The sequence below is a fragment of the Platalea leucorodia genome (genome assembly GCF_965183815.1).
Source record: "Platalea leucorodia genome assembly, chromosome: 18".
Lineage (NCBI taxonomy): Eukaryota > Metazoa > Chordata > Aves > Pelecaniformes > Threskiornithidae > Platalea > Platalea leucorodia.
Window position 1 is genome coordinate 2,792,410 of NC_138840.1, and position 69,582 is coordinate 2,861,991.

Sequence of the window (69,582 nt, forward strand, 5' to 3'; positions counted from 1 at the left end):
CCCCGCTGCCTATTGTGCCGGGAACGACTCCGGAGCTCCGCGGCTGGTAAAAAAAAAAAAAAACAGCAAAAAAGCAAAAAAAAAAAAAAAAACCAAACAAACCAAAAACCAACCCCCCCCACCCCGTCTCGCCCGGGGCCGGAGAGGCGACCGATGAATATGCAGCGTCCCCCCCGGCTCGTCTCTCCCGTTAGCCTCCCGTTCCCCGGCGCGGAGCCGGGCAGAGCCGCCTCCTCCTAGAGCTCCGCCGGACTTCGGGCTGCACCCCGCCAGGACCCGGGCGCACCGAGCGGCTCCTCCTTCCCTTCTCCCCCTCCAGCCGAGCTTGGAGCCCTTCTTCGCACTCCTCTCCCTCTCCTGTTTTGGGTTTTTGTTTTTGTTTTTGGTTTTTTTTTATTTTATTTTTGGGTGGAAACCGACCGTAACTCCGGGGTGGGGGTTGTTGGGGGGGGGAGCGGCGGGGAGGGGACCATGGAAGAAAAGCTCCAGGCGCATCAGGTGGAGATCGACCCGGATTTCGAGCCGCAGAGCCGGCCCCGGTCCTGCACTTGGCCTCTCCCCCACCCCGACTTCGCGGCGGAGGAGGAGGATGGAGGCGCGGCGGGGGGACCCCCGGCGCTGGCGGCCGGCGGCGGGGAGGGAACCGAGAACGCGGCGGCCCCGGCGGAGCGCAGAGCCGCCGCCGCCGCCTCCCTGCCGCCCCCCGGGGCGGACGTCGGGCAGCTCCGCAAGGCCAAGACCTCCCGGAGGAACGCCTGGGGTAACCTCTCCTACGCCGACCTCATCACCAAAGCCATCGAGAGCTCGCCGGAGAAGCGCCTCACCCTCTCGCAGATCTACGACTGGATGGTGCGATACGTCCCCTACTTTAAGGATAAAGGAGACAGCAACAGCTCCGCCGGCTGGAAGGTACCTGACCCCCCCCGACCCGAACCCCAGCGCAACTTTCCCCCCTGCTCCCAAAGGCGAACCGGACTCTGGATGCTTCCCCTGGGGCAGCCGGTGCTTGCCCCCAGCTGTGGGGCTGGGGGGATCCCCGCTTTCCTCGTGGTTGGGGGGATAAGGGCACGGTCAAGTTTTGGGGAGAGCCGGTGTCTCGCGCCGTTGCGCCTTGGAGCCAGGGTGAGCTTGTCCCCGGTTCACCCGTCGGCCTCGGGCCGGGTTGCACGGCAGAGCCGTGCCGCCATCCTCCCCGGGGAGGTCAGGGCGAGGGGGATGGCAGCGGGGAGGGTGGTCGCGGCCGGCTCTCCCGCTGGCCTGCGAGCACCGAGGTACGGGGAATGACAGTCCCGCCGCCCCGGCTCTGCCTGTCCCTGTCTGTGGGCACCCCAGCCGTGCCAGGTCCCTGAGTGCCGGCGGCGTGCCTGGGAGGACACCTAAACAGGTGTCTCCGGGCTGGCTTTTACCTAGTTCTGGGTAAAAAAATGCACTTTTACCCAGTGCGTCTCCCCCATCTCAGCCCCTGCCCTCCCCGGGGCCGTGTCCCCTTCCCGGGGGGCCACGCAGGCGGCATTCGGCCCCCACGGCTCCACGCTGGCTTTCCCCAGCTCCGCTCCCAGCTGGCACCGTGGGCTTGTTAGAAATGCCAGGCACGGGCAGCAATCCCCCTCTCGCTCGGTGCCAGCTGGGGCTGCATCGCACCGGCCATCCCGGCACCGGGTGAGGGCATGGAGGGTGCCGGGTCCTGGGGGGTCACACCAGCCCCTGTCCCTCCGGCTGGCACTCGCCCGGCTCCACGCTGGGAAGGGGGAAGAGATCGCCCGTGTCCAGATGGTGTCAGTAAAAAGGAGACGGTTTCTCTTAAGCCCTCCCCTAAGCCCTGTCACCTCCAGTGTGATTAGTGTGTAACGAGGCTTCGGGGGGCTCTAATACCAGCCTGCGGTCTTGGCATGGCGTGCCCTGGCTCCGTCGGAGGTGGCCGGACCCGTCCTTCTTGGTTGCAAACAGGGCTCTTTTGGGGCAGGGAGGCCAGATTCTGTCTGTGGCACCTGCGGCCGGGCGGCGGGAGCTGGTGTTGCGTGGAGGCCGGGTGTCGTCTCTGCCTTGCCCCGCTCATGACGGGTGGGCAGGGGCAGGCGGTGTCCCCCCAGTGTGGAGATTCACCGGGGGAGGGTGTGGGGGGCTGCAGAGGCGGTGGGTGTGTGGGGGCCTCTCAAACCTTCGCCTGGGGCGAGACCCGCGTGGCCTTGGGCGCTCGCTGCGGGAGCAGGGTCTCCCCAAGGCTCGCGCCCGTTGGGGACAGTGGGGGGCATGCACTGATGGGGTCTGGGGACACGGCGGGGATGTTTGTTGGGGCTCCGGACCGGTGACCGGGAGGGCTGGGATGAGGAGCGAAGGGATTCCTGGGCAGCCGTGTGTGACGGGGGTGTGGGATGCTTGGGGACCGCCCTGGCCGGGTGTCCCCGAAGGGCAGCCCAGGGGAGCGAGGGCGAGGGGACGGAGCTGTGAGGAAGTTTGTGTGCCCAGCCACGGCCAGGCGGGAGTGGGGCTGGGGGATGCTCGTGTCCCCCGGTGCTGGCACGCGAGCCAAAGCCATCGAGCAAAGCCCTCCCCGGGTGGGATGGACCCCGGCCAGGGACAACGGGGCCAGCAACTGTCCTTGTCACGGGCGAGTGCTGGGGTTTGAGCCACCTGCAGCTTGCACGGGACGGAGGAGTGACCCGTGTCCTCTCTGGGCGTGCCAGGGCTCGCACAGGGGACAGTGGCAACGTGCGGGTGTGTCTGTGTGGGTGTGCAAGGTGGCACAGGCTTCCCGTCCCCCCTACGCCAGCACCGGCTTTGGCCCCTGGGCGAGGGCAGACTGTGACAGCGGCGTTGCCTGCCCGCATCTGTCCTGGCAGAGGCGACCCTCGAGGGCATCCTCCTGGCAAAGCAGGAGTGGCCTTTCCCTGCGTCAGCTGTCACCCGAGGGGTCCCTGATGTGTCCCAGAGGCACGGGAGGGCCAACACCTTCTCCCGGTGAAGCCTCCACCAGGGAGCGTGTGGGAGCATCACGGGTTGTTCAGCCCTGTCCCTTGCCCCCCACGCCCTTCCTGGTGTCCCTTGTCCCTTGCGGTAGGGATGGTGCCTGGCCTGTGTCCCTGTACCAGCATGGCCCAGGGTGCTACCAGTGGAGCCCCGTCACCCAGCATGGGGTTTGGTGGCTTTCTCGAGGGGCCTGCGTCCCCGGAGGCTTCGTGGTGTGCAATGTGCCGGGGGAGAGGGACAGGCTCAGGGTCCAGCTGCTGTTGGGCATGACGGGGCATTTGCAGGGGCTGCTGGCTCGGGTGGGCTCACCCTGGGATGGGATGCTCTCCACCTTCCTGGCCCATCTCCGGGTTGGAGCGGCTCTGCCGTGACTCTGCCTATCTTACCCTGGGCTGCGGGCAGACGGCTCCGCTGCCCGGGCTGCACCGCCACTGCCTGCTCCCTCCCGGCAGCCCCCCTTGCCCCCGCCTCGGCACTGTGGATTAAACCTCCCAGCCAGCCCAGCGCTTGGCCGGTCGCAGGGCAGATGGGAGCGCTGAGGGTAAAACGCCCTGCCTGCTCTGCCTGCACACCGGGCAGGGCAGGGTACCCTGGGGCCTGTCCTGATGCTGCAGGTGCCCGATCCCCAGCTGGGGCGGGCGGTGCGAGGGCTGGCAACGGCCCGGGGAGAGAAGCGGCGTGCAGAAACCCCCTTTGCTTGGCAGTCTCGTCGGACACCAGTGTGCCAGGGGTTAAACACCTTCCCCACAGCCCCGTGTCCATCCTGGCTGTCCCGTGCCCCCCCCTGGGTGCCCCCACGCGTCCCTCCCCGGGGCAGGCTGGCAGCTCCTGGTGCGGTGGGATCAGCCGGAGCGCTGGGCAGTCAATTTTGTAGTAACGAGCTGCTGGCAGCTTATTAAAGAGCCCCTGGAGATGCCACGTCCCTCCTGCCCCAGGCCTGGGAGAAGCATGGCGGATTTAAAGCGTTTCATTACCCAGCACAGCGGTGTCGGAGGGGGGCCTCGGGTAATGGGCTGCTCCTTTAATTAGCTCCTTCGCAGCCTCCCAGTGCTGGGGAAAGTGGGACAGCAGAGGACTGGGAGCCCGGCCGAGGGCAGGGCATCCCCACGGGGCACTGGCTGCGCTGCTGCTGGTCCGGCAGGACTTCTCCAACCCCCCTGCCCTGCTCCAGCACTGAGGGGGCTTTCCCAGCAGGACCCCTTCCCGCATCCAGCCGCCGTGGGGATGCCATGCTGTGCGATGTGTCCGTCGGGGATGTGTTTCCCCAGGCTGGTTAGTTATCTCTTGGAGGGGAAGGATGCAGGCACGGGGTGCATTTTCGGGTCAGGTCTCTCCTTCCCCGCCAAGCTGTGGATTGCATTACATGGTTTTATAGCAAGGTAAACTGAGGCACAGTATCTACATGCCTTGGCTGTGCTCAGCATCAGGACCAGGACCCAGCCCTGTCTAATGGGGATAGGGGGGATGCTCTGGCCGCTGCCCCCCAGGCTGTGCCTTCCCGGGGCTCCCCATGCTGCAGCGGGCTGGCCCGGCGCGTTGGGCTCGTGCACCGGGAGCTGCTGCTGCTTCCCGATGCAGGGCAGCAGGCGCCCGTTGACTGACAGTTCTGCTTAATTAGGGAGTTGTTATTTTATCAATTCCAAAGCGCTTGAAGTTTTCTGCTCCAGCTCACGCTTTCCACTTGTTAATGGGAAACCAACACCCTCCGTCAAAAAGGCAGCGGCACTGATGCATTTTAAAGGTTTCTGCTTGCTCCGGTTTGACATCCAAAATATAACAATCAAGCAATCAGCTGGTGGATGCCTGTTTGATGCAGCTCTGACAGCGCTGAAAACCTTAATTTCTCAGCCCTCCCCTACACCTCCTCCTCCTTTATATCCCTGGGTCGGTAGCGTGGCGGCTGCTGCCGGTGTGGGGGACTGGGGCTGCAGGGTCCTGCTGGGCCACGGGAGCCCTGCGTGCTTGGGGCAGGGGGCAGCCATGCAGAGACACCCCCCCCATCCACCCAAGTGCCACCTTCCCCTTGCAGGGTGGGATGGATACGAATTAGGGAGAAAAAGGTCTGGAAAGGGTATTTGGGTGGGAGCATGGTCTGAGTGCCCCGTGCTGCCTGGGGTCAGGGTGTACTTCACCTCCTCGCTGGGCATGGAGACCCCCGAGGGACGTCCCCACCTCTGTGCTAGCGAAGGGAGGCAGAGCCATGGCCTTGGCCCAGAGCACAACCCCACCGGGCACTGTATGGATGTGGCAAGAGCATCCTTCGGGGGAGCTGCTCCCGGCTCTGTGTGCGTTGTCGCTGATGCCACCCCCTGCCCGAGCCCCTGCCTTTCCCCTCCTGGATGGGGGCTAGTGCATCTGCCTGGGACGTTGCCCTGTGTGGCTGGAGAGGCTCAAAACCAGCGCCTGGGACTAGTGGGGATGACTTTCCCCTTGCAGAGGGCAGCTTGGGTGCTGGCGAGGGAGCCGATGGTGCCATGGGGGGGTGGCACAGCGGTGAAGGGGGGGGGTTATGGGGACGATGGGGTGACACGGCTCTGGGGGTGACACGGCTCCGGGGGCGCACAGCGGTCTCGCTCCCATTTGCACTGGGATTAGCAGCGTGCGTGCCACCCGCCCCGGGGGCTCGGTGGAGGGCACTGGGCTGAGCGCGGGGGCTGCCCGGTCAGGGCTGCCGTGGGGCGGTTTGGCCCAGCTCAGCTCACGTATCCCCATCCTCTCCATATATGGAGATTTTTCCAGCAGCACGGAGAGCCTGCTGCTCCCCGGAGAGCTGCCCGTGGCTGGGAGCAGAGGGGCTGGCAGAGCCCAGCCGGCCCGGGGGCCGAGCAGGGCTGGAAGGAGCTCCTTCACCTCAGGGAAGGGGTCTTCATCACCCACCCTCTGCTTCATCCCCCAAAGAGCCCCCGGGTAAGCCTCCCCAGCTCTCCGGTCCCCACAGGTGCAGTGGCCCCTGGGGTTCCCCCAATGCGAGGGGACCCCTCCACCCTTTCCTGCGGTACAGGTGGGGTCCCCCCGGGATGCTGGGCTGGGGTACCCGATCCTTCAGCATCCCGGGGCTGGAGCAGGGGACTCCTCGCCTGTCCCCAACTTCACACAGGGATGGGGGAGCCCGCTCGCTTTCCCCCGAGCTGCCGCGATGTGCTCTGGTGCCGCCGGTGGCACGGCTCCGAGGAATTCCCCGGGCTCCTCTCCTCCTTCCTGCCTCATTTTTCTCTCTCCTTTTGGAGGTTTTCATCTTCCTTCTAATTTTTTTCCCCCCCTTCTTCTGGAATCGCTTTTCATGCGGTGCTAACTGCTGAAGTAACACAAACCTGCTAAATGGTCCGGCTTTATGATAGCATAAAAATGATACTACAGCAGTGAGTGGGGCTTTATTAAACCCAAGGGAAAGGCTCCAAATGAACAGCTTGCTCTGCTCTTAGCTTCCCCACCGCACCCCTCCCCTTTATTTTTAATAACCGCTGGAATATAAACTACAGTTAAGATCCTGCGGACTAGAAGACTGCTTGCAGCCCGGTGTTATCTCTGTCCGTCCCCGTGCACGGGTCCCTGTGCACATCCCTCCCTCGCTTGCCCGGTGCTGTGATGGGAGGACCAGCATCCTGGGCTGGGAAACGAATTTCCTGGTGTTTGTACTTGAAAAGCCTTGCAAATATTTTGCAGGGATGCCATGCCCACAGTGGGTTGGCCAGGCGGGATGTGGGAGCGAGCTGGAGCTCCTTGGCCCGGCTTCCCATCCCGGTGGGATCCTCACTGGGATGCTGCTGGCAGCGGGAGGTCCCCTGGAGCAGGGTTGGACCCCTGCCACCACTGTGTCCTCGCAGAGGGAGCGTGCGGGAAGGGGATGAATCTCCCTTCCCCACTGACGCAGTGGGGTCCAGGCACAGTCGGACCCCCAGCCCCAGGCTGCCCCCTCCATCCCTGGGGTCCACCCCAAGCCGTGGTGTCCCCGTGCCCGTGGGGATGCTCTGGAGCTGGGTACGGGGTCTCCCCCTTGCCACCCCGCTGCACCCCGGCCCTGCCTGTGGGGAGGCAGCTGCCTTCCCCCCTGCCCTCCCGCACCCACCGGCGGTGGGCTCGCTTCTCCGCGATCGCATTACTTTTAATTAGCCCGACACTTCCCGTCGGCTCCTCTCTCCCGCTGAAGGTGCCTGATTAGTGCCGAGGTGAAAGGCACTTTGGGTTACGGAAGGACACGCGGAGAGGCTCGCCTGTCTGCCGCTGAAGCTCATTTTGGACAGCATCTGTTCATTATTATGTGGTGCCTTGGCCAGGCGCCAGCCAGGAGAACTGAAAGCCCCGGCACAAAGCTTGCTTTCACCCGCTGCAGGGAGGAGGAGGAGGAGGAGGCAGGCGGTGCTGGGAGGGGGTGCAGGGACCCCCAAAGCGGGCTGGTCCACTCCCTTCCCTCCCAGTGGGGATGCTCCAGCATCCTGGAGCACCCTGAGCTGTCGCTGGCTATGGTTCTGTCCATGGGGTGTCCAGCCCCCCCGGGACCGCTGCTGTCCTGTCGGGTGGGGGGCAGCAGCGGGGGGCTGCCCTAGAGGGGTGAGTGGCAGGATGGGGTGATGTTGGGATCCAGGATGGGGTGATGTTGGGATCCACGTGGCTGGTGCCTACTTTTTCAGGAGGGGCTCATCCTTGCCCTCCCCAGCACAGGGGCTGTGTGCTGTGCCGGGGCTCGGCAGCAGGGAGGCTCCCAGGCTTTGCTGGCCGCTGGCCCTCTGGGCGCGGGTGCCGGCGTTGATGGCACGTTGTACCCACCGAGGCAGGGACGCAGCAGTGATGCAGCCTGGCTCACTGCTCCCCTGGGGCCTGTGGGGCAGAGGAGGTTTCCCAAATAGCCCTGGGTGCTGGCAACGGGGGCACGTGGGGGGATGGATCTGCCACCTGGATACCCTGGCACGGGCAAACCCTTGCCTGCGCCTGCCCGCGGGGCTGGGCAGAACACGGGGAGCTGCAGGCAGCAATGCCGCCGGGCATCCGCTGCCTGTGCACGCACGTCTGAATTTGCACGTGTTCCCTCGCACGCCTGTGCGTGCACATTCGGGGCGCGGTGCGTGCACACGCGGTGCACGTGTGCTGGCTTTGCCACGTGCGCTCCCACGTGCACTCGCACCCACACGCTGCAGTCGGATGCGCGTGGGGTGTGCAAGGGCAGCGCGGGGAAGGACCCCTGAACGCTCCAGGGAACGTGGGCTGGTGGCAGCGTCCCCCTGTCTGTCCTTGGGGACCAGGGGGGACAACATGGCCTTGCTGTGGGGTGGTGGGTGCTGCAGGGGCTGGGTGCTTTTGAAGATGCGGCTGTGGCTTGGTGGGTGGGGGGGAGCCTGAGCTGGGGCGCTGAGCAGCCACCTTTGATTTGCTGGGAAGGGGAAAAAAAAAACCCCAAAACCCAAAACCCAAAAAACCAAAGAAAAAAAGCCAACCCCAAGAAAGAGAAGAAAGGCGAGGGTTGTTCGGAGCCGCCTGCCACCTGGCGCAGTGCCAGCCTGGGGACGCTCCGGAGCAGACATGCCAAGCTGTAATTGCAGACAGGCTCATTTCAAGAGACGAGACGGTTATTTTTAACTCGCGTTAAGGTAATGCACTGATCTCCTGCCTGCTGGTTCAAAAGTTCAACCCCCCCCCCCCCGCCCCAAACCCCCCTTTGCTCGCCCACCCTGTGCTGGTACCCCCCGGCCGGGCTCTGCGTGCCCACTGGAAGGCGCATCCCCGGCCCCACAGCCCCGCGGTCGGGCAGCCTGGCGCTGCCAGACACCCTCGCCCTCCCTGGGGCAGCCTTTGTGTCTCCCGGGGAGCCTGGCTCTTCTCCTGTGGGATTGGGAGGAGGCTGCGGCTGGGGCCAGCCCTGGGGTACAGAGGAGACGGGTGTTTGTGGGGCTGTGCCAGCTCCGTGCCCAGCCTTGGCGCTGCCGACGTCCCCGAGGGACGGTGTCAGGGATGGGTGCTGCGTGCCGAGGTGCCAGACCCTGCTTGGAGTCCACTGGGGAAGCCTTGCGATGCTGTGAGTGGTGGCACTGCTCTCTCTCTGCGGTCCCCAAGCACTTTCCAGTCACAGTCCCATGTGCCGGTGGCCGTGCCGCCCCAGGGGCTGCTGGCATCTCCTCCAGCAGCCAGGCTGGCCGGGACGGCAGGATGGTGCAGGGATGGTGGGATGCGGGTTTCCCCCTCCTTGGGCTTGCTGGGCATCCCTGCGGTGGAAGGCTAAGCCTCTGGGCCACCCATCTGGTTGGGCCGGCTGCTGAGCCTGATGCTCCTGGTGCCGCTTGTCGGTCCCCGCCGAGGACCGTGCAGCCACCTTGGCCCTGGCTGTTGCCAGCAGGAGAGCCCAAAAGCCAGGTGCAGGGTATTTCAACTTTTTTATTTCCTTAAGACAGACTGCAAAGTGCCAGGAGAGCCTGTCCCTGGGTGCCCTCTGCTCCTGGGGGAGCAGCTTTACTCCCCTTGGCTGGGGAGATGGGATGTCACCAGCCACGTGGGACCCAAGTGGTGCCAAGCCGGGGAGTGTGGGGATGAGCCTGGCACCTGTTCCCCGACCCTCTGCCCAAACCATCCAAAGCGAAAGCAGAGCAGAAACACTCCAAAACACATCAGGTTTGGACCTGTAACACCTGTAATTAATGCTTTGCTCCCCCAGTCAGCCTCCCCCAGGAGCTCAGCCACTTGGAGCTGCCAGGAACGAAGCCCCGGGGCGCTCCTGAGCAGGAGCAGCGTGTCCGTCCCCCTGTCCCCAAATGCCCTCTCGCCCTGGTTCGTGGCGTCAGCAGTTTGCCAGACAGCCGGGAACTCCCTGCATGGCTGAGACGTCTTTTGTCCTCGGCCGTCGCATGGCCGGGACTGCCAGCTGCAGGTGCTTCGCTGCTCCCTGTTCCCGCTGCCGTGGTTCGGCATTTCCCTCCCATTGGATGTGGCTGTTTTTGTCCGGAGCGCTGAGGGTTGGGGTTTGGGGGGGCCCGAGGGGAGCCGAGACCCGCTGGCCACATTTTGTGGCGTTCTGCCGCTCGCCCAGGCTTATTTCTGGCCCCCGAGGCAGCGCATCGTCTGCCGGAGCCGATAAATCGGGGGAATAGCCTGGCTGCGTTGGTGGTGAATTGTGGGGCCATTATCTGTAATGAGTTCAACAAGGATGGCACGGCGCGAGCCGCGGGGGGAACCTTACCGGGATTATTCCTGGTCTGTGACCCTGGCAAAGCAGGGGGCATCTCCTAGCCCAGTGGGGTGGCAGGCTCCCTGTGGGGGTTACGCGGCCATGTGCTTTGCTGCTCCACCTGCGCGGACCTGTGCGATGGGAAGGGCTGCCCGCCGTCCCCTCTGCACGCGGTGACGGGGAGCGGAGGGGGCCTGGGGGTCGTGTGGGTACCGTCGGCCACGTCCCGGCATCCACCGATGCTGGGAGCGAGTGCTGCATCAGTGTGCACTGATGTTTCGAGCATCCCTGGAGCCTGCCCAGGCTCTCGGATGTGTTTTGTAGCGCGGGGCTGGAAACGCCCGGTGCAACCCCTGGGGATGGGAGAGCTGGGGAGACCACGATGGGGACTATGCTTGGGACAGTGCTTGCTTGGGACCACGCTGGTGACCTCCTTTAGCAGCGGGTCCGCTGGCTCCTTCCCTCTGTGAGCGCAGGGCACCGGGACCCATCCTGTCCCGCTGCTGAGAGCCGATGGCTGCGGGGAGCGGGTTTAACCAGGATTAAGTAGGGCAAGTCCCCGGCTCTGCCACGCCGCGCTGCTGGGTTCAGGCAGCCAGGACGCCTGCCCTCACCTCCTGCCTGCAACTTGCCTGGCCGGCAGCCGGCCCTCGTGCCCTCCCTGCCCCAGGTGGAGGGCGCGTGCGGAGATGCAGGGAAGGAATTAACAAGATTGCGGAGCGACAGGCTCATAAATTTCATCTTTTTTTTTGAGACTGTCAAACCTATGCCTGTCCCAGGGATGTAAGACAGCATTTTATTGCTGCCTGCTTGATGGTTGTTCCCTTCTCCTCTGCGGCTGTGATTTATCTCTGCACTTTGCGCTGATTGGATTAGAAGTTTAAATGCTAAGGGTGCATAACAATATATTTTTCTTATTAATATTAAAAAATCATTATTGGATTTTTTATAGTTCTGTTTTGAATTGAATCCCCTTGCTTGATTTATTCTCTCTCCCAGAGTAGAATTTAATGCTAATAGGAACAATCATTGCTTTGTTTTGAATCTTTGACTGTTTGGAAAACTTTCCCTGCAAAGGGAAATTACAGCATTATTAAGAGTCCATTAAAAGAGGGTTTGCCCATTCCTGGCTATTACCTGCGAGCTGGAGAGAAAACAAGAAAGCAAAGACAAAGAGTCTCTTTTGCAGGGCTTTCTGCTTACACCCTTCCCTAGGTGTAACGCAATTATCGTGCCAATTATTATAAGCAGCTCTATTCTATCGCAGGTATTAATTGCAGGTCCCATCGGTTTGATTTCTTGCAGGACAGCGGGCGGTGAACGCGTGTGCGTGGCGGTGGAGCGCAACTCATCCACACTCACCTGCGCATGGGCGAAAAGCAGGGGCTTGGCTGCCTGCGACGGGGGGCGATGGGGACCACGGGGCTGCTCTGCTTCCCGGTGGATCTCGTATTTTTATGAGCCTGTAGGGCTCCAGCAGGCAACAGGGCTGAGCACATGCCCCATGGGAGAGCAGAGGCAGGCAGGTGGGAATGGGGTAGGGGCCGGCGTGGGGCGTGATGCCAGGCAGCTGGAGATGTGCCTGGGCTCCGCGCACGGCGCTGGGACGGGTGCAGCGGCGACGGGGAGCTGTGCCAGGCTTGGCTCACGGCCGGCGGGGTTGGCAGGGGGAGCGCAGCCTGCCCGGGCACGGCTGGGGCAGGCCTGGTCAGCCGCGGCCCCGAGGAGCGCCAAGGCGGAGCGGCGAGGCTGGGGCGTGGGGTGGCTGCTGGGCGTAGGTGGGAGCGGCAGGAATGTCAGTCTGAGGCACGCAGGGTCCCGCATCGGCATGAGCCTCCCTGCAGCGCTGCACCGTGCCAGGCCACCACCCTGCACCCCAAAACCTGCACCCCGCACCCTTCAGTCTGCTCCCCAAAGCCTGCACCCCGCACTCTGCTCCCCAAACCCTGCACTCTGCACCCCAGAACCTGCACCCTGCATTGTGCTCCCCAAACTCTGCTCCCTGCACCCTGCACCTCACACCCTGCACCCCAAAACCTGCACCCTGCACCCTGCGCTCCCACCCAGCCATTTCTTATGGCAAACCCATACCCGCTCCCACTGTGCACCCCGTACCCTCCGCCCGCACACCCAGAAACCCACCTGTGCTTGCTGGACACCCCGTACCCGCACCCCACCGCCCTCCTGCCCCCACCCAGCCCACCTGGGCCCCTGCCCTCTGCCCCGCGCATCTTGCCTTCAGCGAGGTCCACACCATGGAGTCACAGCTTGGGCACTGCCACCTGCCCTACGGTGGGATTCCCAGGTGGCCCAGTGCACCCTGAGCACTGGGAAGCTCCATCTTCCCAGGCCACTGTGCCTGGGTGACAATGCCCATGAGCCCCAGAGTGCTCAGCTCTGCATCCCCGACCCCTCCGTGCTCTGTGGGTTACGGGGTGTCACTGCAAAGTGCCTCGGCTGCGGGGGGACACCCCTGTCCCCCCTCACCCCATGGCATGCCAGTGCGAGCAGGCAGTTGGGATGTGCACCCCCGTGGGCTCGGGGGTGCGGTGCCGTCGCTTGGGGACCACCCTCTGCTGTGATGGGGTGGGGGTCCCCAGCACACCTCTGCGTCCTGGCCCACACCGGTGTGATGGGTGCTGGGCGAGCTCACCCTGCTTTCTCACCACGCGCTGCCAAGCCTGCAAAATAGTTTTTTTCCACCACTGACAACGCCATGGCAAATGCATGCAGCAAAACAGCAGCCCTCAGTGTAATGAGAAAATGCCAGACGGGTGCGTCAGACGCCGGGCTGAGGGGAGGTAACCCAGCCACGCCGCGGGGTCTGGCTCACCCCGGGGACGGGGCGAGGAGGTGCCACCTCAGACCCCTCTGGAGCTGCGGGATGGGCCCCTCCTTGCATGCCGTGCCGGGACGATGCTTGCTCAGAGGTGGTCCAGCCACCTCCCCACTGCTGCCGGGACGGCACCGCAGGGCACACGTGTGTCCTCCCACCCCATGCTGGTGGGTGGCACTGGGCACAGCCCCAGCGGGGCTGCTGGTACCCGCACAGCATCCCTGGCTTCCAACCCGCGTGTCCTTAGGTGTCCTCCCACGCGCTGGGACCGTCTGGCCTAGGTTTCCCGTGCCCCATTCACGGCCAGGCAGCACTGAGATCCCGGCGGTAGGATTTACTCGCCCTCCGTGTGTATTTTTTGGCTGACCCTCTCTTGTTTTTCCTCCATCCCAGAGCCTGAGCGCGCCAGCCAAGGAGCGGCCGTACGAGGAGGCTGCCTGCCAGGCCCCCTTGCCGGCTGTGAGGCCGTAGGATTTATGGCAATGGCAGCCCCGTGCTGGGCTCGTGGTGGTGGCTGCAGGTTTTGAGGAGGGGGCCTGGCGGGGGGGGACACAGGGGGTACCCCCTCCCCAGGATGCTCGATGGGGTCCTGGCAGGTACCTCTGTGCCTGTCCCCGGGAGGCAGGGACAGCTCTCCATGCCCGTGCGGGGCTCGGCGGGGTGACCCCACCGCTGGGGTTTGGGGAGCGAGATGGGGAGATGTGGGGAACAGCGCTGTGGGAAGACCGGGGTGCAGTGCTGGGATATTTGGGGTATGGGACTATGCAATGTGGGGCACAGGGCTGGGAAGTGTGGGGTGCTGCAGGCGCCGTGGGGCAGCAAGGGGAGACACGGGGTGGGCAGTGCTGGTAGTGGGGCCAGCCTGGCTCCCCAAAGCTCTCAGTTTAACCAGCAAGGCCCCAGCAAGGTACCCAGTTATGGGGGTCTGTGGCAGGCCCCCCCGAGCCAAGACCCACAGGAGGCTCCTCAGCAGGGGGGCAGGACGCCCCGGGTCCCCTCCTGCCTCACTGGGGCACCCCCATGGTGGCACGGCCCCAGGGAGATGGTGGTGGCCTCAATCCCCAGGACTCTCCCTGCCCCGAAGTCCTCTCCACGGCACAAATCCTGCTCCTGCCTGCAGAGAGCGAGTGGAACCAGGGGGCTCCTATAATTATCACCGCGCTCTGAATAATTCATAGCAGCATTACTCCAACAAAGCCTCTCCCTGCCCCGGCTCCCCACCACGCCGCCTGGCCAGCGCTGGCTGGGTTTGGGGGTGCCATAAAGGGGGGGGGGGGGCAGGCTGGCTGGGGCAGTAGGGTGGGACAGAGGGGTGTCACCCGCTGCCAGGGGCTGGGGGGCACTGCGGGAAGGGACGGAGGGGCATCACCATCCTCCCTGCTGCCCCACCATGCTGTGTGGCTCAGTGCCCTCCTTGTCACGGTGCCAGGAATGCTGGGGTGGGTAGAACTGGCAAGCGGGTCATTTCTCTGCCTGGCTCAGGACACCCCAGCTTTTGGGGGGGTATCTCTGCACAGGCACACAGTGCCGCAATCCCTCCAGCCATTCCTGCAGGGCTGGATTTGCCCCAGGGGGGTCGACACCCCATCCAGCTGGGATCCGGCTGCAAGGCCGGGAGCAAGCGCCTGCGAGGCTGGGAGCAGCAAGGGGTTAAACGCAATAAAGCCGGTGTGAAACTTTTGGCTGGGGAGATGCAGGCAGAAAGTGCATTTGTAGCCGCAAGTGGCCGCCTTGAAGACGATCCAGATCTGTCTGGGAGCCGTCTGCTGCTAAAACCCTTTGATCCACTTACTTCTCCCCGGGGAGCTCCCTGCAGCTCTGGTGCTAATGCCCACGTGGCGACAGGGGTTTAGCTGCCAGGGGGATGCAGGAAAGACCCCCTCCCACTGCCAGGGAGGAAAGCAGCTGCAAAAAATGAGGGGGGCAACAAAAGAGGGGCTTTGGGACACAGGAGCGATGCGCTGGGCCACGTGCACGGCTTGATGTGAGGTTGTGCCGCTTGGCAGCCAGACCCGCCGGTGATTTTGGGGGTAATGAGGGCTCTGCTGGGGCGAGCACTTCCCTGCTGCCTCCCTGCCAAGCCCCAGGAGCGGGATGCACCCTCCCAGGGCTGGGGAGGCACACGTGGCTGCAGGGATGCTCTTGGGGATGCGGTTCCTATTCATCCTCGCCCTTTACAGCCCCACAGCCTGGGTTTGTGGGGCAGGAGGACCGGCCTCGTGCCCAGCTGTGCCCAAGCGTTTGGGGTTTATCCCGATGTGTATTTGTACCCAGTCCCAGTGTGCGCAGCACTGGAATCCCCGTGCTGGCTGTGCTGTGCCAAGCCAGCAGGCATGGGGATGGCTCTTGGGGTCAGTGAAGGTTTGGGGCGTGGGGAGCTGGGTTTCGAGTCAGCTGGGCAATGTTTGCTGGTGGGGAGGTGTTTTCCACAAAGGAAAAACAAATTTGGGTCAACCAGCCCAGATAGCAAATTGGCTGAAAGGGGAAGGCAGGAAAACCGGCAGCGCGGGGCAGCCAGGAGCCAGCTCCTGTGGGATTAAACAACATATCGGCAGTTTTGGTTCGTAGTGATTACTTTGCTTTTATTATAGGAAATGTTTAAAGACGGGGAAGCTGAAATAAGCTGCTGTACTGGACTTCAAATACCCATTTTCCAGTGGGTGTCAGGACTTGAAGGGTGCGCTCAGCCCTCCTGCATGGGCAGCCCTGTGTCCTGCCCACCCCAGACCCCCATCGCGAATGGGTTTCACCCCTGCGGCAGCGGGGATGGCAGTGGGGATAGGCGTCCCGGGCGGTGCTGGAGGGGAGCAGTGCTGTACCGCCGGGACAGCATCAGCGTGGGGAGCAATGGGGCCGGCACGGTGCTGAGCCCTGCAAGGGGAAGATGTTTGTGTGGGCTGCACCCCACGTAACACACGCGGGCGAGTTATGGATGCACCCGTTAACCACGGGCTGCAAATCCGTGCAGGGAGCAGGATGAGGCCATGGGCAGGAGAAGGGGCACAATGTCATGCTCGCTCCTGGGGTGGTGTGTGGGAGCTGGTGCTCTGGCGGGTACCCGATGCTGCCTGCGGTTTCAGAGATGCTGGGCAGCCCTGCCAGCAGGACGGCATCGCCTCTGCTGCTGCCAGCAGCCCTGGCCATGCTCGTGGGGAAGAAAAAAGCCATCAAGGTGGTGACGGAGCTGCGGGAGAGGCCAGGGGACGGTCACGGCCGGGGAGAGTCACGGCTGGGTCCGGAGGGCGCACGGAGGAGCCGAAGGGGTGGGATGGAGGTGTGAAGGGAGGCGAGCGGGGAGTGAACAAAAGCTGCATTGAGTGACAGCGCCCGGCCGCCCCGCCGCCAGCGGAGCAGGAGCCTGGCCAGGAAAAACAGGGCCTGGAGCGGGGAGCACATCGTGTCCCTGGCTGGGGCCGCCGGGGCCCTCGGTACATTCTGTAGCGGAGGAAGCTGGCGCGGGGACGGGCTGGCTCGCCGGCCGCCGTGGTGCAGCTGACCCCGGTGGGGAGAGGCGTGGGGGGCTCCCCCCGCCGTGTGCTGCACCCTCTGACTGCATCGCTCGCCAGGGCTAATTTTCTGTGTAACGAGTCCCGCTGAGACCGGCCGGACCCCCCACTCCCACCCGCTCACTCGAGGCGGGTCGGAGGCTCCTTGGTTCTGGGTCAGCGCTGCGGGAGGAGGCGATGGGGTTGAGGGGGGGGACGGGGACCGGCTTTCAGACAGCGAGTGGGCTCCGTGCCCAGGAATTCGAGGATGGTTTGCAGGCTGCGCTGCCCAGGCAGCAGCGTCTAATTCAATTAAAGCTCAGTGTCACGAAGCCGGGAGGCCGGCAGCGCGTGGGAGCCGAGTGGGGGCCCCCGTGGGGAAGGCGGCCGACTGAAGGGCTGCCAGGTCCCCTGGGGAAGAGCCCGGACGTCACCGGGCTGGGGGTGTCCCGTCCCCCGCCCCGCTTTGCTGGGAGAGCTGGCACGCTGGGTGCGGGGCCGTACCCAGGCTGGCACTGCTGGCAGGAGTCCACAGCCCGGGGGCCCCATGGAGCTGCCGGGGGGTGTCACCCCCCTCCCAATTAGGAGGTATTAAGGCATGACCCCGGGCGCTCAGACCCCTCGGGGTGGGCTTCCACAGGACAGGAGTGGAGCAGCTGCCTTCCTGCAGGGACATGGGGCTTCCCATTGCTTCCACACCTCCTCCCTGTGCCCCAGCACCCTCCGTCCCCCTCCCCAGCACTCCACCCCAGCCCTGCTGCAGCCCCCCTCCCCTGGAGAAACCTAAAAATTAAGGACCAGGAAGGCTGTGGATGGGGTTCAAACCCCTGCGGTTCAGGCGCAGGGCATCCTCTCCCTCCAGTCCAGGGCTGATTTGTTCCTTGTGGTCCGGGCACCAGTTCTTCCTGCCCCTTTTTGGACATTTTGTGACCTCACCCCTCCCGGACACCTTTTTTTGGTGGCTTTGTTTCCAAGTGTCTGATTCCTCCAGCTGAAAGACAAGCCTCCACTGGCAGCATGGGTCCATAAGCGCCTGTGGCAGCAAGCGGCAGAGCCTGGCAGCCCATGGCATCGGTGCTGGTTTGCAGGCAGGGCAGGTTTTCAGCGTCTCTTGCTCCAGAGAGACCCATCAGCACTGAAAACAGCCCCGAGGACGCTGCACGGCCTGACCTGGAGCATCTCCACCTGCCTCCCAGTCCCACTGGCAGGAGGGGAGACGGCCCCCTCGCAGCGCCCATCGCTCGGGGTCAGAGCGGCCCCGCGGGGCTGTTGCAGTGCTGAGGTGGATCCTGCTCCTCCCTTGAGCGGCACCGGGACCAGCAGGCTCCGGCTGATGTAATTTTTGCCATTACAGGTAAAACTGCTCCGCCTCGGGTGGCCATACTCCTCCGAGACGGGCAGGAGGGGGATTGTTGTGTTCCTGTTGCTTTGCAGCATCCTACAGGGATCCCTGCTGCCTCCCCAGGCGTGTCTGCATCCTGCTCGGGCTGCGTGCGGTTGCTGATTCATTTTCGGAGCTGTGCTGGGGGGCCAGAGGCTGCACCGTGCATTCCCCCCCGGCAGCCCCTGCTGTGGCTCCACTGGCTTGTTCCCCCTGGTCCTGCTGGTTTTATCCCTGGTCTGGAAGCATCCCTGCAGCCCGCTGCCTGCCCGTTGCCTACAGCCAGTGCATGGGCAAGCACAGCCCAGAGACCACCATGGTGGGCTGTGGCTGTGGCTGTGGCTTCCCTGCCACACTGTGTGACCAAATCGGGCTTGGAGAAGGGGGATGCCCTGCCTGGGGTAATGCTGCATCCCTGGTGGGGGCAAGCAGCTGAGATTTACAGCTGGGAAAGTCTGGGGCAGTGGGGGAAATCTTGGGGTGTCCCTGATGCTTCTGAGCCCTTGGGGGAAAAAGCAGAGACTGTGATTAATCCAAAGGCAACCCGGGAGAGCCGTTGCTCCCTGGGATGGGATCGCTGCCAGCCCCCTGCAGAGCACTGAAGGATGGGCTGATGCTGGGGAGCTGCAGGCAGGGGAACGCGTCCTGGGCATCACTTCGGGGCGACAAAGCAAGCAGGCAGCGGGGGGGGTGGGTAGCAGGCAGCGAAGCACTCGTGCAGGGCCAGGGCACGGCGGCTTCTCTCTCCCTGCTGCCACCAGCCCAGCAGGGCAGCCCCAGGCTCGGTGGCAATGTCCCCAAGGGGAGAGCCCCCACCAGTGCCCCGGGGAGTGGCAGTGTCCCCAAGGGGAATGCCCCCACCAGTGCCCCGGTGGTCCCTGTGGGGACCCCCAGGGCACGTGCCCGTCTGGCACAGGGCAGGGACTCCCTTGCAGGAGGAGAAGGCAGACGAAGCCGGGGTGCATCGCCGGGTCCCCCGCTTCGCCGCCCTCCCTTACCTGCGGGATGTCACCCACCGTTTCCCTGGCAACGGCGATGGCATCCTGAACACCTCGGGCAGAGTTTCCCTGCCTCCCCTGCGATGTCATCCGCCGTTTCCCGGGTAACCCAGCATCCGGGAGCTGGCTCCGGCAGGCAGGTAGAGGAGGACCTCAGCCCACCCACCGCCTTCTGCTGCGCCCAGCCGTTCGTCACCCAAAAGCAGAGCACGGGTGGAAGGGCTGTGCCTGTGTGGTGACCTTGGGTGGCTGTGGCTGAGTGGGACAGGCTGGCAGGCCCCAGGGTTGCTCTTTCCAGACCCAGGGATGGGCAGATAAGGCAAATGGCCCGGCAGCCTTGGAGGAGCAGGCAGCTCTGCCTGTCATGCACAGAGCCTTGTCCATGCTCTGCTCCCTGAAGGTGCCCCGTGGGTCTGCCTGGCCTTGGGCAGCCCAGTGAATGGGCAGCTTGGGGCTGGGAGGAGAGGCACAGCTTGGGGACACAGTGCCCACCCTATGTCCCACCCTGTGTCCCACCCCATCCCTGCACAAAGGGCTGGGGGCTGTGGCTGGGCTCGTGGGGAGTCGATGTTCCCAAGGGGAGAAAAGCCAAGGGACGCTGGAGAGTGTCTGGGTTAACTGGTAATTCCCTTTCCTGGTCACCTTTGAGTAACTGGTTTTGGCAGGAGGTGTTAAGCTCCAGGAGGGCACTGGTGAGGCATGGTGAGCATCCCACTCCGTGCTGGTTCTGGGGCTGTTTTCCTCCTGGTGATGCCCTTCATGCCGTGAGTCCATCCTGGGATGGACACATTTTGCAGAAAATGTCCTGGCATTGCCCCCTTGCTCTATAAACAGCTTTGCTGCTCGTCCCTGACAGTTTTGCTCCATCCCATCCCAAGTGGCAAATCCCCCTGCTCCCAATGCAAGTCTCCGAGACACCAGAAGCCCTGCTAAATCCTGCTGCAGCAGGGTTAAATGCTGGGTCCCGGGGCAGGAGAGGTCGGGAGGCCCCCAGCTTGCTGGCCAGGAGCACCCCGGGATGGTGGGAGCCCCAGGTGCTTTCTCCACCAGCAGATCAGGAGCCTGGAAGGTCCCTTGCTGACGCAGCAGTCCTCAGCCCTTCCCAGGCCGGCTGCGGGGGCCCCAGCCCGGGCGCCGAGGCGGAGGGGATTGTATTTGGATGAAATTGGAGCCTGCGGCACGGCGGTCGCCAGGATTTCCCCGCGGATCCTGTCCTCTGCCCCATGTGCTGGGGCCGGGGATGTGAGCGCAGGCAGGGGCTGTCTGATGGGTTTTTCTGGGGGGAACCACGGCCCTGCTGGCAGCCAGCCCCTCCCCTGCGTGACCGCTGCTTTGGGTGCATCGCCTCGGGCAGGGGCTGGTTCGCTGTGCCCTTGCCTGTACTGCCAGCACCGAGGGGATCCAGCAGCCCTATTCTGCCGAGCCCCCAAGGCAGGGGGATGTCCTGGGGGGGGTCCCCCCCCTTTCCAAACCCACTGGTGGGGCTGTGGTCACAGCACCAGCCCCGCAGGGTGCAAGCATTGGTGCAACCCTGCGTGTGCGAGCGAGCGTGTTGGTGTGGGGTGACACCAGGAATCCACAGGCTGCCCTGTGCCTTGCTCAGCCGTGGCGGCAGGGGTCACGGGCAGGGCTGCGCAGGAAGCCCAGTGATCTGAAAAGGGCTCAGCGGGTGCCCGGAGGCTGCAGGGTGCCAGCGGTACCTGTGCACCCCATAGGTGGGGAGCATTGGGGTGCGGGTTTTACCCTTCCCTGCAATAAATGGCACAAGCCCTCACACTTGCCGGGGCACAGTGGGGGCTTGCAAGCCCACCCAGCTCGGCTGGGCAGCTGATGTGCATGGCGGAGGCCTCCCCTCCTCCCGCTCCCGGCGCTGTGAGTAAGCGCAGGCTGGCGAGACCCCGGCGCGAGGAGCTGCGGAGGCGGCCGGGGGGGCCATAATTAGCAGGTGCAAAGCAAGCTGCTGCCGGTCGGGTCAGCTGAGTCACCGCGCAGCCGGCGTTGGTGCCGGGGCGTGCGCCTGTGCACGCAGGCGTGGGCGACGAGGGGCACGGGAGGTGGGTGTTGGGGATGGGGGGCTGTGGGCTGGGGGGGTGTGTGGGGGGGTGGGCATTGTGGGGAGGCGTTGGTGGGTGTGCTGGGGGCGCACGTGCGGGGTGGGTGCGTGCTGTGCCCCTGCATGTGTGATGGGGAGAGGTGTGTGATGCCCCGCTGCAGGCTGGTGACGTCCCGGGCAGGGCTCAGGCTCCTCCGGCCCTGGGCCAGTGGCTGCTCTTTCATCTCCTCCTGGGAAAATAGAGCTTTTTCCATCTTCCCTCCAAGAGCGCATTTGCTTTTGGCTCCTGTCCAGCATCAAGTGGGGGCTGGGAGCCCCTGGGGAGCTCGCCGGCTGCCACCACGAGGCACTGCGATGGGTGCTACATGGGGCAGAGCAGGGATGGACCCCCCCATCCCTCTTCGCCTCCAGGACCCTCTCCTGCTCACAAGTCACCCCCAGCCATGAGCCCCTCGCTCCGCATGCCGTGTCAGTGATCACTAAGAGCATCCCCCTTGGGGAGACCCACAGGGCACCCCAGGGTGCCGTCACCCCCCCAGCCATCTCCCTGGGTCCTGCAAGCTGCAAGCAGGCAGCAGGGCGTCATGGCTGGGGAGGGCTGGGCTGGCGCTGGGGATCGGGCAGGGGCTCTGGGACATGGCAGATGGCCGGGGCAGAGCTGACTCCTGGAGCAATGGCTGTGGAGAGGCTCTGCCAGTGACTCCCTCTGCCACAGCCCCCTCTGTGCCTCAGTTTCCCTTGACTGCAGGCAGCCCCACCGGGGCCGAAGCTGCAGAAACATCCCTAGGACCCTGTGGTGACCTTGCTCTGCTTGCGTGACTCCGGCTCGCCGAGTGTGTGCCGGGGGGGGGGGCTTGAAGAAATGACGAGCGTATCATGCGGGATGCTCAGGGCAAGGGGGCTCTGCTTGCCCCCCCGGTGTCTCGCCGTCTCTCCCAACAGGGTCTGCGTGCAGCTGGGACCGCGCGGTGCAGCCCCAGGCACAGACCGAGACTTTTCGGCTGCCTGAGCGACATTAAAGGCACGGCGGGCTGAGCCCTGCTGGGAGCTCCCGTCCCGACGCGTCTCGCCCCAGGGTCCGCGTGTGCGTGCGTGAGTGTGAGCACACAGCGCAGGCAGGCAGCTGAGCCGCCCTGCCTGCATGGGATGAGCAGGCAGCAATTCGCCTGCTGTTGTCACCAGCGCCCGCCTGCTCTGCCGTGACCTGGGGGACAGGGCTGCTTTCCAGGGGCTGTTTTGGAGGTGCTTGATGTCCCTTGGGTCCCTGCGGCAGAGGGTACCACACTCAGTGGCATCTCAGCCATGCCGGCATCTCTGGGTTGCCTCTCCCTTGGCAGGGACGTGGTGCATGGATCAGGACCTGGTGCCTTTGTGCCAAGCAGGGACGTCGGCGTGAGGCCATTTCCTGCTGTCCTGGCCGTGCAGGGACACGGTAACGGCCGTGACAGTGGCTCACACCACTGCCTCCCTGTCCCCATCCTTGCGGGATGCTGGCTCCAGGCGTGGTGTGTTTGCCCCTGCCAGGCGCGCAGCCGCGGGGGTCTCCGCTTCCCACAGCGGCTGGTGCCTGCCTGTCCCAGGTGGGCTGCGCCGGTGGCACGGGGCTTTATGCCCTCCGTGTCCCATGCACACATGAAAAAAAGGAAGTTGAAAGTGGAAAAAAGGGCGTTGCATGGGTTTTGGAGGGTTTCTGTGCTGGCGTGGGGTGCTCTGGCTGAAACGGCTGGTGTGGGGCCAGCTGGCGCTGGTGGAGGGGACAGGGCTGGACCCAGCCCCCAGCCAGCCCGGATGATGCCGTGGGATGAACTCGGTGGGGAGGCTGGATCGGGCCCACGGTGGGCATTGCTGTGGGCTGAGGTGTGGAGCGGTGTCCTGCGAGGGGGACAGCGGCGTGGGGACAGCAGGGACAGCACGGGAGCCTGCCAGGACGGGCAGGGGTGCCACTGGCTTGACAGAGCAGGTGGACCCCGTGCTGCCGTTGGCTGGAAGCTGCTCATTATTGTCACAGACATTTTTTAACCAGTGCCTTCTTGCAACATTTCTGCGCTGTACAGCAGGTCCCTATGACGAATATTTTCTCCTCTCACTAAACCCTCCCCTGCCCCACCTTTGGGGCCTAAAACCTGCAAACTAGTACAAATATTTGTTTTCTTGAACAACTGGGATTTTTTTATTGGAATAAAAAACTGTTTCATGAAACATCTTTCAGCCAAGAGCATTTGGAGGCAGGGATATCCCCGCTGTCCTGGCAACCCCTCTGGTCCCCATCCACCTCAGGCCTGAGAGCCCCGCTGCTCCCAAGCATTTGCCATCCGTGCTTGCTGGTGGCAGGATGAAATCTCTCGTGGGTATTTGAGAAGCAAAAGGCACCTTTCTGTGCATGGCCAAACCAGCCCCTCATCTCCAAGGGCTGCCCTGAGATGCATCTCCATGCATCTGCCCAGGGTTTGCTTTGGCAGGGAGTTTGCAGAGCAGAGGGAGCCCGTCCCTGCTCTAGCAGCCAGCACAAACCTGCCGGGGTCCTGGATGGACGTCCAGGACACAGCGCATCGGAAAGGGTTTGGCTTTGCTCCATGGGCCCCTCGAAAGGCCCATGGCTGGAGGACACAGCACAGAGGGACTCACTGCTCCTCCGAGCATCCCTGCAGGGCTGGTCCCCAGGGATGGCACAGGGCCGCGGGGCAGGCGGGGAAGACCTGGAGCAGAGCAAGTCCTCAGGGGACACGTGTGCCCCAGTGCATGGCTCCGTGCCCAGCTTTCCGTGCTTTTTTGGGTACAGTCCAGCTCTGATGCAGAGCTCGGGCTGAAAAGCAGGGCAGCCTTGACCGAACAGACAGGGGAGAGGATGGGGCTGGATGCAAAACCCACAAGGGTTTGGGGTTTCTGCTGCTGCTCAGGGCAGCGTGGTGCTGCACATGGTCGGTGCGTTCGGGCAGGACGGTGGTACAAGGGTGACGTGTGGCTGGGACCTGCGGCTTCTCCCCGGGGCCAAGTGACCCAGAGATGGCGTTTCATGGCACCCTGCAGGAGGGTCATCTCCCATGGGTGCCCGGGCATTGCTGCGTAAAGCGGGGTGCTGCAGGCTGAGCCCCACTGCTTCCCTCATCTTCCTCCTGTGGGCTGCAGGTGATGAAGAGGAGGTGGGTTGTTTCCCCCTGGGAACAGCCAGCTCCTCTGCCCGGTGGGGTTTGGACCCCCCATGGGGGCTCAGCATCCTGCTTGGGGTGATTTCTGCATCCCTTGTGGGTGCTGGGTCTCCCCGGGGTCTCTCAGCATGGTTTGATCTGCCTTGCCTTCAAATCCAGAGCAGCTCTTATTTTCTCTGGCTGTACTCAGCGGGGGTACAGGCAGGGCTGCCTGCGGGTGCCGGGGCACACGTCCCCAGCCAGCCACAGCCCCGGTACCGGGCAGCGGGGGGGCAGCCAGCAGGGAGTTAAAATGGTACCCAAGGAAAAGGGAGTGCGGCTGCTTTAATTATTTGGCTGCGGTGAGAACTTGGTGTGGAGGAAATTGAACCCAGGGGAAAAAATACTGTAATTTCATGCAAAAATTACATGGCAGCTCCGAGTGATTTACTGCAGCTATTTTGGTGGCCTGCTCTGGGGTGTAATTAGAGTATTACTGGATAAGTGGCTGATGGTGGAGAGGGTCTTTCCAAGGCATCTCACCTGGTCTCGTATGTTGGAGAGGGGTCCAGGCAGACTGGGACTGGAGTGCTGGGAGGGGGCATGTTTTGTCCCCAAAGGTGTCTGCCAGCTGGATGTAGGCACCTTGCAGAGCATCTCTGGCTGTGCTGGCACCTCATGTCTCACCAGCACCCTTGGGAGCCTCGAGGGAGGCTGCAGGTCTTACCCAGCTCTGGGGTGGCTCCTGTGGGGGGACGGCATGGCCATGCTGTGTGGGTGTCTCGGGGAAGGGGGTGCGTGGACTCAGCCTCACCGGATAGCTGTGCTGGGGGCATTTCTCAGCATGTGGCTTGGTGCCACAGCATTTTCTGGGGAGCTGGGAGAGGATGTGGTTTCCAGCTGTGAGTGTTGGGGTGCTGTGATGTGGGATTCTGGGGCTGGCTGGGCGCTGTGCTGGACCGGGAGGGCAGGTTGCTGCCTGGGGCTCTCGTAGAGTGCTGCAAAGGGGGCAGAGCTCAACCCCGTGCTCGCCCCGTGCGCAGCAAGCCCCTGCTCCTGCCAGCCCCTGCTCCTGCCAGCCCCGTCCTCAGCAGCACCGCGGGGCCACATATGAGCAGGGTGAGCAGCGGGGTCTGGCACAAGTCCCCTGAGCAGTGCCATGCCCGGCAGCACTGCGAGGTCCCCGTGCCATCTGGCCAGGGCAGGTGGCCCAGCAGCCTCCGGCTCTGCTGCAGCCCGAAGGCAAGCGGGCGGCCGTGCCAGGGCCAGCCAGCTCAGAGATGCGCGACACACAGACATAGCTCATCTGGTACCTAACCCCCCTTCCCTCTTTTGGTGTTGCATTACAGGGCAGGAATACGGGACATGTGTGGGGCTGGAGGCAGACGGGAGGTGGGCAGAGGCTTCTGGCTGTCCCCTGCCTCCTGCCAGCCCTGCACTGGCACCAGTGTGCAGCCTGCAGGCAGGGACCCCGTAGCCAGGCAGTGTGTGGAGCCAGCCCATCACCTTGGCACTGGGGCACGCTGCAGCACCAGCCCAGCTCTGCCTGGGCCGTGTCTCTCGGTGGCACCTGGTGCAGAGGCGAGCCTGCAGCCAGGCTCCGTGCACTCACCGCTGCGTGATTGCACCCGTGCAACTCCTGCCTGCTGGCAGGGTACTGGGAAAGGCTGAGCTCCCCCGATGCATCCCTTGCTGGGCTCAGCCTTGGGCTCTGCACCCCAAAAGTGCAGCCTGTGCCTTTAGCAAGGGGGACTGTGGGTACAGTGACACCATACCAGGGCCAGGCCACCGCCTGCTGAGCCCCCGGGCTCCCGCAGGAGGGTCCCTGAGCGCCCCAGCCCTGCCTGCTCTCTGCCTGCTCTCTGCCTGCTTCCCCAGGAGGCGAGCACGCCTGCTCGTTATCTGCAGCTGCCCTGGTGTGATCTAATGAGCCCTTTGGGGAGCGCATGGGGCAGGCCAGGCGGTGCTGGTGGTTCTGCCGGGGATGCAGTGGGATTACTGCGTTACACATCGCACCCAGGGCTCCTCCTCTGTCCCCACGGCCCCGCTGGTCCCCCTGGCAAAGCCTGCTAGTGCCGAGGATGGACAGTTCTGGCTGGGAAGGCAGCATGGTCCCCTCGGGGTGATGGCTGGGGCTGCCTGGCAGGACAGGGCTTGGGACAGACACCATGGGGTGAAGGGACCTCTCCCCTGCCAGCCACACCGGGGACTGGCTCTTCTGGCCCCCTCTGTCCTGAACCAGCTTGGGAAGGGCCATGGCTGGAGGAGGAGGTGTCCCGCGGAGCCCCAGCAAAGTCACAGCGGGTTTGGAGGCTGTGCTGGCCCCAAGGCTTTGGCCAAGGGAGGAACAAACCGGAGCGGGGAGTGTCTTTGAGCAGGCTGCGGGAGCTGAATTTACCATCCAGGTGTCCCTCCAGCACCGAAATCACCCAGTGCCAGTCCTGATGCTGTCCCCACACATCCATCCATCCCCTTCCTCCTGGGCTCTGGGGACCCATCCCCTGAGCCACCTCGCCAGGACCTGGTGGCTGAGCTGGTCTGAGCCCCACTGGCCATAGTGGGAAGTGGGGAAGATACTGGTGCTGTGTTTGTTGCCTCTGGATGGTGGGGAAAGGCTCTCCCACAGGGGATGGGCACTGCGGGTGCTCCCCGGGCTCTCAGCAAGGTGCCTGGGGATGGGGACAAGGCAGGACCCGCCAGGGCAGGGAGGATGCTCCTGGTTTTGAAGGGGACATGGAGTGATGGCAGCTGGCTAAAATAAACTGGCTGCCATGGAAACGGCAACACTCCCATTGCAGAACGTGGTAGCAACCAGCTGTTTGGCAGCAGCGGTAACCAGGGCCGGGAGAGGGATGCTCGGCCGTGCCTGCCACCTCTGCTTCAGTGGCACTGCTGCCACCGTGGGGATGGTTCCTGGGAGTCTCCTGATGTGGCCGACCTGCCCTCCGCCAGCTCCATCCTGGCCGGGAGGTGTGCAGGGGGTCTCACCCCGCTGTGCAGCCCCGGCGTGCAGAAAAGGCTGAGCCAAGCTCCCAGCCATGGTTTGGCACCCACCTGGGGCTCTCCGTGCTGAGCCAGGGTGTGTGGAGGCTGCAGAGTGGGGATGCCTGAGCAGGCATCCCCGGCAAGGGCTGTGGGGGAAGCGCTGGGCATGGGGGGCTGCCTGGGGGGGCATGGGGAGCAGTGTGTGGTTTGGTTTGTGTCAGTCACTTCTCCAGCGGGTTTGGGAATCGCTGGCAGAGCTCATGGTCGGGAGGGGGAGGGAGGCACCGAGCCAACTGCGAAACACAAACTCAGCTGCCGAGTCCGCAGGGGCGGCGAGGGGGAGTGCTGTGCCAGGGCGGGCAGCCCGGGCTGCTCCCGGCAGGGCTGCACTGGGGGCCGGACCCGCTGCGAGCCACGAGGTGTATGGCAAGGGTGGGCCAGGACCAGCATGGGGCCAGGCACAGGATGGGCTTTGCCTTGGGGGACCCATCCAGCCGCCACAGCACCCATCTCTGTCCCGAAACCTGGTCTGGAGCCCAGGCAGCAACAGCCAGGCTTGGGATGGGGCTGGCGAGTCCTGGCAGTGGGTTGGGGTCACGGTGGCAGTTTCCACTTGGACCTTCTCCTTCAGGAGAGGTTGGTCTGGGGCACACCATCACCCAGCCCCAGGGAATGGCACAGGGCCACGGGCAGGGGGCTGGGCAAGCATCTGGCACAGCCTGGCTCCATGGCACGGGTTCTCAGCTCCACTCCTTCACCCGGTTTGCCTGGGGCCATCCTTTGCCCCACGGCATCGTGGATCTGTGTGGCACGGCAAGGCTGGACCCCCCTGCCTGGTTCCTGCCAGGCTCTGCCCTGCGGAGAGGCATGGAGAGGAGCCGTGGGAGGGCTACGCACGGAGGGGGCTGCGGCACGGGGTCCCTCGTAAGCCCCAGCGCACACCTAGGGAGTGATTAGCGGTTCCTAATGAGATGCTGGCTGGGCTTCGAGCTGGCCGTGATGCGTGAGGAGGCGGGAGGTGCTCTGGCCCGGCCATGCTGAACAGCCTTCAGGCTCCTTGCGTGTCAGCCACCTGCGACAGAGGGCCCGGGATGGACACGGCCCGTCACGCCTCTAATGGGCATTTGGTTCAATTAGCGACACGTCAGACCGGCTCTGCTCAGGCGACGCGCTGACCCGAATACGCTCGCCTCCGCTCGTCAGCCGCCGGCGAGACCCCTGCGGCGGGGAGGCGGGTGCCCTCCCTCTGCCCCCGCCGTGCCCTTTCCTGGGCAGCCTGTGCAGTCCCCCCTGCCCAGCTCCAGCAGCAATGTCCTGGGGGAGGACATGCTGGGAGGGACGGGCAGCCCCAGCTCCCCAAGGGGGAGATGTCAGACAGGACCCGGGCACCGGCGAGCTGGCTGCGGGGTGCCCAAGACAGTGCGAGGGGCTGGGGGGGCTTATGGGGCATTGAAGGGGGGCTGGCCGTAGGGTGCTGTAGGGCACCGCAGAGAGCTGACGGAGCACGGCAGTGGGTTTGCTGTAAGATGCTATAGGGTGCTGCAGAGATACGGCTGTGGGACACTATGGCGCACAGCGTGGGGTGCTGTGGGGCATTGCAGAGGGCTGGCTGCGGGGCAGCTGCATGGCTGCAGGGCACTGCAGAGGGCTGCCCGGGGTAGGAGAGGGCAGCGCGGGGGGTGGCGGGGGATGCTGTGGGGCAGTGCAGAGCACAGGCTACAGTTTTGGAGCAGAGGAGATGCCATGCACATGGCAGCTGCTCAAAACTGCCTTGCCGAGCCCTGCGCCGAGGGCTGCTCCTTCCCGGCAAGCCGGTGTGTGCTGCCCCAGCCCCAGGGGGGCGATCACCGGGGCTGCTCACAGCATAGAGGCTGGTGGGGATTCACAGCCCTCCTGAGCCCCGCATGCTGCCCGTGCCAGGCTGCATCCCATCCTTGGGGAGTTGGGGGAACCTTGTCACGCGTTAGGCTGGATTTACAGCCACCTGGCTGCCCTCTCCCCGGCTTTCTCCTCCGTGCCGCTTTTCCCCGCCTGAAGCCAGTGCTGGGTTCACCCACCCCTGCAAGGAGGGCTGCCGTGGAGCAGGCTGATGTGCCTGCAGCCACCAGAGGTGATGGAGGTCTCATCCCGCTCCCTGCCTCGGGCATGGCATGGGGGTCTGGCTGCCATCAGCACGGGGCGTTTGTCCCGGTCGCGAGCATCTGGGGTGCTTGGCACCCCTCTGGCGTGCGGGGCGTGCTGCCGCGGCATGCCACCGCGGCGTGCCACCTGCCATCTGCTCCCCAGGCAGGCGTGGGCCCTGCTCAGGATGCAGTGCTTCGGTGCCAGGGCTGGGGGACTGTGCAGAGCCACCAGCCACTTCAGGCAGGATGGAGGGGACAGGGCCATGCTGGGGTGGCGGGTGGCACGGTGACACCAGTGGTGGGGAGTAGGGCTGGCCACCCCCAGGGGATGGTGCCAAGAGGCCACAGTGATGGCTATCCTGCACTTAGGTGCTGGTGCCCATGGGCAGTGCTGTTTCTTGGGTGAATACAATGTCTTTGGGGGTATCACTGGTCACTGTCCCATGCCACCGCCACCCCTGGATGGCATTCCCCGGGATGAGGCACCATCGGGGTTGTCAGCAGCCTCTGACCCCTGGAATATTTCCTCCAACATTGGCAATTTTTATGTGCGAGAAGTAAATAAGCATCAATTAACCCCTGGAGCCATCCTCGTGCTGCCGGAGAGCAGCCAGCAGAGCGCTCGTTAGTGGCCCTGTCGCTGCTTCCTCCTGTTAACCAGCGTGTGAATCTCTGCCAGGTAACAGGCTCATTAGCTGGATGGACCAGCAGCCTGGACAGACGTACAGACCTCGGCCGCGGCACTGGGGCTTGCTGGGAGCGTGTGGGGTCTCTGCAAGCGTGACCGGGCTGTGCTGACATCGGGAGGGGTAAGATGTGCGGGGAGGAGGCTGGCGTTTGGGATTTTGGGGTTTTGTGGTTTTGTTCAGAAAAACCCCAGATGACGTGGGGACAGCAGGGAGGGGTGGCAGCCCAGAGACAGGGACAGGGACAGCAGACGGGCACAGGGGGTGTGGCAGGGACCGGAGCGGGTCAACAGGGCCCCCTCATTTATCTCCCCAGCTCTGGCCAGGACCAGGTCTTGTGCAATCCTGCTCTCGCTCGAATTGCTCGTTTCCCCCACCCCGTGCTCTCCTTGGGGCAGGCAGGAGGATGTCCAGCCCCACTTTCACCCCGAGACCCATGGGCACCCCAAGGCTGGAGGAGCAACCCCCAGGACACGCCGCTGGGGTGCTGTGGCGGTGCGGATCAGCAAGGTGCTCGGGATCCTGCAAAGGGCCCGGCATCGATGCCCATCCTTGGGGTCCACCAGCACCCCGTCCACCAGCAGCCCGCCGCCTTGCTGGGCACAGCCTCACCAGACAGCGTCTGTCTGGTCAAAAGGACACGGGGAAAGGCTCCCAGCACAGCAGCAGCAGCAGCAGCACTGCCAGATGCAAATTGATAGTCAAGTCACTCATCCAAACAATGGGGTCCGGCTAATCCTTTTACAATGGGACTAATTGCTAATCAGACCGATTTCACACTGGCTGTTCCCCTGACAATGAGGCTCCGTGGAGAAGGGCTCCTGAGGGGGGGAGAAGGCTCCATGGGTGCCCAACGCTCCCACCAGCCCCTCCATCCCCCTGCCAGGCCCTGCAGCAGGGCCAGCCCCCCGGCAGACGGGCACCGGGATGGCACCGGGGTCTTCCAGGTTGGCAAAGCCTCCAGCAGCCAGTGGCCAGGGGCTGGCAATGGCTCCAGCCTCATCCTCCCTTGGTGTCAACCAGGGCTGAGCAAGGGCTTGGGTCCACCTGCAACTCCTGGCAGCCCTGGTGACACCTCCAGCCCTTGCCTCCGCTACCCAGAGCACCTCCTGCCCCTTCACAGAGCTATGGGGGTGAGGGCTGGTGCCTGAAACGGTGGGTGTCACCCCCCGGCAGGAGCCCTGGCACGGTCTGGACGCACACTGGGGCCCGATGCTCCTTGCCCTGAACCGTTTGAGTACCGTGAGGCTGCAGTGGGGCCAGGATGCCAGGAGGGTCTCTCTGCTTTCGTGAGGGGCCTGAACCATTGGAGCAGGGTGGGCAGGGAGGGGATGCCATGGGGGAGATGGGGACCAGGAGGGAGACACAGCAAGGGTGCGGGGCATGGCCAGCCCTGCAAAGGTGGAGGTTGCTGCAAGAAGTGGTGCAGGACTTTGGGTCACAGGGCAGAGAGGGGCAGAGTGGTGTCAGAGGCATCGTGGGGACCCTGGGACTGGCGCCAGCCTTTGCCTGCTCCCCCTGTGCCCTGCCAAAATCTGCCAGACCCTGGTGCACATCCCTGCCAAGGCAGTTGCTGTCAGGGAGTTTTTGCCATCCCTGATGTCCCCTGCACATCACTGCCAGGGGCTGGCCAGGAGCTGAGTCCCGCATTTCGGGGTGTGCGATCATGCGCTGCTCCCTGCCAGCCCGGGGCTGGGTGCTGTGGGATGCTGGGTGCTCGTGGGGCTGCCGGGAGAGGCCGGGGTGCTGGCGGGTGAAGCAGGTCCCTGCCTGCGTGGTGTTAATAAGCTCCTGGCCCGCCCCCATGCAGCCCACTGCCCTGCGCCATGCACCCCGAGCCACGGCCAGCCGAGCGCGTCGGGGTGCTAATGAGGGAGAGAGCCGGGCTCGTCGCGCCTTCCACTTAATTGCTGCTGTCTTTTGGCTCTTAATGAAGCTCTGCTGCAGGAGAGGCAGCAGCCTCCCCTCCTCTCCGCTCCCTTGGGCAGCCCGACCTCGCCAGCCTCCCCCCACCAGCCCCGTCCCCTGCCCGACGCCAGCCTGGCCCTGGGTTCGTGGCTGGTGCTGGGTGCCTGGGTGCCCTGCGCTGGAGCGGCGAAGCGGGAGAGAGGCAGTAGTGGAGGAGGAGGTTAGCACCATGCTGAGTGTCACCCCTGTCCAGCCATGGTGTTCCCAAATCCCCCCAACACCATCCCCTCTCTCTGCGCTCTGCACGGCAGCTCAGTCCCAGCCGCGGAGGGCTGCAGGATCTCCTGCCTCCCGGGCTGAGCAGACCCGGGGAGCACCGGCAGGGAGGGACCGGGGCCATGCAGGGGGTCCCCACTCCTGTGAGGGGCCCAGCAGCATCTGGGCATCCCCCCAGCAAGCCCTGCTCAGGCATCCCCAGCCCCCCGGGTGTCTCTGTGTGGGTTCAAGGTGGCTGGTGGTTCTGGCTTTGCAGACGCGGTGATGGCCACATGCTCTGCTTCTGTCCCCTGCCGCTTGCACCGCGGCTCCGTCACACGGAGGGGAGCTTGGGTCACCCTGTGGTTCAAGGGAGAGGTGTTTGGGGGCATCAGGGAGAGCTCTCCCTGCCAGGCAGGCTGGCCCAGGGCTCCGCTTGCTCCAGCTGAAGGCAATGAGCATCGACACAGGCAGCACCGCCGCGGAGGGCAGCACGCGTCCCAATCCATTCCCTTGAGCCATGCCAGCCACGGCCTGCCCCCTCCCCGGCTGTGCACGGGGCCATGCAGGAAGGGGTTAACGGCTAGCCCATACCTGCAGTTGCATTTTAAAGATGTGAAATTAAAGCCCGTAATTTATTCTCCCCACACACGAAGGAGCAATTAGTTCTAAACACGGCTTAATCAGTCAGTGCGAGATTGATTTCTGTAGACTTGGATTTGGTGGCTGCTGGCGAGGAGCCAGCCTGGGAGCAATCTCCAAATAAATGAAGTGCAGAGAAGTAAGCCATTACATAATATGATAGATGAGGCTGGAGCTCACTCGCCGCTTCATTAGTATTCCACTGTACGCCGGCAACGGCACCAAACTTTCTCCCCAGCACCTTGGTTTCTTCCTCCTCCTCGTCCCTCTGCCCCTCCTGCAGCTCAGCAGGGGCAGGAGGAGCTGCCTGCCTCCCTTCGGCAGCCCCTGCCGAGCCCTGGGCAGTGCTGGAGCGAGGGTCTCTGCACCATGGGCTGATGCCTCTTCAGGATGCTCTTCCCTGGGCTCTGCGTCTTGCCTTTCCCCTCTGGATCCTGGGGGAACCGAGGCGCAGGGAGCTGGAGTGGCATCCCATGAGCTGCAGAAGATCAGCAGCAAGTGGCAGATGCCCTCATCCCTTCTCCTCCCCTGGCCAGAGCTTTGAAGGCATCTCCCCAGGGTCACCCCAGCCTGTCACCCCACGGGGCAGCGGCAGCTGGGCACGCTTGTGTTGGGCCGTGGCCCCTGGTGCAAGCTCCCTGCCTCCTCCTGCCTTCTGCAAGGGCATCCCCGCTCCGGCCGGTGAGCTGCTCGGAGCTGCAGCAGCAGGCAAGAGCAAGAGGAGCAGAGTGTTGCTCTCAGTAGGAAAACCCGTTGAGGTGCTGGATGTGGATGCAGGGAGCCAGAAGTGTCTGGGGAGAAAGAACTCCCCTTGTCTGGGCAATGAGGGGTGTAGCCGGGTTTGCAAACCCCTCCGTGCTGTGGTGCCCGAGTCTCTCGGGCAGGGTGCATGCCCTCTGTCCCTGCCACGGGACGTGCAGAGAACCAGACCTGCTCCTCCTGGGCGCCTGGCCCTGCTCGCAGGGGGTGACAGGCCTTTTGGGGACAAGATGTCACTTACATGGTGCTGACGTGTTGCTTTGGGCTGCGGCAGTGACAACGCACACTGCGCAATGCGTGCCTCTCCCTCCCCAGTGATGAGGGAGGAGGGGAGCACAGCACAAAACTACGCCGGGCAGGGAAGGTGGTTTGGAGCCAGCTCCAGGGGGTCGGTGCCCGGTGGTGTGTGGGCAAAGGGCGTCCCTCTGCCCGTGGAGCTGGTGGGGTGCCTGGCAGTGGGGACAGTGGGTTGGGACCTCTGTAGAGGGGTGCGTGGGCAAGGCTGTGCTGGGAGCATCCTGGTGGGCTCTACTTGGAGCGTGGGTGGCCAGGACTGGGAGGGACGGGGAAGACCCGGACCTCTGCGTGGACATGGTGCAGGGCCTCACTGCCCCTGTTTTCATTGCGTCCTTGCCTTGTCCCTCCCCAGGCTCCTGCCAGGGAAGAAGAGTCCCCTGAGACCCAGCCCTGCCTGGTGCAGGGCTGGTGCAGGTCCCCAGGGCATGTGCTAAGGACACCCCGCCCCTTGACTCCCTGGCATGACAGTAATCGTGCTAACGATAGATAGCTGATAGAGGCAGCAAAGGGCCATGACCCATGGCCTCCCGGAGGTGAACTGCCCAGCAGTGCCGTGGGAGAGACCCACCAGCAGTGCCCGCTGAGCCCCGACCCCTCCAGCAGTGTCCCAGGGGATGGAGCCCAGGTCCCCCACGATGCCCCATGCCCCTCCCCAGCCCTGCAGTCCTCCCCCTCCGGCCCGGGGTGCTGGAGCTGCTGCTGACCATCCCCTCTGTCCTTGCTGTCTCCGCAGAACTCCATCCGGCACAACCTTTCCCTGCACACCCGCTTCATCCGTGTGCAGAACGAGGGCACCGGCAAGAGCTCCTGGTGGATGCTGAACCCCGAGGGCGGCAAGACGGGGAAGACGCCCCGCCGGCGGGCGGTCTCTATGGACAACAACAGCAAGTTCCTGCGGATCAAGGGGAAGGCCAGCAAGAAGAAGCAGCTGCAGGTGACGCAGGAGCGTGGGGAGGACAGCCCTTCCTCCCAGCAAGCCAAGTGGTCGGAGAGCCCCGCGTCCCATGCCAGCGACGAGTACGACGCCTGGGCGGACTTCAGGACGCGGGCCAACTCCACGGCCAGCACGCTGAGCGGGCGCCTCTCACCCATCATGTCCAACCATGAGCCGGACGAGCTGGAGGAGGATGACGGTACCCCCTCCTCTCCGCTGATGTACCCCAGCCCCTCCAGCACCATGTCTCCTTCCCTCAACGCCCGCTGCTCCGTGGAGCTGCCCCGGCTGACCGACCTGACTGGCACCATCAGCCTGAATGAGAGCCTCGGGGAGAGCATGCTGGAGGACCTGCAGGACGGCTACACCATGAGCCCTTCGCAGCAGCTCCCCCCGGCCGCCCTGCGGCAGCGGAGCTCCAGTTTCACCTTCAACTCCAAGTGCTCCACCATGGGGGCTGCCACCAACACCTACTGCGGGACTATCTACAGCCAGCCGGCCATGAGCCTCATGCGCCGCCTGCCCATGCAGACCATCCAGGAGAACAAGCAAGCCACCTTCTCGCCTGTCAGCTCCTACAGGAACGCCTCGCTGCAGGACCTGCTCTCCTCCATCTCCTACACGCACAAGGAGAGCATGGTCCCCGGGGACCTGCCCCTGCCACAGGCCAGCCCCATGGTGCCGGCCCGTGGCCACAGACACAACCCGCTGCTGTGCGGGAGCGGGGAGCAGGGTTTGTCCTCCTACCCGTCCCACTCGGGCTCTCTCATGAAGAGCAACGCTTTGTACCACCCGTCACCAGCCGGTCACCACCCTGCGGTCAACACCAGTGCCTTAGCTAATCCTGTCAGCCTTATGAGCTTGCCCAGTGACACGTGCAGCATGACAGCCATGCCGCACCATGGGCATCTGCATTCCTACGCTAATAACCAAGGGGCACACATGAGCTTGCTGGATTCGCTGCAGGGCCCCTACCCGGGGGCCGTCCACCCCCCCGTGTTGGGCCAAGACAGGTTCCCAGCAGACCTGGACCTGGACATGTTCAATGGGAGCCTGGAGTGCGATGTGGAGTCGATCATCCTGAATGACTTTATGGACAGCGACGAGATGGACTTCAACTTTGACTCGGCTCTCCCGCCGCAGAACGGGCTCAACGTGCCCGCGCTGCCCGGGGGTCCGCAGCCCACGAACCAGAGCTGGGTGCCCGGGTGACGCCCGCCCCAGGGGGGTGCTCGCCACCGAGAAGCCACGAGGGGAACATTGAGACTAACTTTTTTTTTTTCCTTTCTCTTCTGCCTTTGTTTGTTAAGATGGGCTAGAGCCATTGGTCTGAGCTTGAGGTCAAACACAAAACACAAACCATAGGGTCAAATACTGAGACGGGGTAGGGCCCCCAGCCCCCAGCCCACGCGCGTGCCTGATCTGCTGGGTCCTCCCGTGAGCATCCTCCGGAGGACGCAGGGCAGGCGGGCCGGAGAGGCAGCCGGAGCCAGGTGGGTCCAGGGGGAGAGCAGGAGGGGAAAGCCTTTCCAGACAGTCCCAGTGCCCCGCTGCAACGGTGCCGGTTTGATTTGTCCTTGTGCTGGGTGACGGAGTGGTGACGGCTGGTGGCACGGGAACACCCTGCCTGGGCATCCCTTTCTGGAAAGGGACCCTTTTCTCTGAGCTGCCTTCTGAGTAGAAGTGTCAGGAGCGGGGACCCTGCCCCATGGCAAGGGGGGGCTCGTCACCCCTAAATCCTGGTGGAGATCTGAGCTCTGCCAAGCACACAGGCCCAGGCCACCTCCACTGCGGGTCTCCTTGCGTGGCTCCAAGCAGGTTGTCCTACTGAGCAGTGAGAAGGGGGGTTGGTGATGGAGGGAAGGGTGCGCAATCTGCAGCCCTAGGGACAGCATCTCGGCAGCCCACGCGCCCACCGGCGGCTGGGGGTGCCACGGTCACGCCCGCCCACGGGAAAGCTGCGGTACCCTGCCCGGAGCAAGCGTGGGCACGCTCCTGCGCATGGTGCACAGCCCTGCACAGGGTGGTCCTGCCAGGAGTGATGTGCTGCTGGCCTGGGTCCCCTGTGCCAGAGGGTCAGGAGGAGCTCGCGGGGTCGGGGAGGGGGACGTATTTATTTGATTTCATGCACTCTTTTGCCATTGAGTTTTTGCATTGGAAGGAAGAAAAGGTCGAACTTAGGGAGAGGAGGAAAGAGGCCGTGGGCAACACTGAGGGCTGCGCCCTGTTGCACGTCTCATCTTGGCTTGGCCATGGCTTTGGGTGTTGGGTGATGGGGTGGAAGCTGGGGGCTGTGATGTGGGTCATACTCGAGAAGAGGGTGTGTGCGTGTGAGGAGGGGAGGGATGCCCAGGCCTCCAGAGGCAGCGTGGGGTCCACCCTGCCCCAAGCCTCGGTGACCCATGCTGCTTCCCCCGCATGCAGAGCTCAGGGAGGTGCCACAGGGCTCACAGCCGGGGCTGTGGGGCTCCTGGGGAGTTGCTACTGGTTTCAGGAGTGACTCCAGCCAGCAGCCAGCATGCCTGTCCCGGAGGGCTCGCTGCCCATCCCCAGGATGCCAGGAGAGTTGGTCTGGGGAGATGGCAGCAAGAGGGGTCAGCCCTGCTGCACCCATCTGCCAAGGGCCGGTGCTTCATGGGGATGGGGACCACGAGTCACACGTGTGTCAGGAGCCCAAGCTGGCCCCACCGCTCTGCGGGGCAGGGGTGGGCCAGGGACCCCCTGCCATCCTGCACAGCGAGGGCAAGGGCTCCCCACCACGGAGCAGCTCAGCCCTTGGTGCCGCAGGGTTTTGGAGCGGGGCAGCCAGGCAGGCTGATGGGCAGCTGGAGCGGCTGATTCAGAGGAGATGGAGGGGCTGGGAGGAGAGGCGGTGGGAGCTGCTGCTCTGTTCCACGGGGCTGTCTGCACAGCCCATCTTCCTCCCGGGCACCGCAGGTTTTCTCTAACCCCCCTGCCCCTGGGTTGCAGCAAGGGTTAGTCCACTGAACCAGCACATTTTCCTGGCCCAGCTCTTCCCTTCTGGCTCCAGCACCACCTCCTCTACCACGCTGCAGGTGCTGGGTCCCACCGAGCCATAGGGGAAGCGCGGCTGCTGGGAGCCGGGGCAGGGGGGGACCCGTGGGTGGGCACCTCCTGCTCCTCTCCTGACCCAAAGCGTGACAGAGGAGCCCCATGTGCCACCGTTCACCTGCGCCCTGGGCACACGGCGGGCGTAGTCTCTAAAGACATTCTTACAGGTTAATTAATTATGTTTACATTATTTGATCATGTACAGAATTTAATATATTCTATTATATATAATCTTTCTTGAATGCTTTTTTAAAAAGGATTATTCTTTGGTCAGGATCATTACCGCATTCGTTTTATACACCACCTCTCGTTTCAGGCATATTTAAAATCGTTGGAAACTGATTGCAAATGGCTATTTAATACCCGGCACCCCAGCTCTGCAGATGGGGTGTGAAGGACTGCTAGCGAGGAGAGGCAGGGAGGGCAGCTGGGGCTGCCACGGGAGAAAGGGGGGCTCTGCACCCCAAACACAGGAGAAAGGGAAGGGGTCCTGGCTCTTCCAGGCATCCGATCTCCAGGCACACATCCAGCAGCACACCAGCACGCCGGGCAGCGCAGGCCAGCTGGGGCTCACCCCGGCAGTCAGACATGCAGATGGGATGCTCAGGCACAGGGACCCCCAAAAACCCCTTCGGTGTTGCAGATATGGGCTGACCATCGTTGCGGAGGGGAAGCCGCACCAGCAGTAAGAGGGAAGTCCCCCCTTGTCCCGCGCCAGCCCCGCTCCCCCCGCTCGCCTCCCCCTGCCCCGCCGCGTGGTGCCCCCGGGCATCCACCCCCGGGGCACGTCCCATTGCGAAGCTGTCTTTGTGGTTCGTGACCGTGGGGTTGTCGTGTGTGCGGTGGAGTCGTGTTGGTAAGCGTCGTGTGTACAGTCGTCGTGCGGTGCGAGGGACGGCGGGCAGCTCGAGGCGGGCACAGAGAACCCCCCAAAGTGGCTGGGACCCTGGGGAAGGGGGGGTGGCTGGAGGGGGAGGTGAGACGGGCTGGCCCCGCCACGGCGGAGGGGAGCAGAGCTGGGGGATGCCAGGACCGCGGTGCCCGGGTGGGGTGGTGGTGATGGCACGGGTGAGCCGGGGCCGTGCTTCGTGCCCATGGGGCAGGTCCTGGGGGCGGCTGTCGCGGCCGTGCCCCCTGCGGCTCCCACCTCCCCAGTGCTGGCACCGCTGTGAGCGCGGGGAAGGGGAAACCAGGGCTTTATTTCACTGTCCGGTGGTGGCAGAGGCTCCGGGTTCCCTCTCTGGAAACAGCTCCCGGAGCACAGGCCACCTCACATCCCACCTCGCTTGACTTCAGCCTCCCCGCTCCATCACCCCTCTCCCTCCCGACCCCCCCTGCCCTGCTCCCGCCCGTCCCCAGCCCTGCCCAGAGCCAGGAGCCGGCGTCGAGGGGATGCCAGAGGGGCCCCACTGGTTTGCTTCATACGGCGGTTTTCGGTCCGTCCTTTCCCTCGTATTTATAACTGTACAGACTGGGGGGGAGGGTCTCTGACAGGCGTCATCTCTCACCACGCATCTATCGTAGGCAATGGTAACTTTCTTGATCGTGCTATTAGAGTTTGTGTATGTGGCAATGTAAAGAACTGTGTATAGTGCATTGTACAGCATATTTTCATGAATAAAATTGTTTTAAATATTACAAGGCAGGGCTGCTGCCTTCAATGCTTGCGTGTGTCTGGGCTGAGACAGGAGGGACAGTGCTGGACCAGTGAAGCCGGGGGGACCTGGGGAAAGCCACCAAGGAGAAGATGTGGTGTTTGGTGAAACGGAGCTTGCACCCAGCATGGGGATGGTTGGGCTGTGGAGGTGTTCATGCAGTCCCACCAGGCCACAGACCTCTGGGTATCATTCTTGGTAGTCTATAAATATACGTATTTACTGACTTACTAATATTTTTTGAAACTGGTGGCCTGCCTCAGTGTCACCACCGCCCAGTACAGTGGTGGGTGACAATGTCCAGCTCATGGAGGTGCTCATGCCCTGCGCCCACTGCCCCAAGCCCCTTTGCTCCCCAGTGAGGCTCCCTGGGTGCAGCCCCCAGCCACTGGCCTGGAAATCCCCTTTTTCCGCAGCTGTTGGAGCTGTTTGGACTGAAACTTCCCCTTTTGTGGGTGAATTTATTTCTCACTCTGGGAAAAAAAACTACCAAAGTGACTGGAGGGTGCGGCTCCTATTTTGGGTGATGATTTAGGGTCTTGGGGCAAAGTGGGTTGAGAAAACACCTCTGTGGTTCAGGGCTGAGGTTCAGGGATGGCTGTCTGCTCTAAGACCCCTCAGTCAGCCCCGAAAAGGGGACTTGGCCACCCAAGGATCTCCCCAGCGCCTGTTAAAGCAGGCTGGGGAAGCCGAAACCCCTCTGAGGTGCTCTCAGGCACAGAAAGTTGAATATTGCCCTGCTGCCAGGCACCAAACGGGCTGAGGGGACAGGTCCCCTCCGAAACCCCTGTGCCACCCCGACGGTGCAGCCAGCCAGTCTATCCTCTTCATCTTCCCTCTCCTCGGGGAGATTTTCGGATGGCTTCTATGAGGGCTCCGCACGGAGGGAAGGACTCGTTCCAGGCCGCTTGGGGTGGACTTGAATTCAACTTCTGCCTCGAGAAACAGCTAAAACAAAGGTGAGGAACCTGAGGCAGCCTTCAAAACCTATTTCAAAATATCCCCAGCATCTCCCCACCTACGTGGTGCCCGGGGAAAGGGGCTCTTGGCTGCGGTTTGCAGGAGTCTGTGCCTGCCACGCACAGCATCTGAACGATATGCCTCCAGCATATTGCACTTGTGGCCAAGCACCCCAGTGTCACCAGTACAGCCACCTCCACTTGCTGGTGTTGCAGGTGGAGCATCTTTCCACTCTTGTGGATGGGTCATTGTCCCCACGTCACTGCCATGTAGCGAAGTGCAGGCATGGGGAGCCCAGGCGAGGAGGCTCGAGACACCCAGTTCTCCTCCACTGATGGTTTTCTGGTGACTTGGAGAAAAAGTCGTTAGCGTGGCAGGGCGATCATGTCTCGGAGGTGCTCCCAAAGGCCTGGCACATCCCCGTAAACTGGTCCCTATAGGTCAGTCCTGGACAAAACAATGGAGAGGAGGGATTTCAACTACTAAAGACTTCCCTATCAGAGAATTCAATTAGTGCAGAATTTAATTGCTGTGGCTCAATGGAGGAGGCGGTTTCAGCCCCTGACCCAGCAGTGAGCCCGGCTGGGTGCAGGAGGGCCTTGTTATTTGCACCGTGCTGTCACGGGGCACACGGACCTGGCACGGCTCTGCTGTAGTGCGTGTTGTGCACCAGGAGCTACTTGAGAGCCAACAAGCTCACGCTGGCTGGGGAGTGTGGGGTCTGTCTCTGTGGGGCCGGAGGGAAGCAGAGGGGTCCCTCTTTGGTGGCTGAGCTCCCCAGGACAGGAGGGTGTCGTGGGACGGGATGTGGCATTTGTGTCCTCGGTGGGCAAGAGGTGGGAGCAGCCTGAATGTGCCGCAGGCGAGCTGCAAGGGCCCGATGGGATGTCACCCAGTCGCCACATGGGGCTCTGCCAGGGGCAGAGGAGTGTAACCAGGGTGTTATCTGGGGGAGGACACTGGGATGCAGGTGTTTCTCGAGGGTTTCTACAGGGATTTGTGCTTGACATGAAGCCACTCGCACCTCGCTGTAAGAAAACCTGCAACATAACACAGGATCCCCGCTGGCAGCATCTGCAGAGGTTACAGGGCTGGCAAAGCCATGGTGATCACGGCAAGCCATCGAGTCCGGGTCTTGGCTCGGAAGTGGGTTTAGCTCAGCATTTTGTAGGAGCAAGGGGCAGAAACGAGGCTGGTGTGATCAGGGCTGGAGCAAAAGAGACACCAGGAAGGGTTTGGGGCCTTGAATACCATTGCATGAGCTCCCACTGCAAGGCAGGGGAGGAGACCGCGGCTGCAAACGGGGCCCGGAGGAAGAGGGACCCCCTTAGCACACAGCACAGAGATGGACACCTCGTACGGGGTTCCCAGATAGCGGGGCCAGGAGGCAAATGGGGCCATGCAACCTCTCATTCCTCCGTGTCATCTGTGCCGTGCAGGCTCCTGTCTCAGCAGAGGCATGAGGCCAGGATGCGCTTCTGCCAAGAGAGGGTCCTTCACCCTTTAGCTGTGTCCTCCAGGATCCCTGCCCGGATTTTACACCATCCAGCACAAGACATGGGTGCTGGAGAAGCAACTCCAGAGAGCACCAACAGAGGAAACAACTTTTATTCACGTTGTCCCTTTCTACTGGCATTATTAGTCCTTCCCGTGGCAGTCTGGTGCCCAGTGCTCCCCACTCTGCAAATCACCCCCAATGTTCCCCCCCAGCCCCACCAGTGACTTCCCAGCAGGATCTCCCTCCTCACAGTGAGCGCTGCTGGGACGCAGACAGCCCAGCGCATCCTCCCCATCGCTGGTGGGACTGGCTGGGGAGAAGAATCCCCTGCAGAGCCCTGCAATGGCAATTTGTGCCCGCTGCTGTGCAGCCAAGCCCACGACCTCCTAAATGTGGTCTGAAACCACCCCATGTGGTGGTTTGGGTTTTCCTATTTTTGTAAGAAAGCATCACATGGCGCCCAGGTGACCCGTTGCTGTTCTCCATGTACTCAGCGAATCCCACTACCTCGCTGGGGAAACTTGTAATCCTGGTTTTAAAGGAAAAAAAACAAACCAAAAAAACCAGGAAGAAAGACGTCAAGTTGGTTTGACAGGATCTATTTTCCATAAATCCATGTTGATTGGCATTAATTATATCACCCTTTCTGATTCTTTATTCATTGCATTCCATATCAGCCGTTCCATTATTTTGCCTGGGATCAATGTCAGGCTGACAGACTTGTAATTACCCACGTCGTCCTGTTTCCCCTTTTAAAATATTAGGCCAACCTCCACTTTTCTCCCAGGGCCCCGGAAATTTCTGTGTGCTCTGCACCATACCGAAACTCAATGGCAGCGGTCCAGGACGTGCTTCAGCCAAGTCTCCTGGCCAGTGGTTGTCCTCCCTGGAAGACTGCAAACCCCCAACGCTGGGCATCTCCCGTCAGCTCCTGAGCAGAGCCTGTTTCTTTGCTCCCCATGGTTGTCCTCCTTCCAGACGCTCAGCAGGGCTGCGTGCTGACAGCTTCTGCCTGCTCTGCATGCACTGACCTTCTCCCCGTGCCATCTCCTAATGCCACCGCCACCACCAGGAGCCCGGCAGGCTCAGCCTTCGCACAGCTCTCGCTGCACTGACAGCCCTCGTGCAAGCGTGAGTTGCAGGCAGCTGCGAGGGTGGGATTTGATGTTGTGCCAAGAGGTCAGTGGTTGTTGTGGTCTGAAACGCAGTGGGAATGCAGCCTGGCTCGCTTCCCACCAAACCCCACTCCTGCTCCAGTGACACTCTCCCCGCCTCAGCAGCAGCACCCTTCCCAAGGAGCAGGCTGCTCTCCTGCAGTCATTTCAGCCCAAACTTCACGTCTCCCACCTTCCCTTGACCCTGTGCTCATCCCCGCTCTTATCCTCAACTCCATCTGCTCCCTGTGCTCTCACACTCCCATGTCTTCCCAGAGCTGGCCTCCACCTTGAGCTCTCTGCTCGAGCAGCAGCTCTTGTGTCCTTCTCTTCCCTGCAGTCCTCCCTTCTGCCACTTTCTCAGCCTCACAGCACCAGAAGGGAAGATGAGCATCACAACATCAGGGTAAAGAACTGGATCCCACCAGTACCTCTGTCATGGTACATGGATGCCCTGGATGTGTCCAGCCCATCATGCAGATTTAGGAAGCCAGGGTGTCGGTGATGCGCTGGAGTCCTGGTCTGTGGGTATGCCTCCCCAGCCCTGAGCTCAAAACCACCCTGCAAATGGACAAGCCATCAACCAGACGTACTTCCCAGTGTGACTCTCAGGCTATGGATGATTTCTGTCTGACTGTAAGGATGGACTGCTCTGCACATGTCCCACGCTCTGTCCTGCTCTGGGGATCAGGAGGAAATGGTGGACCAGGACCACGCGGCAGCTGCGCGGTGTTGAGCCAGGAAAAGCTGCACGGAGGTGCTGGCAGTGCCCTGCTCCCACAGCCATCGCAACAGAGATGCTGTGCTCGCAGTGCTGGTGACGACTGCTCTGTCAGCTCTCCCTGTGTCCCAGTCTGCAAGGATCTGCTGTGGAGGTCCTCAGCTAGGACAGGCATCAGCTGGAGGTGAAGGGGATACCAGAAGGCAGCAAGCTGGGCAGAGACCTGGGCTCAAATTCAGCTCGGGTCTCAAAGAAGAAAGGTCTGGGGATGCAGAACAAGGCTGAGACATCAATAGCTAATTCACCAGCTGATTTGTCCAGTTCACAAAGGACTGCCCTGACTGGCCAAGGAACCCCTCGTGAAGTTGCACAAAGCCCATGGTCCGTCAGAGCCTTCTCTTCCCATCCCATCCCATCCCTCAAAGTGAGCTGGATGAAGTCAGCAGGGCTGAGGAAGGCGGCTGGCTTGGCCCGGGCCTGTGCAGCCTGGAAGACATTAAGTTATATCACTGGGAAGGGGATGCTCTTTAGAGAGTGTTGCCCAATACCTGTCCTCCAAAGGTTGCCCAAAACATCCCAGCAAGGAGGCCTGCCAAAAGAGCAGGAGATATGCGTGGAGCCCTGAGCATCCATGCAGAGCTGAGGGGAGGGATGCGGGAAGGCGGGGGGTGTTGGGGGGAGCAGAAGGAGGCAATGGGCCAGGTAGGGGCAGAGGGTCCCTGGTGACCTCCTCAGGAGAGAAATGTTCTGACATGGGATGTGAGGAGCCAGGGCACCCAAGGCAGCCCAGTGAGGAGGTCCTGGTTCCCACTGACCCCAAAGCCTTGATCCTGCCCACAGAAAGGCCTTCACTGGGGCTGCCATAGGTGCACTAGGTGAAGGCAGAGAAAGCCACCATCTTCGGGCCCAGCTGCAAGCCACTGTTGCCCTGTCCCATTCCCGCAGGCAGTGCCAGCTCATCCCAGCGGCATGAGGGAGGAAAGAGGGTTTTGGAGCCGAGGAAAGCTGAGACCACTCAGGCAAAGCGTTGTCAGGGATCTGCGTGCTGGTGGGAGGCGGGGAGCAGGGGCAGCCCCATGGGGAGCAGCACCGGGATGAAATGTGCTGCTGCTGAGCAGGAGGGACAGGCTCATCCCACCGGCCCCGCAGCAAAGCTGAGCCACCCCAGGCACTGCCCGTGTCCCTTCCTACCCCCCAGAGCGTGCAGGGGGAGGAAAGAGAGACACCGAGAAAGCATCCCCACTGAGACCCAGGGAATGGCGAGAGGTAGAAATCCGGCATCTCTCAGGCTGTCCCCGCTCTCCCACCCCATACCAGCTCTGCTCTGCCCGCTGCCTTCGCCCGCCTGCGAGGCAGGGACGTCCCCATGGGGTGAAGGGGCACATCTGGAGCTGCACAGAGATTTGTCTTCATTTACAGGCTTTGGCCGGGAAAGCGGGAGGGTCTCCAGCAGCTGGGGCTGTGCCTCTGACCCTTCCCACCCCATCCCGCCTCGACAGAGCCAGGGCTGGTTTCATCTTGCTGCCGTTGGCTGCAGGCTTGTCCTGAGAGGATACTTTGACATATTTTGCTATTATATGAGATAACTGGCACTTGAGAGGCTTAACTGGAGAGCTGCAAAAGTGTGCTGCTTTCCACTCCTTCAAAGACAGCAGTCCCTGTGTGGCCATGAATACTCTCTCTGCTGCACCAGCAGCCTCCCCATTGCCCCTGTGTTTCGTTAACTGGGCTCTCAAAGCTCCTGGATGAGCTGGAGAGATCCAGCCCGCAGGCACATTGCTACTTTATCCGTGGAGCTGAAGGTCAGGCCCTGGGGAGGGGACAGGGGCTCCCGTGGGCGCCGGCGGGACGGGAGCCAAGCCGGGGCGCAGCATCCCCCTCCCCGTGATCCCACGGGCAGATGTATCCACAGACGCCCTTGGAGCATGCGGAAGAGGATGAGGACAGAAGGCTATAGACAAATAAGGAGGAAAGCCTTCAGGAGCATGTGTCTGTCATAAGATATTCCCTTGCAGAAATCTTGGAAACCTTAGAAAGAGTTTTTGCTCAATGTTATTAATTAAGGCAAAAGAATCCCCATATGGAAAGAGAAACAGTCAAGTTATATTTTTGCTAAATACGCGGCACCATATGGTAACATACAGAAAATTGGCCACATAGGCAGCCTAGAATATATGTTACCATATGTTCATATGTACTTTATAATTTCTTTGTTTTTGAAAGAGGGCATTGTCTTATGGGGCAAAAATGAGCAGCCCACCCCAGGGAGAAGGAGAAACATCACAAGCTGCTTTTGCTGAATTAAGCCCAAGGAAGAAACCCAACCACCTGCCCTGAGGGCTGCCTGCGCAGGCAGGACGGGTAAGACAGCACGAGGGCAGTGCGAGCTTCTTCCCCGCTCCGCATCCTCCACCGTACCTCCTCGGCATGGGCTGCACTGCTAATAACCCGCGTGTGCAGGCTGGGGAGACCCAGAGGAGGAGGAGGAGCGAAGAGCCTCCCATTTGTGCTGTCCCCAGGAAACCTTAATTTCCCTGCAGCAAAAGCAAGAGGGGAGAGAGGGAAGGATCTGCTGGGAAAGCAGCGGGGACCTTGGGAAAACACGAAGAGCATCCATCCGCAGCGTGCGAGCGCAGCACAGGACCCCGTGGCTGTGTGCGAGGGGCCGGGGTGATGCTGGGGCGCGAGGCGTGTCGCAGGGGCACGGCTTGTGCAAACACGTGTTCCCCTGGGGAGGTGGTTATGGGAGGAGGGGTGTACATTTTGCACAGGGCGTGGGGTGAGTGTCCACCCACACATACACACCCTGGATGCTTTCGCATCAGCTGTGTTACGTCTCACAGCCCCCCTGAGATGCTTTTGCTGAGCAGCCGGGTCAGGAGGCAGCTGGAAGGGAATCAAGCTCCAGCTGGGGCCCGCTGGCACCAGGGTGCTGGTGGCTGCATGTGCCACAGCCACAGCGGTGTGCACAGGGGTGGCTTCGGGGCTGTGCCCATGTGTGCTGAGCTCTCACTGAGCTTGTCCCCCAGAATAACTGGACAGAGGATGTCCGAACAGTGTGTGCGTGCACTTGTATGTGTATAGGCTTGTCTGTGCATGGGGAGGTGTCGTTTACCCCGCGGGGAGGCTGTCACAGTGGGAGAGAGCCCATGGCATGGCGTAATGTCCCCAGAGACCAGGTCCTCAGAGACTGGAGACTCAAGTGTCCCCCCCGGGAGTGCGAGGGTGCAGTGCTGCCTCCCCAGTCTCCCTCCAAGGAGCAGAGCACTGGCACAGAAGTTTGCTGTGCAAAGGTGCCCCAGCATTTGGCCTGGCTCAGTACAGCCCTAATCACTTCACTAATTCTTTTTTTTTCTGCACCATTTTCCCCTCCATCTACCCATAGTCCTCCTCCAAGGACAGGCTGGAGTTTTGCCTTTCCAGGCTGCTGCAGCTGGCGTTGCACAGCGCTGACCTCCGGACCCTGAGCACAGCCCCAGCCCCAGCAGCACCCGGTTGGCTTTGGAAAGCTCACGCCCTGCAGCTCCTCATGAAGCCATAATTTAATCCACAGCCCTGAGAGCAGGGTTTCAGGGCTTGTGGCTGCCTGATTAATAGTCAGTGAGTCTGCGGGCTCCTGGCCTTCCTGACTGCCCTGCGCTGCTGCCGCTGCAGAGGTTTTAATGCAGAGCTGCAGAGAGCGCTGCCTGGCTGGAACTGCGGAGAGCAGCGTGGGTAACGCTCTCGGAGTGGTGGCAATGGATCCCTGTTCCCAAACCCACCAGCACCCTGTGCTGGACCCTCAAAAATCCTGCCTGGGGGGAACTGTGGGGCCACAGCCAGGTGGTCAAGGCAGCAGTCTCCACTAGCAGACACCTTTGCTCCTGTCACCACTGGACGTTTGATCCCAGGTCTGTTTGCAACTCTGGTGCACAACCCACAGCTCAGCTCTCCGCTACAAATACACCCGGCAGCTGCTAAACACTTGCTGTAAATGCAAATCTCCTCTCCACGTCCAGCACCGGCCCCTCTTGCTGGAGGTTGCTCAGCTCTGCTTGTGCCACCTGCCCCGTGCATGGAAAGGACTCGACTGCAAATATGTCCCTTGGTCCCAGGAAGGTGAAGACTGCAGTGAAACGGTGTCCCCATGGGGAATAAGGGCTGCTCCCCTCTGAGTGCGAGCTGAGGGGGTGACACCCGGTGTCCCCATCCCATCCAGCATCCTGGGTGCTGTACCCACTCCCCACTGTGTTGCTGTACGTGTCATGAGCTGTACGGTCTCTGGCACCTGGTGCTGCAGCTCAGGAGATGATCGGGAGATGTGGGAGGCCTGGAGGCTGTCTGCCCAGCCCAGAAGTGCTTCATGGGTTATGACAGGCTTGGTGTGTGCAGGGGAGCATGCCGGTTCTGGGCTGAGGCCCTGGACCTTGTCTGCAACCACTGTCCTGCAGGAGATCCATGGGGTGCCTGGGGTGGACGTGAATCCCAACCTCCTTGCACGATGCAGGGTGAGTATAGGCAAGGAGTCCTACCCGCGCACCCATGTGGGAAGTGTTTTTAAGGGGATGAGCTTTTCCTCACCAGCTTCTCACAAGCAGGAGGGTAGGCTGTGCCTGGAGGAGGGGGGCTGCGGCCGGCAGAGCCCAGCACCCAGGGCTGGGACAGGGTGCAGGGCACTGTGCATGGGGAGACCCTGTGATGCTTGGACCATGTGTGCCCTGCAAGGCAGCCTCAAAATCTGGATCCGTGCCATGGCGCGGTCCCTCTGGGTGGACGGAGCGGGACATCTCCAGCCGGACGAGGGATCTGAGAAGGACCCTTTGCAAGGGGGCCAGCTTGGTGTCCTCCCCCGCAGAGAGGAGAGAGCCATTGGGGGGAAAAAGCAGGGTGCAGAAGTAGCTGGGGCTGAGCAGAGGCCCCGTGCCCCCACCGAACCCTCATCTCGGACCGCAGGCGGTGGGAGGCAGACCTCCCCCCTGCCTTCACGCCTGCCTGGAAGGCCAGCAGGACCTCCCTCTCTGCCGGGGCACGCAGTGCAGCTGCGAGCCCTTTGTGCCGAGGTCTGGGTGGCTACCGCTGCCCAGCCAGCCCTCCCCACCGCCCGTGGCGAGTCGGACTCCACACACGCAAAGGCAGGGCTTTCTTCCAGCCCCACTTCTAAGCCCCCCCTCGGCTTTGGAGGAGCTTCATTAAAAGGAAACACAAACCAGAAGCAGAAGGAAGCACTTTTAAGTTGCTGGCAGCTTTGCCTGTCTATGAGTTATGAGGTCTTGCTTTATTCATGGGGCAGAAAAAAACGCTTATCTCCTCAGAGTCCATTATGTTTCATTTGGAGCCTGGGTGCAATCGGTGCTTTGGCAGAAATATCCCCCTGTCCCGCTCACCCTCCCGAAACTTTATCTCCCTATTTCATTACTGGGAGTTGGGCTCGCTCTGGTTTATCAGTGGTGATGGAGTGGATTGCTGACTTCTCTGCTGTCCTAGCAAAAATGAGGATGGAGACATTCTGCTCCAGGTTCCTGCTATTTTCAGAGACCTTGACTACATGATTTATTCATAAAAAAGCCATTATTTATGCCAAAGAAAGAAGACAGAATGGGTTAGCTTTTTAAGTGCTTATAATGCATTATATGGTACCTTAGCCTGCCAGACATCATTTATAATTGTAGAATCCCTTAACCTCCTTTTTCTCTTTTTCCTACCCTTCACATCAGTGCGGAGGGTGATAGCAAACTCGGTAATTAGCAGAAGTTGACAGATGTGGCAAGGAGAGGTAAGGTGAAATATCATCGAAGGAGACGTTTCTCCAGCACCTAAGTGAAGAAAGACCCTCCCTCCTCTCAGCCTTGATCTCCCAGCACAGGCAGTGCAGGGAATTGAACGCCGCCACGAAGGCATTAGCTCACGGGCTCTGACGCTGGTATCTGTCCAAGCCTCCAGCTCCCAGCCTCTGTCTTTTCCGACGTCCTGCAGGTATCCCAGCCGGTTCCCATCTTGAAAAGGGTCCTGAGAAACCCATCCCTGCTCTCACTGGGAGCCAGCATCTTCGGGTGCTCCAGGTCCCCACCGCTGCCACGAGCACCCTGGCCACTGGAGCTCCTGGAAGAGGTTGGCGCAGCCCTGGGACACCCCAGGAACATGCTGTGGCACAGACATGGTGAGGACCAACCAACTGCTCACCCTCACTGCAGTCCCGGGGGGAGTTCAGGCCCCAAGCCCCCCTTCCTTAGCTCTTGCACAATGAAAACAAACGTCAGGACGGCATCAGCCAAAAAAAACCCCCAAAACCTATAAAATGTGATGGAGGCTGTGGGCTGAGGCTGGGCAGAGCTCGGGGCTGGTGCAGCAGCGGGAGCTCAGCCATCTTCTGCTAACACCATAGCAGCTGCCAGGGACAGAAATTCTCATCAACGAGAGCTCTTGAGGTTTTACTCCTGCAGCCGAGAGCACGTTGAACCCTGATGCCTGAGCTCGGTTGGGTGGGTCCCTTCCAGCCAAAGTGCTCCTTCTTCACTATTTCTACCATCAGCCCCAGCTGCACAGTGAGAAACACCGTCCTGGGCAGCACCAGCACGACCTTCTGGCTCCAGAGCATGCAAAACAAGGCACTAAGGAGGATTTTCAACATCTCCATGTTTCCTGGGTCTGCTGGTCTCATGTAGCCTGTGTCCCCACATCACCGCTAAGGGTCTCATCAAGGCTGAAAGCAGCCGGAAAGGGGATTATATCCTGGGTCTTGGAGGAGACGATGGCATTCCCAATATAACCCATTCTGGGGTGGGTGCAGAGGTGTTTTAAGAAGCTACTTTAATTCACAGGTATGGAATCTACTGTGTGTTTGGGACCGGGCTGAGTAGCCAGCCTGTGCCTGGATCCAGCCTTTGCAAGAAGAAACGGAGGGGAGAGGGCTGTCCCAGCAATGTGGGCAGTGCTGGGGAGGGAAGGGGCTCTTTCCCCAGGCTGTGGAGGTAGGGAGGGCTGCCCGGTGTGTTCCCCATGGGGTGCAACATGATGGCCAAGGGGACAGAGCCTCCCACCTGGTCACCCAAAATCAGGGGGCTGCACTCTGTGCATGTTCCCACCTGGCACGAGGCGCCCACGCTCTGGACTGTGAGACGAAACGCAGGAAAAACAATTAGCTACTTGGAGGTGAGAGGCAACCTTCCCCTCCGGCTTCTCGCCTAAGCTGGTTTCAAGTAGGAGAAAATCCCCATTAAAAGGTAGTGCCATTTCCAAGATCCTTGAGTTCAAAAGCAGAGACAGAAATCTCAGCTCTGATTTTGCTTTTTAAGCCTAAGATAAATAAAAATGTAAGAGACGGGAAATAATGTAATATAATCATCAAGGAGAAGAGAAACCAAAGGCTCAACTCTCACACACACACACGCAAATATAAACACACACGCAGAACACATTTTAAAACCAATTAAAATCCCTTTGCAGAGAAAGCTCTTTCACCCACTCTCCGGGATACAGGCTATCTGCTTCCTTGGCGTGCTGTATATGAATAATTAAAAGCTAAACATATGTTAAAAAATGCAAACAGTACATGATCCTGGAAACTTCCCCTCCTTATTATTATTTCCACAAGAAAGCTGTTAAATGGTTATAAAACTCGAGAAATACGCCAACCTTGGCATCTCGTGCGATTCCCTGCTTTGGCTAGGAAGGAGTTAAAACCATTTGGCAGAGACTAACCCATTAGGCCTAATAATTATGAAATTATAGAGGTACTCAGGTGACTGTTAATTTCACACATACTGTTCAGCTCTGTGGCTAATGAGAGCCTGAAGAACTCAAGTGCCTCATCTTTCTTGTTGAATGGTGACCTGCAATTAATGAGCTTCTGCAAGAAAAGGCAGCATTTTGCACTTGGGGCTAATAAGATGGCTTTTGTGCAGCAGCATTGTGATACCAGGAGCTTTCGAATGAAGATTAAGAACTTTTCCCCTTATTTATTTATGAGCGCTACGCAGTCCAAGAGACCACACATGCAGAGAAGCGGCCCTGGTGTGAGTCTTGGAAGAAACTTAAGAGCACAGTTGCTCCGAGGCAATGGCAAAAATCCTCCATCTCCTGCACTCGGTAGTAGTAAGATGGAGATAGCAGGGAAACAACTGCAGAGCAATCACCCATGATGGGGAGGAACAGGGCAGGTGTGGTTCCAGGAAAAAGAAACGGACCGAGACCCCCTTTGCCCCCATCGGTGCGCTCATGCATGCACACATTCACCCGTCCCTGCAACAGAGACCCCAAAATGAGCCCCCCACAGCCAGGAGTGACCCAGCACAACTGCCTTCGCGGCGACCTCCAGTTCAGGAGACCCTGAAATCAATCCCAGAGGTTTCCAGAGACGCCAACACAATTTCTGCCTGTTTCCAGCCTTGCATAACTGCTGTGAAAATCAGATGGCTGCAATGTGCATGCACGAATCCCCAGGACTAGAGCCACCGGGCAGCAGCAGCCCAGTTACACAGCCAGACAGTCCCAGCCTAAACCCATCGGCCAGCTGCAGCTCTCCAAGTACACACATTTGTTAGAAACCGGGATCTCCCTGCCCTCGCTCTGTCAGTGTTTGTATAGTTATTCTTGGTGGCAGCATTATCATAATCATTATTATTAACACCAATTTTATCTTTAAATGCCTGCTTGCATTGACATCTGCTTTATACACACACATATGAAGTAATAAACCCCTACCAGCTGAAGCCAATGAGCCTTTTCAGGGTGTTCGCTCAATCACCTGTATCTGAGGAGCTCAGAAATACCTCCCTCAACAGACCTGACCATTTCCCCCTCCAAGTGACCACCTGAGTCTTGACCTCACTCCAAGCTCGGGCGTTTGCAGAAAGAAGAGAAGCTGGCCCAGGACACAGGTATGCAGGGCAGCAAGATGGGATCCAGGGGACCAGGGCTGCCTCCCCGGTCCTTGTTCACTGCCTGTGCATGGGCTGGGAGCCCGTCCTGTGGAGGTCGAGTGGTGCCTGTCACTGGTTTGTGCTCCTGCAGTTCCCTGTCATTAAAGCCTGTGGCCTCTCCAACCTTCTGGAGACTCCAGCTGACCTGCCAAGAGTTTCCCAGATAAAAGTCTTATGGAGGAGATTGCTGAACACTTTCCTCAGTAAGGTCTGTCCTCTCTTGTTGGGTAGGTACTGGTTCTCCATGGCCACATTCTTCTGGTCCTATTTTCCAGGATGAGGTGAGGATGGTGTGTCCAAAATGCTTCTCAGGCCTTGCCTCTGCACAGTAGGTTGTGAAAGCTCTTGGCTCCAGGCAATGTATTATTTGAGGGGAGTGCTCCTTGCTCTGGCAGCTCTCTGAAGATGCTGGCTGTTGTCTCTGTGCCTTCAGAGGGTGGTTACTGCACCACTGGGATCCTTCAGGATAGTCAATCCCTGCTTGACACCCCCATGCCATGACTCATGTAGGAGCAGAATAAAGAATGGTTTATGGAGAATCACAGAATCATAGAATCATCTAGGTTGGAAAAGACCTTCAAGATCATTGAGTCCAACTGTTAACCCAGCACTGCCACCACTAAACCATGTCCCTAAGCACCACATCTACACATCTTTTCAATACCTCCAGGGATGGGGACTCAACCCCTTCCCTGGGCAGCCTGGGCCAGTGCTTGACAACCCTTTCAGTGAAGAAATTTTTCTTAATACCCAACCTAAACCTGCCCTCGTGCAACTTGAGGCCATTCCCTCTCATCCTATCGCTTGTTATTTGGGAGAAGAGCCCAACCCCCACAAAGCTGTTGACCCCGCTCCAGCACATCCAAACTTTTCTCCTTCATTTGCCCCAGTTTCTTGGAGGCTGCAAACAGGGCACACAGGTCTCTGCCTGGTGAGTGTCTGGTAGGCGTCTCCTCACAGTAATTGCTCTGCCATTATTTCTACAGTCTAATCTGCAAGTGCTCGAGAAAAGAACAAACCTCTGCCCATGGCACAGAAAACCCCATGGGGCCCTGTGCTGGCCAGACCTATGGGGTGGCCAGGGATGATCATGCAGAAGAACCTGCAGCCAAAGCAAGACCGCCTCTGTGCAGACAGCAGGCTCAGGTTGTCCCTGTTCCTGCAGAAGCTTCTCCTCACCCAGCAATATTGCCCATGTCCTGCTCTAGTTGGATACTGGATGTTCATCCTGGCCTGACTGAGACTCCAGGAGCTCAGCTGCTCTGAAGTCACCCCACAAGCACCAGTTGCTCCAGCAGACTGCCAGGAGAAGGGCTGTTTGGGGAGGTCAGGGACATCCCCGGGGCAAGAAGCCTGCTGCTGTGTCCAGCATGCCTGCCTGAGTCCTCCAGGTCCGCTGGGTGAGGCGACTGGCTGGGCAGAGGCACTTTGCTGTCCAAGGGCCATTGGTATCAGCAGATGTAAGTTCAGAGATGCCCATCAGCTCCTGTTTCTCTGTTCTCTGTGAAAACCCCCACACCCGTGCCCCGTGGGGACACCTACGCACAGGCAGCACGACACCGCACAGACATGCTCTCATAATGACTATCTGGCCCCGTGGTTCCCTGTGGCTTTCTCCTGTCACTTTGAGTGTGACCTTGGTCTTATGGGCAACCAGCCACGTAACCACGGCTATGCCACTGTGGCCCAGGGGCAGAGTTAAGGTCACCCCATGGGTTTGAAGGAAACGATCTTCCTTTCCAGGAGCAGTGGATTTCACTCTGTCGATACATCCTGACTTCCCACCGCTTCCCTGTCCCAATGCTTCCACCTCCAGCATCACCAAACCTGAAAAGCCCTGCAAGCTCCCCTCCCAGCGCGTTGCCCTCACTGCATTTCTTTCTGGCAGGCTGCAGTGCCTGGGATGCTTGTACAGGAGATACCCACGCTCCCTCGTCTCGCATCCTTCCTGCTCTCCCCTGTGTGACAGCAGCACACACTCTCATGTCTCCGTCAGAGGTGGCACATCCCCAGCCACCCATCAAATGCTGAGATGCTGGTGCACACTCTCCTTGGGGGCACGCTCCCCTTCACTGCGGTTTGGAAGCAGCCAGCCTGATCCAGCGAGATGCTCATCTGCGAAGCAGCAACCTGGGGCGGCACAAACTCGTTTGCATCCCGATCCCTCCGCCCCCGTCGGGGACCTCGGCGAAATGACTTCGCCAGCTGACAGAGAAAGAGAAGTGTCATGTCAGGGGGAGCCGTGCCACGCTGATGAGCTGGGAGGAGGATGTGCATGCTGTCAGGAGCTGGCACGCGGCTTTCCATGGGTGGCCTTTGGTTGTTTTGCCTTCTTATATTTCAAGTCAATCATGCGGCCGCGTGCAAGGCACCCTTCACTGGAACGGGGAGGAAGAGAGGCACTGAAATGTATCTGACAAGGTGGGTGACGGCTGCCCTCCCACAGAGCCTTGGATGAGCTGGGGGAGGGAATGAGGAGCCGCAGAGGAGGTCAGCTCCCTTAGCCCTGTTGGGACGGGGAGGGCTGCGGGGTGGCTGCCTCCTCCCAGCCCTGTCCAGCATCTGCTGCTCTCCTCCCAGGTCTGGCCAGCATCCCCTCCTTCGGCCAGAGACAACCTCTGTCATTGCCTGTCCCTTTTCCCAGGCTTGCAGCTGGCAGAGCTGGATGCTCTCTGGCTGGTGAGTCTCTCCCTCCCCCATGAAAACGGTATTCAAACATTTTGCTCATTGGTGCAATGACAAAATAAGAATATGCATTTGAGTCTCTAAAAACATCTTCTTTTCTCTGTGAAAGGGCTGGAAGCTCAATGGTCATAACGCGATGATGGGGTAGAGATGCACCCACAGCTTAAAAATGAAGGTGTTCAGGTGGAGAGTGTCTGGAGGTCTGCACGGGAGCCTTGCTTTAGCCCAGCAGCCCCTGCTTAAATGCCTGCTCTCCTGATGTTCGGCTGGAGTGAATCTGGCCTTTCCCTGGCTGGAGAAGAAATAGCCACCAGTGTCCAGCCTCGGGCATCCAGCAGACATGGAAGCAGGTCTGGCTGGTGCTCCTGGGTGCAGAGTGACTGGAGGTGGTCCCTAAAGTGGCTGTTCGAGTGTGGTGTCTCAGGAGGGACAATAAGGCTGGACCAAGATCCCCTGGTCCATTCACTGCCCACAACAGCATCATCTCCCTGTTCTTCTTTGGGCTCAGTGCATTGAGGCTACTGTTTTCTTGACGTGCGGTACCCAAAGCCAATGGCTTCCCCAGCAGAGCCCGGGGATGGTTCATCTCGCAGGCTGTGCTCCTGCGTGCACATCCCAGGCAATGCTTGGCCATGCTGTTCTGTAGGACTGCTTCAGCTTACTGTTGGGTTTGCCTTCATGTGGCCCCTTCCCTGTCTCATTCCCAGGCTGCTAATGAAGAGAAAATCATACTGGAGCCAGGAGGGCCCCTCAGTCCCCCAGGCAGCCCAGCCCTGCTGCCAGGTAAAGAGCTAATGCATCTCCTGCAGAGCTTCCCGAACACCTCTTACCGCCTGATGTCTGACTTCTCTCCCGTCCACGTTTCCAGAACTTGCCTGGGAGAATATGTTGCGAGACCCTGTGAGAAACCTCGTGCGTATCTGGACACATGACACCTCCTGCTTCGCCCTCCGCCAGGCCTGCTGCTCCGCTGCACGAGGAAATTAGATTGTGGGACACATTTTGCTCCTGACAAACCCAGGCTGGTTGTTACTCACTTTCTTGTTATCTACTATAGGCTTGCAATACCTTGTTTGATTAATTGTTCCAGTGCTTTTTGGGGAATTGGTAGGGAAGTCCCAGCTCTCCTTCCCTGAGTGTGCCCTTTCCCAAACCCAGGAGCTCCTCGTCATGGCTGGCTGCAGCTCCAGGATGAACCTGTCCCAGCTCTGAGCCCCGACAGACCCACGGGGTTAGCTGCTGCCCCTGTGTTAGCCTGAGAGCTTTCCCCATTGCCACCCATCCTGTCCAGACAATGAATGATCGAGATGCTAGAAACACCTTCACCCTTCCCCAGCCACCCCTGCCCTGCCTCGCAGAGGGACCCCCTCTGGTGCTGATCTACCTGGGCACCCCAAGGCATCTGTTCAGAGCTGCAGTGTGTTGTGGGGGGATATGAATGTCTCCTGTCCCCCTCTTCCTTCTCCCATCTCCTGGGACCTCAGCACGTCCTGGGAAGGGGAAGAGCAGGTTTCTGCAGTGCCACCATTGAGACAAGCCCCCATGCTCCCCTTGGAAAGCCCAAAGGCCCTTGGTCAAGTGTGTGGTACCACTGAAACCACAGCATGGAGTAGAGAGCATCTCTGCGAAGGCAGGTGTCTTCTGCAGCACACACAGAGAGCACGAGACCTGGGCAAGAGAGACGAAGGCTGGACCTGTCTTGTGTCCACCAGCAAACATGCCTCTTGTCAATGACGATGATGCAGCCTGTGCAGAGAGCAAATGGAGCAATGGGGGGTAAGCTGATGACATGCTGGAAGAGGAGCTGGCAGGGTGGCATCGTGGCCCTTGTCGTCCTCGGCTGGACCATGGTGAGCTGCAGGGAGCTCGGGGTGGAGCAGAGTTGCAAGGAGGTGGGTGAGGCGGCTGCACCAAGCAGGGGTGGAAGGGGCTTTGGGAGGCTCAGCAGAGGAGGCAGCAAGGCTGGACCCCAGCTGGGGCTCAGCACCCTGCGGTCCTCTTCCCACGGTGGGGAGGCAGGGGAGGAGGAGGGCACGGGGATGGCACTGCCTGGGCAGGCCTCCCCAGCAGTCCTGCACCAGAGCACAGGAGGGTGAGATGGGGACCACGTCTGGGGGATGCTACAGCCTGCTCTGAGGTCCCTTCCCCATGAAAGGGGGGCTGCACCTCCTTGGTGCAACTGTGGGGCCGGGAGGCCGGTACAAACCCAGCATGCGTGTGGATACTGCACTGCAGGTTGATTCTTTTCCCCCTTCATTCACTGCCCTTGATGGATTTTTTTTTTCCCATCAGAGCATTTGGACATGTCATTTGGACGTGCCGTTTGCTCAGTCCTGGGTCATTACCAGGAAGGCAGCCCGTCCCCAGCAGTGCTGCCGTCCCTCTGTGCTCAGAGCTGGGGAGATGCTCTTTGCTGGGGTGCACTGGGGACTTTGACGCAGGGCTCCGGTGGGGTGACCCCCGCTTTGGCTTTGGCAGACTCTGAGTGAAGATGTGGTGAGAGCAGCTTGCCCTGGCTCCGCAAAGGAGCTGGGGCTCTTTCCAGCTTTGCGATAAACTTACCAGCCGCCTTTTGATCTCCCTGTGCCTCAGTTTCCCCATCTGCGTGATGTGGGCAATGAATTGTCCTGAGGGAGAGGGCGGGGTGGTGGTAGCTTTAGCTGGAGAGTCCTTGTACCAGGCAGAGCTGCAATACGCACATTTACGTGACCAAGGAAGCGAATACAGGTGAGATAGAGAGGTCCGTTAGCTGCACAGAAATGCCCACGGTGGAGTCATCATCATTCCAGAGCATGGGCAAACCCATCACTGGGGCTGACACGTAGTGGACTGAAGGAAGCCCTGAGATGAGCCCCATGTGCAGTTGGAGGGCAGGAGAAAGCCCTGCAGCGAGACACGCAGCACCCAGTCTTCTCAGCTTATCAGAGGCAAGACCGAGAAGTGTTTTGATTGCAGTGCGTAAGTGCCTTCACAGGGATAAAATCCCTGGTACTAAAGGGCTCTTTAATCTAGCTGTGAAAGGCAGACCAAGAACCAGCAGCTGGAAGCAGAAGCCACGGGAGTTATATTTAGAAAGGAGGCACGTTGTTAATGGAGGCAGAGAGAGGGGATCGAGTGCCCAGGGGCGACTCAGACCAAGGCTGGACACCCCCTGGCAGAGGAGCTTAACTGAGCGTGGGGCAGGGGAGTGCAGAGGGGCTGGAGGGCAAGGACTGGCTCTCCGTATCGGGGTGGTCAGACCAATGATGGCAAGGCAGTGTAGCCCCATAACACAGACAGGAAAACTAAGGCAAGGAGGGGCAGATGTCTAAAACACAGGCATGTGGGTTTGGGAGGGCTGGGTATATGCACATACGTATCAAGTGTCTGTGTATTTAGGTGTGTCCCTTAGCACCACGCTGCTGACACCCAGTGCCATCTGAGACACCCTGGGGTAGCCCACCTGGCCACCATCTGCCACGCCAGAAGGGCACAGGTTTCCCATAGATCCTGTGTCACATCTGCCAGCCCCGTGGAGATATCACAGGTCCCCCAGAGCTTCTTGAATTGCACCAGGCACCTCTGCTAAGCGGCTGAGTTGCACCCCTCATTTGAAAACCTTGCTATCGGCAGCATAATTACTCTGCATAGACACTCCCAGCACCGCTCAGATGAGCTACGCCGTGTTTCATGTACCTCTCCCCAGGCACTTCATTATAACAGCCCAACACGAGGCCTGCTCTGATCCAAAGCCCCCCTGGCAGGCTCCCTCTTGCCTCCGGAGAGCTGGTGCAACGTGGTATGTGTATCGCAAGTGTGGCCACTCTGCGTTAAAGCACAGATGTTCAGGTAGTACATCTGATACTGAAGGATTTGTTCAGTCATGTAATGAGGTGCTTAAGTACTCAGGTAGCCCTGTCCCCTGTGAGTTACTCGGGGGTCTGAACCCTGCAGGGTCCCTGAGGGTCAGGCAGTGCTGTCAAAATGGGGTCGGTAGGGTGAAGGTCCAGATCCATTAATCACAGAATCATAGAATGCAGTTGTAGATGTCCCTGCCAATTGCAGGGGGGGTGGACTAGATGACCCCTTCCATCCCAAAGCATTCTATGATCCCTGGAGATCATCTATGATCATTTTTGTGGCCCCATTTTTGTGGCCCCGTTAATGCCTGAAGCACCTTTGTATCGGCAGGGATTAGAGGGAAAAGGCATCACTAGCCCTGAGGTCAGATGTCCTGCCAGCATCCCGAGCAGCTGAGTGGGAAACTGGTTTTCCTGATTAGCAGGACCGGGCTTGGAAAGGTCCCCCAGAGCCATTGGTCTGTGTGAGGGCACCAGGCACCCCAAAACAGCTGTGCTGCTCAGCCAAGTGCTGTATCCCCAAGGACCGGGGGACCTGGCTGCTCCTGTCCCCTCCGGGGCCGGAGCAGTGCAGGAAGGTGAAGGCAGAGGCCACGCGTGCTGCCTGCCCTCGTTGGACGCTGCCTTCAACCCTGCCACGGCTCCATCTCCTCTGAAGGCAACGTGCTGCAGCCTGAAAGGTGCAAACGAAGGTGCTGGCCTCTGCGGAGGGTACGAGGGAGGCGAGCCGAGCCGGCTGCGCTTTAGGGCTCTGGTAATTTTAGGGGACAGAGCAACGTGCCAGTCCCGCTTCAATTCGCGCCACTGGGGATCCCAGCTGATATGGAAGGGCTCATCTGAGTTGTGGGACTGTGCTGTCTGTTTGAGGAAGCCGAACTCTGGGAAGACTTTAACTTTCTCTACTAAGGGAAGATTTGTGTGCTTAGCAGCCAGAATGGAGCCAGGGAAGCAGCAGGAGCTGAACAAAAGGCCGTGCAGTGGAAAACGCGCACTTGTAGATACCAATTCACACCTGTTAACCACTGCGAGAGGCTGTGGGCAGCACCAGGAGTGCCATTTAAATGAACTTTGCACAAGCAGGTGTGCCATTTATCCATTGTCTGGAGTCTCTGAAATGCATGCACGGTGTCTCTGCCCTGGCAGGCTTCCCATGGAAGCGGCTGCGTCAAGTCTCAGCTGACTGCGGAGGGGAGCAGGAGATGCCCTTGGCACTGGCACACAAGCCCAGGGAAGGGCTGCTGTGGCCAGGAACAGGAGCTGCTGGGTGGCCGTGTCTGCCAGAGGAGCAAGCTCCGTGGCAAGCCCAGAAGAGAGAGCAGATCCTGCTCCTAGGCTGTCTTGCATCAGAAAAATGGGGATGAAGCTGTAAAAACCCAGGTAATCCCTCAATTTGCCAGCTCGCAGGGGGCTGGGGAGCAATGGTAGGGTCACAAGCATGCAGGAGGCTTTCCAAAACTGTGTCAGGGGTCTGCGTATTGCACCAGCTACGTCTCTGGCCAAGGAGCTGGGAAGCCACCTGCCAGCCTGCCTGGGAGATTTGGGGACGCTGTTTCCTGGCAGGTCTCCATCTGCACAACCTATGGTGTTGACAAGCCCCACTGAGCATTGGGAGGGAGCCAGAGTCTGGCCGCCAACCATCTCTCTCCTCCTTGGCTCCAGCAGCATAAAGGGCTGCAAATCGCCACTAAAAAATACTTGGTGTGTGCTCCTGTGTCCTCCCTGTCACCTCGCCACTGCAGTACGGTCATAGGTTGCTGCTCTGTAGAGCATCTTGTGCCAAGCATGTGCCTGTCACACAGTGATGCCAAAGAGATGCCTGGTTTTGGCTGCCACCCTCACAAGCCTCCTCTGGGAATCCTTGGCTCCTACCCCAGGAAAAAGCCCCTGTGACCAGGCTGGAAGTGAACGCTTCCAGGATTAACTTAACAGCCCCACCAGAGATCTCTAAGCCTACAGAGTAAAGACTTCACTCTAGGGGAAGACCTGGCAACCAGCAGTGAGTTACAACTGGGAAAGGTAACTTCTCTCAAAAAAAATGGCATTTATTAGATGGGGGGAACAGAGAGATGTTTGCAGTCAGAACAGCATAGTAGCAAAGCCCTGGCATGATCCTGCATGTCCAGCCTCCTCCAGGCAGGTCTGCCCCTGCCTTCTCCTCTCTCAGGTGGTTGCTTTGATTCCCTCACTGAGGAGAGGTGCCTGGGTCATTGCTAAGGGCTCCTGTCCAGCACGTGTTGCTGCCTTCCCCTCCAAAAAGACTCTAGGTCTCTCCCACTCCAGACACAAGCCCACCAGTACATCCCCAAGCTCAGGTACCCAGCGGGATGGCATCTCCTGCAGCCACCCAAAATTAAGCCTTTGGTGCTTTGAGACCCCAGGGAGCAGCACCGAACAGGAGCTGTGCTCTGCCCAGAGCTGGGAGTCCAGCACGCAGCCGGCATGGTGACAGCCACAGTGGAGCAGGGGCATGGCAAAGCATCTTCCTTGGGACGGTGGGTGGAGGTGAGGAGCAGGATTGCAAGAGCAGGGTCAAAGCAAAGGAACCCGGGTTGGAAGGAGCAGGGCCAGGGGAGTGTCTGGCTTGCAGCACTCTCCTAATGACAACCATCTCTTGTGGCTTTTCCCCAAGGGCACTGCGGAGGCTTGGACCTGCTGGCTGGAGAAGGGCTGATGAGCTGCAGATTGCACCAGTTGCAGATGCAGCCTGTGTCGTTCAATGAGCAGGGCGCAGGGAAGGGGGAACAGCATGGCCAGGAGCCCTGCTCCCTCCTTCCCAAATCCGTCCTCAGCAGGGCTGGGGGGCTGAAGGGGATCATTGCCCCTTGCCACAGCAGCATCCCCCTCCCCAGCCCTTGCTCCAGGAAAATTTCACTTAATAGCCCAGCAAGCACTGGGGAGACTGGGATTTGCAGGAACTGCTCACTGGCCTTCCTCCAGCCTCATCAGCATGACAATTGCGCTCTCGCCCGCTCTGTTTTAGATCCTACCCTTAACATTTAACCACTCCCCATTAATTTCCGAATTGCCACACACATCGCGGAGTCATTTCTTCCCCGCACTGCTCTCAGTGCTGGGGCTGGGCTATTCCCAGGGAGGCCGGTGATGGGGGATCCGTGGGGCAGACCTGGCTGCGGACCCCTGGTCCCAGGAGGGAGTATGGGAACAGGAGGAGAAGGGAGCTGGGGACCCGCCACTTGGCTTTGTCCTGTGGCAGACACATGGAGCACATTAGCAGCCTTTCAGTGGAAGTTTGATCGATGGGGAAGGCTTTCTAACTGACTATCAAAGCACGCATGGTATGTGAGAAGCAGACACCAATTAGTGATGTCTTTTTAAAGGCTGCCTTGTTAAGAGGGGAATAAGGGGAAAGAATGAAATTGGCCAGAAAACATGGAGCTATTTAACCTTAATTAGAAGAAAGGTGTGGGCTTTGTGAAAAGGCCATTTCTGAAAGGGGTTTTTCTCCCTGGGTATAAAGAGATCCTGCCTACTTGTTAGAGACTTGTTAGAGTTTATAAGACTGGGCAGGAGGCTAACTTGTAGAAATGCCTTTTATGCCACTTGAATGTGTGGCTTGCTTATTATAGTCTGCCATCCTGCCAGGGTGGCTGGTGGAGAGGAGAGGAGAGAGCAGCACTGCCAACTGGCTATAAATTTCATGAACATCATAAATGTAAGTGCTTTCTGGAGAGCTGTACAGATTGCACATAAAAGTCCCCCTTCTGTCCCTGTAAACTAAAAAGAGGGCTTTTTTGGCAAATTAAAAATTGTAGAGTGTCTTCCATGCTGAGCTAGGAAGCAGCCAGGCTACAAATCCACAGCTACAAAGTCACAGCCGCACAGGGAGGTCTCCCGCACACGCTGGCATCGCCGCTCCCCAGCACCGCCGCGACTGGAGGGAGAGCAGGACCGAAAGCTGAGGGGGCTGCAGCCAGCTCCGAGCCGCTCAGCACCAGGACCGGGGGGAGTCTGTGTCTGCCCCCACTGCAAGGGCTCCTGGAGGGAGGTGGACTGTGCCACCTCGGTGCTTGTGCTGCTGCCAGCAGACAAGGCACGGCAGACCACGTTGCTAGATTGCGTGCGGCTGTAGAGACAAGAGAGGGATTTTTCTAAGAGCCGTGGGACTGAGCATTGCTCCTGGCTATTTCCCAGTCCTCCCTGTGACCTTGGGGAGTCACAGCACCTTTGGGACTCGGTGTCCTGGCCCTCGGCCGGTCTGGAGCAGGCAATGCCGGGACACCAGTAGTGTTGCACGCAGGGCGTGTGTGCACCAGCCCCTGCAGCAGCTCAGGGGCTGCGTGGCACCGAATCAAGGGGAGCCCTTTGAGACGGGAACACGTGCTCTTCCCCTGCTGCGGACCCTGACACCGGACGTGGTAAATAGGCACAGAAAGAGGCATTTTCTCCATCAGCTAAACAAGACCGTGCTTTATCCTTGCCGCTGCTCCGCTGCGCGCTGCTGGGCTGTGCAGCCCTGCCAGGAACATTCCCAGCCTGCTCCCGCCGCCGTCCTGCGCGGCCTTTAAAGACGCAGAGCTCGCCCCTCGCGGGGCTGCTGCGGGCGTCGAGGATGTGTGTTCGGATGGCGCCTGCTGTCTGCATATCCAAGTGAGTTCAAGTTCTCGCTGCACGTATCAGATTTTTTTCCCTTGCTGCTTAATAAGGACCATAAATATCATCTAATGACTGCATAGGGCAGGCATTTAAAGCAGTCAGGACACACGCATACACACGCAGTGAGATGCCCCCACCTGAGTCCTGGGGGCAACACATTCCTGCACAGAGAGCAGGAGAAAGTGCTTCCAGCCCAGACTAATGTCCATATCCAGGCTAGCAGCTCCCCACGCCAGGGAGGGCAGATGGAGGGGGCATTACACCTCTTCGGTCTTGTTTGTTGGTGTCAGCCATCCCTGCAGAGCTACAATGACTGCAGCTCTTGCTCAGGGTAAGAATTACTTTTGTGGGGCACGGCCAAGTGGGGCTGGCCAGGTGTGCCCCGTGCAGACACGGAGCGATGAAGCCCTCCCATCACCCGGCTCCAGCAAAACAAGCTGCACTAGGCTGAGGCTCCTTTTTAGGCTGCTGCCTGTGCACCATCAGCATCTGCTGGGATGCCAAGCTGGGCCTTGGCTCTGCTCGGGTGCAGTGGACAGGGAGCGTAGCCACCGGGCCTGTGCCAATGAGCTCCATCAGCTGGGTTGCATGCTCAGCCTGCAGTTGGGGGATGCCACATGCTTGATACCAGCATGAGCACCAGGCTTACCAACTCCAGGAGGTCTGTCTAGGATGCTGTGCCCCCTCCCTGGCTCCCAGTTGCCCCCAAACTCCCTATTCCCCATGGGGGTGCTAAGGGACTTCCTCATCTTTGGTCCTGAGTTTCCTGGGGTTTTACAGAGGAGCTTTGCAAAATGCACTACACGCACCTGGGCAGTGTTAACCCTGTGAGCAGTCCTGGGCTCTGTCATCCTTAAGGTGAGAGGGATGTGGTGCCATTAAACCAAACTGCCCCGGGAATCACCTCGCTAAAACAGATCCATCTTCAGCCAGTTGTTCACCATCTTCTCTTGCCAGTGCTGGGCCCTTAGAGGATTATGCAGGGACATTTCTGTCCCCTCAGGCGGCTTCAATCTTTATTTCCTATGGGCTGTCCCCATTCAACATCAGCTCCTGCCTGGAGGCTTGCAGACACGGGTGCAATTTTACTCTGCAGGAGACCACAGTGTGCACAGCTCCCGGATGCTTTGCAGCTTCATTCCAGATGTGATGGCATTGCTATTGCTCCTTCCCTCAGCCATGAAACTTGTCCTGCCATTGTACCTCCTCAGGGGTCTCCCTGAACCAAATGGGAGAGTGCGGGCGCCAAACCCTGGTGGCTCCTTTCCCTTTCTGCAGAGTGCACGTGCCTGAGATCCCAGGACTGGCAGAGAATTGTGGCTTCAGCTAAATGAAAACCAGGGCTCAGCAAGGCTGCCTGCTCCAATGTGACAACACAACAGTGTGTGAAGGAGGCACCCTTATGCTCAAATCCAAGGCAAAATCATGTTTCTTGGGGTTGAGTGCTGATTCCCTTGCAGCCACCCAGTTTCCCATTAGCAGCACATCACACTTGGGATCCTTTGGCCACTGTGCTGTGGATTTGGGCAGCGCCACTCTGTGCCTGGCTCCGGTGCTTCCCCAGCACGGGATTGGCATTTCCACCGCGTGCTGTGGTCCCAGCTGTGCAGAAGAGACAGTTTCTGCTGGGAAAGCAACCCATGGTGTTGCGTGATCCCGCACAGGCACTCAGTCATCGACACAGCTAGAGCCCATCTTTCTCCTGAGACAACCAGCAATCGGGGACAGAGGAGACACAGCGTGGGCATGGAGACACAGCACACTGGGGACCATTCCCAGGTGGCAGGTTGGACTCAGCATCCTGCTTTGGAGGCTAAGGCGATTCCCTGGACATCATGGGGACTTGTGTTGTGCTTTCCTTGGCCTCAGTCTGCAGCAACACCCCTGGGCATGTTGAATTTACCACGTAGACACAGCTGAGCCCCGCGTCCGACCCCAAGGCAACGAGGGTGGGCTTGTCAAACTGGAATCATGCCAGGATGTGCTGGAGGTGAGCGCCGGGAGCCCACGGCATGCCTGCATGTCGTGCCATGCCACGCACACCCCCGCAGCAGCACGTCCTCCCCAGCCCCACTTTTGGCAGCTCAGTGCTGGAGGGGACTGTTACCACCTCCGTGCTGATGCTCCCAGATGCCGCAGACCTCATCCCACCCCAGTGCTCCCCTGTTTAACCCCAGGGCCATATGTGTCCCAGGGGACGAGTGGGTGGCAGCAGAGGAGGGCAGACACTCCGGTGCCAGCCGCACCCAGCCGCAGGGACAGGAGAGGGTGAGGTCTGTCCAGCCCATCCGGAAGGCAATCCTCCTCCAGCAAGGCTGCAGAGGCCTGCCAAGGTTTAGGGGAATAAAACCAGTGCTCACAGAGGGGTTGCAATAGCCCAGCGTTATGGGTGGGTAGCTGGCTGTGACCACGGCGTAGGATGGGGCTGTCACCAGCTGGGCTTGTGTTAGCCTGTTCCCAGCTCAGGAACATGCTTTAGAGCATCCCCAGGGGAGCACGGGTGTCCGTGCAGGGCTGAGGATATTCTGAAACCGCAGCTGAAGCCCTGTGCAGTTTTCCTGGGCTGCACCTTGGGGGCTTTGTGCACCCCAATGCTGCCAGGCTCAGGCAGTGAGCTTTCTTTCTTTCAACCTGCTCCATGGATGTCTGTGACCCCCTGCAAACCCTTGCTGTGTGGAGATAGGCTTGGATAAAGCGTGACCTGTCCTCAGATGACTGAAGCTAAACCAAAATAACCCCAGTCCAAGCCAAGTCGAACTGCCAGGACAGCCTTTTGCATCAGTTCCCTAAATTAGAATAATACTGAAGTGAAGCTGGCATGGGGACAAGCCTGGCACAGGGAGGGAGGCAGGAAGGACACCAACAAACTCCCAGGCTCCTTTTGCAGCAGTGGGTCAGGCTTCCTCTGGGATGAAGAGGCTCCAGGTCTCTGGAGCCAGGGGACAGCAGTCAGGGCTGTGGCATGGCTGACGGCCCCACCGCCCCACTCAGCATCCCCCAGCCCCTCTCCCAGGTGTGTTGCCCCTGCCCACCCAGGTGCGCAGTGCGAGGGCAGCTGCCTGCTCTGGAGTGGGCTGCCTGCTTGCAGGCAGAGAGGGCATGAGTGCCAGCAGAAGTGGCTCTTACACTGGGGTGCTGTAGCAGCTCTCCTGCAGGATGCTGGCTCTTTTTTTCTCACTTTGAGCAGGGAATCGAGTGCTGAAGCCCGGTATGCATGGAGTGAGACGGCACCGAGTCCTTCACCGCAGGTGTCACTGGGGAGGAGATCCTCCTCTGAACACCCCACCGACCCCCTGCAACGTGTGCGGGGGAATGCTGCAGAGAGGGAATGGCCCTGCTGCCTGGGGTGAGTGGCTGGAGCAGGAGGCAAAGGCTCCCATCTCAGCACTGCCCTGTGTGACACCCAAGTGGGAGGTCTGGCCTGGGGACAATCTATGTCCCCAGCAGTGCTTTAAGCCAGCAAAGGGCACGTGGGGACAGCTTTTCACATGGTCTGCAGGAGTGAGAGGTGCTGCCTGGCGTCGGGATTTGTGGGATTTGGAGCCAAGCAGGGATGTCTCTCCAGGTCAGAGGGGCAAAGCTCACCACCACCCCATGAAGGGGATGCTCCAGCCAGGGAGCACCCGCTCCATTCTCAGCTGCTCAGCTTTGCTTCAAGCCTCCAACCTGCAGCCTCAGGGCTTGGCAGAGGAGTTTTGGGAGAAATGCAGTTTGGCTTGTGGTTTGAGGAGGTCTGAGAGTCTCTGTGATGTCTGCTGCCAGGGCAAGGGAGAAGGAAGTGGGTGTATCACGACCTTTCTGTTTTCAGCTGCTAGGTGAAAGACATCTTAGTTTCCCCCTTTCCTTCCATGTGCTGGGGGTCCTGCTTGGAGCCCCACTGTGGCCCTGAGAAAGGCTGGATGGTAGCTGTCACACTCTGTCATTGCTTCTGGGCAATTGCACGGGACACTTGGGATGGTGCCAGGCCCCTTGCACGCACTGCAGCAGGATGAGCAGTGTCCATCAGAGCTGTGCCCCAAAAGCAGGGCCACGGGCACAGTGTGGCAGCGGGGATGCATGTTAACACAAACCAAACATGCTTAGAAGGGCTCTGCCATGGCTGGAGCTGTGCAGCCTGCTCTGCAGCTCGGTCTGGCAGAGAGGAGGCAGGCGGTGGGTGGAGGCAGCAGCAGGCAGAGATGTGTAGGGGTAAATCCCTGCTACAGTCATGCCAGTGCAATGCACTGGGGTGGGAGCAGAGCAGAGCCCTAACACAGGGCTGGGGGTGCCCTTGGTTTCCCTCAGGAGCCCCCTAATTGCCCTGGAGAGTGTCATGCTGGCAATGCCATTGAGCACAGCCAGGTAAGATGTCTTGAAAGGTTGCATCTGGAGAGTGGCCGAGGGACTGCAAAGGTCAGGGGCAAATAACTGCTGGATTTGGGCTCCAGGAGCAGCAGAGGGTCTGCAGCTGGCTCACCGTGGGGCCCTGCCACCCTGGAGAAGCACCGCGGGGACCCCCCAGCTCTCATGGTGACGAGAGCCAGCTGCAGAGCACCAGTCCCCTCCCTGGGAAAATGCCCTGGCTTTGAAGCATGGTTCAGGCCAAGTGAGGATGAATGCAAAACGTGAGGGTTTTGGGAGGAAAAGATTTCCAGGAAAATTCCAGCCCGGCAGAACGGAGACCTCGGCATGCACAGGAAAGGGGGGGCTGGGTCCCTGGAGGCAGGGACTGGGCAGTATCATTGCGATCTTCCCCCCCGGAGAAAAAAAGAAATCAGCAGGCAGTTTTCCCCACGGAAACATTTCAGTGTTGGAAGAGAAGCCAACAAGCCATCGTCACCCATGGCAGCAGGCACTGCCATCCCGGATGCCATGTGCAGGGCAGATGGAGCAGCTCAGGAGGGACCTGCCACTCAGCCACCAGCAACACCAACCCCTGTCAGCAGGGCAGTGCCAGCTGATGACAAGCAAATTGCTGGCTGCTTTAGGGACATAGTCATTTTTCTGGAGTCACATTAGGGAAATTGGATGCCTGGCGTAACAGCGCACAAGATTTCCCCTGCGATCCTTGTAGAAATCAATGGGCATCCTACGGGGAGGTTCAGAGGATGTGTAGAACTGAAGTCCAAATCCTGGGTCCTTCAAGGCTATTATTTAAGATTATTTTACTGTGTATGTGCAGCTTGAAAAAAGCAGAGAAACCCCTAAGCTCCTGATTCTGCCCTTCCTCTGCTGGCATATGGAGTCACACTGAGCTATGCCGTGCTTTGGAGAAGCTGCCCAGCGCCTCTCCTGCAGCACTGGGACCTGCAGAAACCCAGCCCTCCCTCCATGGGCATAGCAAGGGGAGGATGAGCAGCAGGATCCAGCCAGCGCCGTGGTCCCCAGGCAGCTCACTGGGAGCATTGAGTCTCAGCTCTCGGAGGCTCTGATGAGCATCCCAGCACGCCGGCTCCTCTTCCCAGGGTTGACAGCTCCTGGGTCCTGCACTCCCTCTCCCTTTGCATTGATGGATGCTGTCACCCACATGGCATTCGCTGGGATTTCTGTCCCATCTGTTGGGTTGCTCTGAGCTGATTCAGTAAACCAATGTATGGACAGGACAGTGGCTGATGTCTCTGCGCTCAGCTGCCTGGGGCAAAACTGTCGTGCCCAGGGGAGGGCGAGGGAGGGGCAGCAGTGTGTCAGACTGCGGGGTTTCTCTGCCCCAGTCCTGCTGGGGGGGAAAGGAAGGGGACAGAGGGTCCTGCAGCCTCACCAAGACCCAGCCTTCCCTGGCCTCAGCTGCCAGAGGTAGGGGTGGGTGAATATTTTTCATGATGCTCAAAACTCCCAGAGAAAAACCTGAAAATGTGGCGGAAAGGTCAGAAGCCAATGAGGCTTTTGAAGGACGTGTCCTTTAAAGGATGCACCAGGCTATGAGA

General features: G+C 60.5%; 1 protein-coding gene across 1 annotated transcript; it reads left to right on the forward strand.

Moving 5' to 3' along the window:
• Positions 1-471: 471 nt before the first annotated feature.
• FOXO6 (forkhead box O6) lies at positions 472-35,796 on the forward strand (the record flags this gene model as incomplete). Its single annotated transcript, XM_082329396.1, has 2 exons — positions 472-909; positions 34,384-35,796. The coding sequence occupies 2 exons, from the start codon at positions 472-474 to the stop codon at positions 35,794-35,796; spliced, it is 1,851 nt and encodes a 616-aa protein (XP_082185522.1).
• Positions 35,797-69,582: the final 33,786 nt, after the last annotated feature.